This window comes from Lissotriton helveticus, chromosome 8, assembly GCF_964261635.1.
Source record: "Lissotriton helveticus chromosome 8, aLisHel1.1, whole genome shotgun sequence".
NCBI lineage: Eukaryota > Metazoa > Chordata > Amphibia > Caudata > Salamandridae > Lissotriton > Lissotriton helveticus.
The window spans coordinates 646,161,654-646,233,742 of NC_136069.1; the positions used below are offsets into that span (position 1 = coordinate 646,161,654).

At 45.3% G+C, this 72,089-nt stretch overlaps 3 pseudogenes; all 3 read left to right on the top strand.

Annotated features, from left to right (window-relative positions):
* Positions 1-14,801: 14,801 nt before the first annotated feature.
* LOC144771736 (arf-GAP with coiled-coil, ANK repeat and PH domain-containing protein 2 pseudogene) lies at positions 14,802-17,105 on the top strand (annotated as a pseudogene).
* A 23,027-nt stretch (positions 17,106-40,132) lies between these two features.
* On the top strand, positions 40,133-42,436 carry LOC144771737 (arf-GAP with coiled-coil, ANK repeat and PH domain-containing protein 2 pseudogene; annotated as a pseudogene).
* A 27,737-nt stretch (positions 42,437-70,173) lies between these two features.
* LOC144771738 (arf-GAP with coiled-coil, ANK repeat and PH domain-containing protein 2 pseudogene) overlaps positions 70,174-72,089 on the top strand; it is a 2,304-nt pseudogene continuing 388 nt past the window's right edge.

Sequence of the window (72,089 nt, forward strand, 5' to 3'; positions counted from 1 at the left end):
GCGGGAGCCAGCGCTTCCACAGGGGGGCAGGAGCCACAAGAGTTTTCTCTAAAGCGGCGGGAGCTGCCTTAGTGCCCCCGCAGCAGCAGGAGCCACACCAGGGCCCTTGCAAAATGCCAGGAAAAGTAAGCCCCTTTTCAATTACAGCAGGAGCCTTTCGTTCACGGAAGGGAGCCTTTATTTGGATACCGGTATCTGGACATCCGGAGTGAGATGACCTCCAAAAAATTGCGCTCACGGAGAGTGCTCTCCTCCTCACTCAGTCATAAACTGAGAAGATCATTTAGCGGTACCAGACAATTGCAACTTCTCTGCTATAAATCCCGGATTGGTGTCACTACAACGCGGTTTTTTACATCGCATTCCGTTACATCGGAATTTTTACAACGCAGGATCCATTACATCGGATGCCATTACAACGCATGGCATTACATAGCAGATGCTATTACAACGCATGGCATTACATCGTAAGTATAGGTAAGTATACCTTTTTAAAAAAAATGTAATTAAGTTAATTTAATTAATTTAATTTAATTAATTCAATTAAAATACATTTTAAAATAGTAATTAATTTTATTTAATACATTTAAATCTATTTATTTAAATTAATTTTAATAAAAATTGTAATTAATTTTATTTAATTAATATAATGAAATTAATTTAATTTAAATATTTTTTAATTGTAATTAAATTAAATTAATTAAAATAATTTATTTAATTTATTTATTTTAATTAAGAAATGTAATTAATATAATATAATTAATTTAATTTAACCTAAAAACACCCCTGTACCCCAAAACCCAAACCCTGCCCTGAAACCTAAAAACACCCCTGTACCCCAAAACCCAAACCCTACCCTGAAACCTAAAAACACCCCTGTATCCCAAAACCCAAACCCTACCCTGAAACCTAAAAACACCCCTGTATCCCAAAACCCAAACCCTACCCTGAAACCTAAAAACACCCCTGTACCCCAAAACCCAAACCCTACCCTGAAACCTAAAAACACCCCTGTACCCCAAAACCCAAACCCTACCCTGAAACCTAAAAACACCCCTGTACCCCAAAACCCAAACCCTACCCTGAAACCTAAAAACACCCCTGTACCCCAAAACCCAAACCCTACCCTGAAACCTAAAAACACCCCTGTACCCCAAAACCCAAACCCTGCCCTGAAACCTAAAAACACCCCTGTACCCCAAAACCCAAACCCTGCCCTAAAACCTAAAAACACCCCTGTACACCAAAACCCAAACCCTGCCCTATTTATTTTTATTTATAATTAATAATAATTAAATCAATTATATAATATTAAATAAAATAAAAATAAAAATTATACTTACCAATACTTACGATGTAATGGTATGCGTTGTAATACCATCTGCGATGTAATGCCATGCGTTGTAATGGCATCCGATGTAATGGATCCTGCGTTGTAGTAGCTGCGTTGTAACAGCACTACGACGTAAAAGTTGCGTTGTAAGTGATACACACCATAAATCCCACCCTGTTATTACTGGTTTCTTTCGTAAAAAGCCTCGGATGGATCCGGAGGTGGCAGTTGTGGCCCAAGAAGGCCAGATTTTTAACCTCCATCCTGTACTACCGTTAATCTCTTCCTTATCGCCCGCACAGATTCTTTGTAGCTCCAAGGCAGCCTTGCTGGCAGGCAGGTGCAGTCTAGTGGAGGGTCTCGGTCAGTGGATCAGATTACTGAAAGAGTGGAGGTCGGATCCAGTGTGCAACTGTTTGACGGCCCCACCGGTGCCCCTTTGGACTCGGACCTTCTTGCCAGCCAGTCAGTCAATTATTTTAATAAATGGACCAAAGCCGTCAAAGCAGTCAACTATTGACAGTATGAAGGAGACACCACTGGTTGTTCTATCTCCGCGGATGGGCTTCCAAAAGGGATTAGGCGGGGACGGTATCCCGGATGACCACTCTGGTGTTCCCCCGGTGGAGAAGGCAATACCATGCGAAGAGCCATCGCTAGGGGAAGACTTTACACACCCGGACATTGATATAGAAGCTCAAAAAAGGGTCTTGGGAGACTGTTTCTATCGTAGGCATAAAGACGACCAGTTAAAGAGTGGTCACAGATATGTCAATACTCCAATTGTAAGTTCTTCCCCAAGGTGTCTTTCCATGCCTCTCTTATACAGTAGCACAAGTCATTTGATTGGTACCTCCATGGAGTCTTGCCATGATGTATTCTTGCCTGATTCTCAACCAAAATGGGGAAATGAGAGAGAGGGGGTGCCATCAGAATATCTTGTGTGTATTGAAAACATCTTAAACTCCATATTATCCTTATTAGAGAAATCTGTTTTGAGCTCTGACCATATGCTGGAAATGATTTCTGTAATGCTATTTGAAATCCAAAAGGGAAATAAGTCTGTTACCCCTAAATCTATCCCCACGATTATCCCCCACACGGATACACGGCTAAGGGATAGGCCGGTATTAGACCTTCCCCATGGAGAGTCGAGAGATGTCTCTGTACAGGCAGGAACTCCTCTCTCCCTGGTGCCCCACATGGCTCCTGTATGTAATCTTGAAAAGGAAGAGCTATGCTTAAGTACATTATTTGAGGAGGTCAAACTGAGTCACCCTTTGGAAAACCCATCTTCAAATTATTCCCCCTGTTTAAAAAGTGTAGATTGGGGGGCTTGGGAGAAAATGAGAAAATCAGGGCCTTTGCCAAGCAATCCAAACAGGTGGGGAGGGCAGGGGGGAGGAGGAGGCGCTAACCCCTCTGACTACCTCTCAGGTGTACTCTCCTATATTGTCAGGGAAGGGAGGACCGAAAGTAGGCAACAGGGATGGCCCAGTATCAAAACATAAGGGGGAAAACATGAAAAAGAAACACAAAAAAATGAGACGATTCTCCAAACGGAAAGCGCCAAAACTGCATTTTTCCCGGATTTTGGAAAGCCAGAGCGATGTCCATTTAATAACAGCGAAGGGAGGCCCGAAAACTCCATCAGCAGATGACAACCGTAATAAAATCGTTGATACACCCACTCTAACAGACTACCATTTTCTAAACAATTGAGACACCAATACCAGTTACTACGTATGTACACACTGATTCCTAGGTCTACACACACAGCCACTCATTCACCCATACCGTCACTCATACATGCAGTGACTCATCAATACAACACTATTATAGGCACTCATACACCTATACAAACACTCACACACCGCCACTCATCCAGAATTACTCACACATCTAGTCAGTCATGCAAAGAATCAATCACACTTCTATTTACTCAGCCTTACAGTTTTACACACACAACCTCACTAATTCATACTGATACTAACATATACTTACTCTCTTATACAATCACTGATACAAGTACATACTCATCCATACAGCCACTCTCACATTCACTGAGTCTCTCGTATAGTCATTTATATAGTCCAACTCTCTCATACACTGCGTTTTACAAATGTAATTACTTGGACATGTAGCACTGAGATATCCATTCACTCACCAACACACCCATTCAAACACTCACCCACCCATACAGCTGTTTCCACATGCAGTCTTGAACCCATACACCCGGTGAATAAAGAACTCACAAATCTATGCACAAAGTCACACACCTCTCACGCACCTACACACACACTCTGGAAGCCATACAAATAATCAGGCAACCAATCAATTACCCATATAGACACACATGTAACTATTAATCAACCAATGCAGCAGCTTACACAGCAATAGACAGACTGATACAGACATTCACACAGTTTAGTCACTAACCCATGAATTCAGGAAGACACATTTAATCACTAACTTATACAGTCAGTATACACCTACTAAATCCTTCATCCACACACTTATACACCCACTTATTCTTCAATATACCTTGGGCAATATATTTATGAAACATTTTTAAGCTTTGCAGAAACACACAGTCACTAGATGATGTCATCAGTGATGTCATCAGTGATGTAATTTGGGATGTCATCAGTGATGTTATCAGTGATGTCACTGACCATGTCATGAATGATGTAATAGGTGACGTCATCAGCAGTGCATTGCGGGAGCATGAGTTAGTATAGCGATGGCTAGACCCGGAGGTATCAGAGCACTTTACATGAGTATCAGACCATAGGTACAAGTTACATCACTGCCAAGGTTACAGTTATTAGAGCATAGCGACATTGTTACAAGTTAGGTCGAGACAAGTAATAAGGACAATATGCAGGCAAGAGGAGAGATTCATTGGAGAGGGGGTAGGAGCAGGGGAAGTAGACATTAAATGAAAGGAGGGAAAGAGGAGGGGGAGGGTGAGACACACAGCATGAACGAAGAGGGGTAGGTTGAGAGGGCACCAACCGGTAGACGAGTAATAGCTGCGTCCAGAGTCCAGTAAGCTGTGATCCCAGAGGAAGTGGTATCATTTCCCCAACTCGGCTGCGAGAGGCTCCCCTTATGCAATGGACTCTCTCAGAGGGATCTCTGAGACGCTAAGGCCTACCTACTGGATCCTTCCCCAAAAAGGGGAGAGGGCGTGGTTTGGCAATGGGTGCCATACCATACCTCAACTGTGAGTGACTCCCTTGGCACTGTGGACTCTCTCAGAGGGATCACTGAGACTCCAGAGTATAAGTAAATGGATCTTTCCCCAACAAGGGGAGAAGGAGTGCTTAGCTAAAGGGCACAAGGGACAGGGGGCTATCAAAAGATTACCAGTACTCGTAGTAAAGACCCTGCAACTCTGGTGCGGGTGAAGCACCCAAAAGTATCCATGCCACTGTTCAAAAAATCAAAGACACACAATCCAGTGCTGAATGACAAACAGGCATACGTAGTTTTGCAAATTGAATCCTTTATAACATCTAAGAGCAGCCCAACGCATTTCAGCGACATGCACACTTTATTTATTTTATTTTTTACTTATAAAGTTTTATATAGCACGAACTTGATCCCGAAGGATATCAGAGCGCTTTACAATTTGAGGCAAAGGTAACAAATCAGAACATTAGTCTAACATTGGGAATCTTATGGGCATTGAATCAACTAGAAAAAACATAACAGCTCAATATAACCTGAGTACACGAGTAGGAATGGGCTATGCAATGGAGCATAGAGAAATAAGGGGAGTACGTACAATAATCAGGGGTGTGGTGACGGGTTGAGAAATACTACAGCAACAGCGATCCTTGACCCTCGGGTAGGTCGCTTCCCCACCGCTGCAGCTCAGCCTGCCATGACCGCTGTTCCTGCTTTGCTTCTCCCTCCAGATCGGCGCTGTACTCCTGCCTGCACGATCGCCGCCTGGCCTACCTGTGCCCCTTGTTTTCTGTGCCCCCGTGTGCCTGCCCACCCACCCATTGGCTTCCTACCCTCCCACCTCCCAGCTGACCCCTCCTCCCCTCCTACCCTCTTATGGCAAGCCTGTCTGCGCCCCTCCGTGCCTGCACCGTGCCCATGCCAGGACCCCTGGCCCTCGACGATGCAAACCCACACGACAGACCTACGACGCCGCCACCCTCCATGCACTCAACACCAGCCGCAACGCCGTCTGCTACCAAGCCATCCCGAAATGCACCCCCGGACCCTTCACCTGCCAAGCTTGCAAATTCACTGGCCTCCGAACCTGCACCGCACCCGCCAAGCCAGACACCAGCAACAATCACCTCAAGTGCATCCTACTCAACACCCACTCCGTCCACAGGCACGCCGTCGAACTCTGGAACCTCCTCTACACAACATCACCAGACGTCGCCTTCCTCACAGAAACCTGAATGAACGCCTCCTCAACCCCCGACATCGCCATAGCCATCCCGGAAGGCTACAAGATCACCCGGAGGGACCGCGTCAACCAAACCGGGGGAGGCGTCGCCATCGTCCACAGAGACACCATCCGAATCACGACCAACTCCGACGACACCCTCACCACTGCCGAGCACATTCACTTCCAGATACACACCAACCCTAAAACCACCCTCAGAGGCACTCTCATCTACAGACCCCCGGGACCACGCACACGATTCAGCGAAGCCATGCAGACCTCGTCAGCCCGCACGCCCTAACCTCCTCAGACTACATCCTCCTAGGGGACCTCAACTTCCACCTGGAGAACAACAATGACAACAACACCACTGCCCTGCTGGACAACCTCGCCAACCTCGGACTCAAGCAATTGGTGAACACCCCCACCCACTACGCCGGCCACACGCTTGACCCCATCTTCTCCTCCCGCAAGCACATCTCCTTCGGACACTTCACCGGACTACACTGGACAGACCACAGCTGCGTCCACTTCAACTTCAGGAGAACCACGACCCACCACCACCCGCAACAAGTTCCCCGCAGAAGCTAGAGCAAGATCACCGCCGACCAGCTCACCACCGCCCTCAGCCAGAACCCTCCCACCAACACGACGAACCCTAACAAAGTAGCCTGCAACCTCACACAGTAGCTGACCAACTGCGCCGATGACCTCGCACCACTGAAGAACCTTCCCAGCAGACCCAGCAGCAAGAAAACCTCGTGGTTCACCAACGACCTCAAAAGCTCCAAGAAAATCTGCTGCTCCCTCGAGAAAGCCTGGCGCCGCGACCAGACAACAGAAAACATGACAGCCCTCAAGAACGCCACCCTCAAACACCACCAGCTGATCCGCACCACCAAAAGGACTACATTCAAGGAACGACTGGACAACCACACCCACTACAGCAAGGAACTCTTCAGCATCGTCAAAGAGCTCGCCAACCCCAGTGCCTGCAACAACGACATCACACCCTCGCAAGACCTCTGTGACTCACTCGCCTCGTTCTTTCACCGCAAGATCGCCGACATACACAACAGCTTCGGTGCACAGACCACGCACCCAACCACCGAACCAGCGCCCCCCACCACCACCCTCTGCACCTGGACCTTGGTCAGCACCGAAGACACCACAAGCACGATGAACACCATCCACTCCGGCTCCCCAACTGACTCCTGTCCACACCACATCTTCAACAAAGCCGACTGCATCATCGCATCCCAACTATGGGACATCATTAACAGCTCCTTCGCATCAGCCACCTTCCTGAAGAGCTGGAAACATGCCGAGCTCAGCGCCCTCCTGAAGAAACCCACCGCGGACCCCACTGACCTCCAGAACTTCCGCCCCATCTCGCTCCTCCCTTTTCCTGCCAAAGTCATCGAGAAGACCGCCAACAAACAACTCTCCGCCTTCCTCGAGACAAACGGATCCCTCGACCCCTCGCAGTCCGGTTTCCGAGCAACCACAGCACAGAGACGGCTCTCATCGCAGCTACCGATGACATCAGGTCCCTGCCTGACAGCGGGGAAACAGCTGCCCTCATCCTCCTGGACCTCTCAGCAGCCTTCGACACCGTATGCTACCGCACCCTGATACAGCGCCTCAGCAACACCGGAATCCAAGGAACGGCCTTGGAGCGGATCATCTCGTTCCTCGCCGGAAGAACCCAGAGAGTCCGCCTCCCCCGTTCCGATTCGTGGCCACAGAAGTCATCTGCGGCGTTCCGCAAGGATCCTCGCTCAGCCCCACCCTCTTTAAAGTCTACATGAACCCCCTCGCAGCCATCGCACGCCAATACAACCTTAACATCATCACCTACGCCGACGACACCCAGCTGATCCTCTCCCTCACCAACGACCCCGCCACCGCCAGAGCCAGCCTCCAGGAAGGAATCAAAGACGTTGCGGAGTGAATGAAGCTCAGCCTTCTGAAACTGAACTCAGACAAGACGGAAGTCCTCATCCTGGGACCATCCCCCTCTGCCTGGGACGACTCCTGGTGGCCCCCTGCCCTGGGCATTGCCCCCAAGCCAACGGACCATGCACGCAACCTGGGCTTCATCCTGGACTCCTCCCTCACGATGACCAAGCAAGTCAACGCCGTCACGTCATCCTGTTTCAACACCCTGCGCATGCTCCGAAAGGTCTTCCGGTGGATCCCCACCGAAACCAGGAAGATGGTCACCCAGGCCCTCGTCACCAGCCGACTGGACTATGCAATCACCCTCTACACTGGAACTCCAGAAAAGACTCCAGCGCATACAGAACGCTTCTGCCACGACTCATCCTGGGCATCCGCAGCCACATCGCCGCCCATCTGAAAGATCTACACTGGCTCCCCGTCAGCAAGAGGATCACGTTCAGACTCCTCACCCACGCACACAAAGCTCTCCACGACATGGGACCCAAAAGCCTCAATACCCGCCTCACATTCTACACACCCACCCGCCAGCTCCGATCAGCCAGCCTCGCCCTCGCCACCGCCCCCCCGAACTCGCAAAGCCACTGCCGGAGGAAGATCCTTCTCCTACCTGGCGGCTAAGACATGGAACTCCCTCCCCACCCACCTACGGCTGACCCAGGACCATCTCTCCTTCAGGAACCAACTCAAGACCTGGCTATTCGAGCAGTAGGGACTTCCCCCCTCCTCCCAGCACCTTGAGACCCAAACGGGTGAGTAGAGTGCTATACAAATCTATTTGATTGTTTGATTGATCATAGAAATGGTGAAAATGTGTAAACATAAACGACGGGCAGGTGCTCAGCAGGTTATATATAATGCAAGCAATGCGGCAGCCATATTGCAGTATCATTAATGCATATTATACACAGTTGGCCATGTATATGATGTTGCACATAGCAGACAGTACTGCCAGCAATATAACACGTGAAAGGCAAACAAAATAAGTTACCCTTCAGCAATTATGCACGCAAATCCAAATAAAATGTAAACAGTAATGTACACCCTCTTAAATAAAATAAATGATTGTTTATCGACCATTACTGAACCACAATGTTGAAACCGTCTATATATCCTGCAGACAGAAAATTGTATATGGTGACATTAACATTCAAAGTACATGTGCTCCCTGATGAACTCCTTGTTGAAGGGTAAAAATGTATTGGCTGATTAGGATGTTTCTATATTGTGAAAAATAACACATTTTTGAAGATTCACCTCTACATTTACTCATGTGTTTATGGACGAATGGAAGAATTTTTTGAACTGTCTGGATGGACTTGTTATGACTGAACTGTCTTTTTATTTTTCATAGTGATATGAATATAACTCCCAGTGATTATTTTTGTAGCGCTCCCAAATAAAAAATTTCTTTGACAGTAAAAATCTTGAGAGCAGCTGGGCCTTTTTTGACTGCAGAGCTGAATAGAAAAATTTGAGTATTAACACTTGTGCCATCATAGACGGCCTATAACTGCTCTGTTTGTGTTATGTTTTTTACACATTTGTTTTGATGTGTTTGTTTATACAGAGCCACTTCTCTTGAAATCAGAGGAAGAAGAGAGACTTTTTTTGTGCTTGATCCACATGTGATTACGTGCATTTACCAATATGGGGCCTAATTCACAAACTGCACTTTGTAGTACATTTTGAAGTACTAATGTAGTACTAAAAACTTACTATAAAGTGTTATTCACAAACTGCACTTTTGTAGTAGCTTAAACTTTTAAGTACCTTTACTACTTCTTAGTATTTGCAAACAGCACCAGGAAATTAGTATGTTGCCTTTGAAGATGGAGATAGAAATTACAACTTTTAAGTATCTGTGCTTCCTAATGCCTGACCACCAATATCAAACTATCCTCTGAAGCTTCAAGCTTCTATTTTAGTGAACCACAATGGGAGCAGCTCTGGGGAATTCTGACCTGAGAAGGGAGAGTGTACAGTAAACCTCGCAACCACTCTCTCATACTTTGGTCCATTTTAAGAACATTTTGCAGAATGACACCCTCTAATAATTCTCATTTTGTTAGTCAGAAATCCATATCCATTGTACCTCACCAAGTTATGTTGAATGACAGAATATAGACTAAAATATAATTGGCAAAATATTCACAAAAAACTGTGGTCCAAAATATTAACATTAGGGACCTTCTTCACAAAGATAACTTACACTGTTGAGTAAGTTCATAACTTTTCAGTTGTCAGAAATTGCACTTCTGTAGTATCTCACACTGTTTGTAGTAACTTACACTTTTGATTTAAATCCAGCATTACACATGGCAAACCACTGCTTCTGCAAAACCCTCCCTTACAAAATAATGGAGGTAGGGATTTACTACAAAAGTGTAAGTTTACTACAAAAATGTAAGTTTGTGCAGTTTGTGAATGGCACTTTGTAGTAGTTATGTAGTACTACTGTAGTACTACAAAGCCTACTACAAGTGCAGTTTGTGTATCAAGCCCTATATTTTCAAATCTTTTTCTGAGATATTAATGAGAAAACATTGCACAGAGTACAGCCTAGTTTCTGTCAGCCAGAGAGCCAGACCTCTTGACACCCACATTGCAATTACTTAATATTTGGGTAAGGATGATTTGAAATGTAAATGTAAAAAAAATTGCAATATTGTTAAACGTGATGTCACAAGTTGAAACAAAAACAGAGACATATCAACAATGTTGGCCAACTTGACAATATTAAAAACATAGTCAGCGTGTTCAAATTCCAGTAGATCGAGAAAGTATTGCAAGACCATATTACATTTGGAAAAATGTTCAACTGACTTGGAAGTTAATTTGCAGTAGATGACGCAATAGAGGTGTATGTCAAGAGCAGAAAGAAATGAATCAGTATGGTTATTATATGCTGCAGTGAAGTGGAGGGCGTTATAATACAATGAGAAGAGTGACCTAGTAAGTCTGTATGAGGTGTTGTGATCGAGTACAAAATAAAGTTTTACTGTGCCATTTATAGACTAAAATTGCCTGGAGCATCTTTTAAAATCCCACTCTATGTTTGACCTAACAATTTCAAGTGTTTCTGTACTAAGAAAATGATACATTCATTGAAGAAAATGGATGATTACTCTACATTTAATTACGAATGCTGAAACTTGATGCTCACATCTCATTCTGTCTGTATCCAGGCATCCACCCTCTAAATACCGTGGTGTTAAAATGCAGAAAGGTATGAGTTGGCTAACCAAGATCTGGTTTTACTTCCTTCTCATTCAGTGAGAAATTATTCATTGGAGTGTCCCTCTTCTCTCCACCTGCTGGTTACTGGGCACGTGTCTTGTGGGCTGGCTCCCAATTCCTTTCTGAAGAAGTAACCAGAGACAAACCAATAGGCAACCCCACCTCGAAGCTTTCACATCTTGAATATCAGAAACTGTAGTCCCACCCTTCGTCTATACTGTGTATCACATGGCAGTGCTCAGGAAGAACTAATTAACAACCTTTTTCTAACAAGACCCTCCTTGAATTTCAAAGGGAATCCCTGTTTCCACCCTCCTACATTTCAGTGTTAGGGTCTCTGATCTTTAGCCACAGAAATGCAGGCAACACACCACCCCTGTCTGGAGAAGCTTTTCGGATAGGCCATCTGGACATCTTATGCACATTAAATGAGGGGCATAAAAAATGGATCTCACTGGCCCCAGCACTCAGCCTTATACTACATACAGCGTCCTACTATCAGATGTACTACATGTACTGCACGTACACATATGTGGCATGCACATGGGATGTCAGTGCAAGGTTCTAGGGATTCACATAACAGTAGAACTTTAAATTAGAGGAGTCATGTTGTACATGATTAATTCTCCATCTATGCATTCTCTACAGTTTAAGCCTTCCTTTGTGTTTCCCTTTTTCCTTCCCTTCTAGAATACCTGTGTGGATTCTACCATGTGTGTTATATCAAAAGAAAACATTCTCACTTTCCTCTGATGTTGATGACACTTTGTGTGATGCTGTACAGACTTCAACTGGTTACATGTTGTCTGATATGGATGATTTTGTTGCTCATCCTGTTGTTGTTAATCAAAGGGAAGTGGGTGGTGGTGATGCTTGAGACTCAGCTGAAAATCTGTTGAACACTCACAACTTATAGGAGTCCAGGAGTATAAGATGTTGCAGACCACCTGCTTATTTGAGTGATTACTGTTGTTGAGTATTACTGGTTATCTTTGTTTTCTTATTTCAGGTTGACACTTATATCTTCATGATTGTTTGTATAGAGGAGGAAGATGTATTGTACATGATTAATTCCCCATCTATGCACTCTCTACAGTTTAAGCCTTCCTTTGTTTTTCCCTTTTTCCTTCCCTTCTAGAATACCTGTGTGTATTCTAGCCCAGGTGTCAGACCATTCTATGTTTTGTCAGTTACTTGTCTGCTCAGCTGGCGAGGTGTTCGTTTGGCTGGTGTCTCTATAAAATCCATGAATTACTTACCTGGAGAAGTCTTCAAGTTTCTCACTATTTACAATAAGTCATTAGACTGCACTCACTGACACAGAAAAAAAGATTACATCGAACCAAAGATCCACAAAACATGGTATGATGCCCCCACCCATTTATGTGACCCTCCCCAGGCATGGAGATTAGACTTATGACTACTGCAAGGGTATCTGTAGACCAGGTTCTGGTATTCCTATCACCAGGGGCATGCCTCGACTTCCACACATACGCTAGATTAGTGTGATGCTAAGGTCAAGAAAAAAGTCACAATATCAACTTCATATTCAGTCAGGCACTCATGGCAGGGAGAAAAGCCTGTTTACAATTCAGTACTTTTCCATCCCAACAGCTGCATAGCTAGTGGTCAGACATATGCATAAAACCAACTGGGCCAGCTGATGCTTATTCAGGAGTAGGTTTACCCTCTATGTAAGTAATACGTATGTACATTCAGCCTTATGCATTCAACGGGCGTCTGCATTCTCTTGTGCAGGGTGGTATTTCCAAAAGTAACACATGAGGCAAAAGCTGCTTCCGCTCATCCATTCCTGTGCAGGGGTGGTTACTCTAAGATGTCAAAAAGGTTTTTACTTATTTTATTCGAGAGAAAAATGATGTCTCTATCATCATCATGTGTTTGAAAGAGTGTGTTTACAGTATTCAATCCTGGTATACACATTTACATATGTAAACGGCATTGGGGTGCCACAGAGTAAATCCAAACTTTTTGAGATGACTGAGCTGACACCAACAAAAGAGGCAACAATGGATCTCAGAATGTAGAGCATAGAGTGGAGTGAGCAGGAAAAAACAAGGCAGAGAATGTAAGAAAACGGCAGATACGGGAGTTTGAACAAGGAAGTGAATCCAGATTCCTGCCAAAAGAATGCAGAGACCCTAATGCAAGTTCCCTGATTGTGAAATGTGTTCTCTACATCAACTAAGTCACCAAAGAGTCTAAGGAATTTTAAGATTTTCAGGAAATCAAGGAAAGACACTATAATTTCTTGATATTGCAGGTTGGGCAGAGGATTGTTCCTTGTAGTGACAACAGACCTGGAGAAGGACTGTCTGATTCCCCAATTGTCAAATTGAGAGTATTTAAACACCAAAATGCTGAAAAGTTTGGATTTAACGCTCCATGACAGACACCTCCATTCTGGGAGAAAAAAATCAAATGGCTATAAAGCCACATTGTTTGTTACCTTCACCATAAATTCCCTTCGGTCTTCCATCATAGATACAGCATAGAGACAGTGACCATCCAAGCGACTGATGCAAGAAAAGAAAGATCCTTGTCCATTCAACCTCCTTTATCTTGACTAGCCATGAACATAATAGGTGAACTAGAAATATCCAATGTCACTACACAAATTATTAAATAATACCTACAGGTAACATTCGTAGAAAACAAACTCAGCTCAATTTGGACTGGGCCCTATGCAGTGACATTGAACACCTACACATCAAGCAAGGGACATTTTAATGGGCCTTTAGTGTCTCTCCCTTCATAGGTATTGGTGCAAACTCATTCATCTTCAACATATATGAGAATAATTAGAAACAGCACTGTTCATGCCAAAGTACCAGCCATGGGGCTTGTACTTATAAATGAAGGGCATATAGTCCACACTTACTGATTTTCCAGACGCCGCCCTTTAGCATGACTGAAATCCACATTCCTATATATTGATCACCTAAACAAACTTCCCGCTACGATTGTAATTAAATTATCTCCAGAAAAAAAGAACTGCACTGGCCCCTTCCCTTCCAAAATGCAGTTTAAGACGCAATGCAAAGTAATGGTTTCTTTTTCCAAGTCCCTCGGATGAAGCATGAGTGAAACAAAAAATACATGTCCCTAAAGTAAAAACTGTCAATCAGGAGCTGTATTGATCTATTGATTTTCGGACATTATAAACATCTTGTTTAGCAGAATCCACAGTCCTAATTAAGGTATCTGTAAGGTGTTTAATAATCTGTAACACGTTCAATAGTATACTAGTTTAGCAGACAGGAATCCCCTATTGACAAAGACTCTGGGGAGCAGGAGTCTCTGTGGTTGCAGATACCTTCCTTTACACTCGACCTTTGTGACCTGATAATAAAAAACACCCCAGGTTTGCTTATTTACAGGAAAATAACTAAAGACCACTGGGGTTTATGTACGAGGCCCTTGCGCCACTTAAGCGTCACAAAAGTGGTGCAGGGGGTTGTACATCTGCCCCCACTGCCTCCAATGATGAATTGCCTTATTGCTGAAAATACAAATACATTGGTGGAACCCTGCCGAGGACGACATTCCGATTCTATAATTGTTTCTATGACGCTCGGACTCTTGCATTGTTTTCCGTTGTCTATGTCTATGTGCGTATCTAGGAGACTGGATTGTCTGCCAGCAGGGACAGTGTTCAGAAGTGGAGGACGCGCCGAGGGCTGAGAGCTGAGAGGTGGGCGCTGGGCCGCGGTGAGGCAGGCTGAAGTGTGACAGACTTCAACTGCTGTGCTCAGATCCCCTTATCTTGCTGCTGCCTCCTTATTCCTGCCCTCACCTTGATCACCCGAGAGGGGCCGAGGCCACAGCATGAAGGTGACCGTCAATTTCGAGGAGTGCTTGAAGGACTCTCCCCGTTTCAGAGCCGCTTTGAAGGAGGTTGAAGGTGATGTGACGGGACTGGAAGTGAAACTTGATAAGCTTGTTCAGTTATGTAGTGGCATGATTGATGCAGGCACGGCCTTTTGTGCTGCCAACAAGCAATTTATGAATGGCATTCGGGACCTGGCACAGTATTCAAGCCAGGATGTGGTGATTGAGTCTAACTTGACGAAGTTTTCAGACTGCCTCCAAGAAATGATCAATTATCACACAATCCTGTTTGACGAAGCTCATAGATCCATTAAAACACAGCTCCAGATATTTATTAAGGACGATCTTCGAAAATTCGAAGATGCAAAGAAGCAGTTTGATAAGGTCAGTAAAGAAAAAGAAAACGCACTAGTTAAAAATGCCAAAGTTCAAAGAACAAAACTGCACGAGGTGGAGGAGGCAACAAACCTCTTAATCGCAAAAAGAAAATGCTTCCGGCACATAGCTTTGGACAAGGTCCTTCAAATCAATGTTCTACAGTCAGAGCGGAGGACTGAAATTTTAAAATCGATGCTATCCTTCATGAAGGCACATCTAGGCTTCTTCCACCAGGGCTACGATCTCTTCAGTGAACTTGAACCGCACATGAAAGAGCTTGATTCACAGTTGGATCGGCTTGCTGTGGATGCAGCAAAGCAGAAAAGGGACATGGAACAAAAACACTCCACTATTCAGCAAAATGATTTCATCAACGATGATCTCGGACTTGAATACAATGTTGATACTGCTAATGGCATTGTAATGGAAGGATATCTCTTTAAAAGGTCCACTAATGCCTTTAAAACTTGGAACAGGCGCTGGTTCTCAATACGAAACAACCAACTGGTATATCAGAAAAAAATGAAGGATAACCCCACAGTGGTTGTCGAAGATTTACGGCTCTGCACAGTTAAACACTTTGAAGACATAGAAAGACGTTTCTGCTTTGAAGTAGTCACACCAACAAAGAGCCGCATGCTACAGGCTGACTCAGAAAAGCTGCGACAGGCATGGATTAAAGCTGTCCCAACCGGCATTGCTACAGCATATAGAGAAAAGAGTGATGAGACAGAGAAGCTGGATAAGAAATCTCCACCTTCCACAGGAAGTCTGGACTCTGGCAGCAAGGTGGAAGAAAAATTAGTTAAAGGTGAAAGCGCCTTACAGCGGATTCAGTGGATCGCTGGAAACTCTGTCTGCTGCGATTGTGGTCTGGCGGATCCGCAATGGGCCAGCATCAACCTTGGAATCATCCTGTGCATTGAGTGCTCTGAGATACACAGGAGTCTTGGGGTGCACATTTCAAAAGTAAGGTCGTTAACGTTAGATACATGGGAGCCTGAATTACTAAAGCTGATGTGTGAACTGGGAAATCAAGTTATTAATCGAATATATGAAGCTAAATTGAAAACCCTTGGAGTAAAGAAGCCAGACAATGAAAGTCCAAGAGTGGAAAAGGAGGCTTATATCAGAGCAAAGTACATGGAAAAGAGGTTTGTGAACCAGGACTGCGTTGCTTCACACCCTCCTGATGGACAGAAAAGGCCTTATTCCCAGTGCAAGAACGAAGACCTCAGTAGTTCTGAGAAGTCCCTGGCATCACAGGATCACTTTTCAACATCTTCCAGAAGTTCAGTGAAAAGCAATGACAGTGTAATCCACTTCAGTTCAGAAGGCATTCGAGAACTTCTTGCCTCTATTGTATCCTCAAAGAAGTTGCATGAACCAGTCCTAGAAGTTGAGAAGCGAGATTCTTCAGTATTTCAGGATTCGAAAAAGTTTCATCCAGGGCTGCACCTTTATCGAGCTGCGTATGAGAAAGGCCTTCCTGATATGGCAGAAGCATTGGCACATGGTGCAGATGTTAACTGGGTGAATGAAGAGGAAAACAACGCAACACCCCTCATTCAGGCTGTGCTTGGGGGTTCTTTGGTCACCTGTGAGTTCCTGCTGCAGAATGGTGCCAATGTTAATCACATGGATCTGCATGGCAGAGGACCCCTGCATCATGCTACTGTTTTAGGGCACACTGGGCAAGTCTGCTTATTTCTGAAACGTGGGGCAAACCAGCACACCAAAGATGAAGAAGGAAAATGCCCCTTGACTATTGCACTTGAAGCTGCAAATGCTGATATTGTAACACTGTTACTGATGCAGGAATCTGAAGGACTATATGGACAGCCAGGTGACGAGACCTACCAGGACATATTCCGTGATTTTTCACACATGGCATCCAATGATCCTGAAAAATTAAACCATTGACAACCATCCTGTACACCAAAGTTTTGAAAGATGTGGAGGAGAAAAGTGCACCCTTGTCCTCACCCACACCTGGTGCTTCCGGAGTAAAGTGCCTGGTCCCTGGCTCTTTACCTGACGGGAACATTAGTTTAAGTACCGAACAGTCTGGGACCTCCTACAGCATTTGATTGACACAATGAATATAGGGTCCTTTATATGCAGAAAGACACCACAGTGCACCAGAAATATGGATACCTCAGCAGCCAGTCTAGCAAAGTACTCCTTGGTTTAAATGTATCAAGTTACCACATGGTCTGACTGTCCATGTATTTCACCTTGTGGTACCTCGGCGGAAGGATACACAGATTTGAAGGCTTCTCATTGTAAATCCTAAGTGAAGCAGATGCCATGCTATGTAGTATATGTCAATTCTGGCGTCTGTTTTCCATGTAAAACACACACCAGTGCATGTTCTAAAATTGTTTATACTGTTATTCTAGACGGCAGCTTTTGAATATCTAATTGTAGTTTTCATGTCCTAGTCAACAATGACTAGCTTGCCATTTCAATTTCTTAGCTTCAATAATAGAGGTATCAGTTTTAAAAGATACATTTGGCACATGGTTAAATGGGCACCATGTAGCATTCTCGTTTAGGAATTTATTTACCCATTTTTTAAATTCTTTAATATTGTGAACGGCATGCAAAGTACGAGGTTTTCAGAATCCTTGTTAGCACCTTACTTGGATATAATGAATGTAATTCTTGGAACCAAATCAAGAAATTGCTAGGTGCATGTGTATCCAAATAGTGCAAATTCAATTGAGTCACTTATCAGGTGCACATAAGTTCTAGTTCATCCGTACAGTGCTCCCACAGTGGGATTATTGTAACGTAATCGATTTTTCCAAAAACATTGCACTCCATGCACCTTCTCTTGAAGCATCTCCAGTAGCAACAGCCTTTCTTCGTACCCATGTCATTTTGTTCGCCCATTAAATGCAAGTCAAGTCTTACACAAAAAAATGTAAATAAATTAGAACAGAATTTTACCATTTTCAAAAAGGTATAGCAATGTTCTTCCAACTTGAAGGGAAATGTTATGCAAACAAATGTATGTACATAGTTTACTTCTTGAAGAGACCGAAATCAATAAAAACTTTTTGTTTTGAAACAGTAATTTCCAAAAATAATATTAATTTATTAAGTTCAAACTGGTAATTATGAGCATTTAAGTGGTATACGATTTGCAAAGAGTGGCGAGTTTCGTGTTGATTTCTACACTTTTAAAGCACTTAGGCGTAGTTAATTCGCTGCATGAATTTGGGGGTGGTCAATATGCCCCTCATTTACAAGAAAATGATGCAGCGTTGCGCCGCAAGCTGTTTTTGCTGTGCAGAGCTGCACAATTTTCAAAGCATATGGATGCATTGTGTTGACAACAATGCAATGCATGCGTGTGCTTTCCCCTACGCTGGCACACAATTGGCTGCCACGCCCCAGCGCAGGCACCCTTGAGTCATTTTTAAGGGATGCCTGCATTGTGGCGATGATTGTTTTTGTGCAGGAAGCCCAAAAACAATCAGTGATGACATTTCCTCTTTCTATGCATGCTGTAGAATACAGCATGCATAGAAAGAGAATAGAACGAGGAGAAATAAAAGTATTTCTCCTCTTGCACCACTCCTACCCCTTCCCTAGTGAGGCATAGGATTCTGACGCATTCCCAGCTTTTCAAAACTGTAAATCTAGGAATGTGTCAAGTTGCATGGATGTTGCGTGGAAACATCCACAACAACACCCATGGAATGCCCCTTTCATCCGGAGTAATGTGTGAAAGGAACTCATATTTACAAGGTCATGAAATATGACACTGGGTAACTTTACGTGGCTTGTATATATGGGCAGGCACACTGTGCCGCCGGTGTGTTAAAAAAAGTGACGCACCAGTGGCGGAATGACCTTGTAAATGAGGCCCTATGTTTGCAGTGTCTTGTATACTCTTGTGGATTCTACATTGAAATCTTAATCATGTGTCTTCCCTTTTAGGAAAGAAAGCTTTGCAAGTAAAAAACATTTGTCACAGTTTTATAAAAAAAAATTGGATCTGAAGAACCTATGATCAAGCCAAATGTGGAATTCAGAATGCATCCACTCACACAAAAACCCTACTGCCACAAACACCTTTGTGCACATGTACATGTAGGATCAAGCGCTGTGTACACGGTGGCCAAGCTAAGTGGGCACCACAGGCTGAATGCAGGAAGGATGCAAGGATTTTTTAGCACTAACTCCAGGAAACATAGGGCCTCATTTATAAGCCCGTTGTGGTGCTGGTGCATCACTATTTTAGAAGCACGAGTGGTGCAGAGTGCCTGCCAATATTTACAAGGCTGCATAAAGTCACCTTGCATGACTTTTCATGGCCATGTAAATATGGGACCATTTTACCCATTATTAGTGAAAAGGGCAGTCCATGGGTGTTGCTGCGGGTGTTCCCAAGCAACATCATGGAACCTGACACATTCACAAATTTACAAAATGTCGTAAACCTGGGAATGCTTCAGAATCCTACGACTCTCCAGGGGCAGTGCAGAAGTGGCACAAAGAGAAGAAATACTTTTGTTTCTCCTCGTTTGTTGTTCTTTCTATGTGTGGTGCATTTTGCAGCATACATAGAGGACCAACCCGCCTTTAGTGATTTTTTATCTTGCACATAAACAATCATCCCTGCAACACAGGCACCCTTACTCCATGGTGTCAGGGTGTCTAAGTTGGTGTATGGCTGCTATTTGTGCACCAGCGCAAGGCAGGACAGGAATGTGCCGCATCTTGTAGATACAATGCATTCCTGCCCTTTTATTTTGACTCACGACAGCACTGCAGGAATACTTGCTATGCTGCTGTGCATCAAAATTTAGTAAATGAGGCACTAAGGGAAGTTTTTTAGCTAATGCCCCCCACTTATACTGTAAAATTGCATCCTTCCTTCTATCGGTAATTTGGCTCCATCACCAGAGGCTCCATTCTTCTAGTGTCATTTTATGAAAGCACTGGCCCTGTCAACATAAAGAAAATGCAGGAACTGGTCAGAGGGAGGAAGTACAATCTTCCTGAGGCAGGGAACAATAAGAATGCTGAACTGTGAACATCAAAAAACATTATTCACATTACCAGTGGGTTGCTATAATACTCAGTAGTTCTTCCTAAATTTAGCAATATTAAAACTGATAAAAAGTACAAACATCATTCAGTGGTGCAAGGGGTAACCATGGTCCCTATTCCACTTCTCGCACCCTTATGGTTATCTCTTCCTCTCAGAGCAGTGACAGCCTAAAAACGTAGAAAAATGCATTGACTGACTTGATATTTCCTTGCCACAGTGTTTGATGAATGAATGAAAGTAGCAAGGACGCAAGTTCTGCTACTGCTGGTAGGATTTGAACCACTTTTGAGTTCTGAGAGTTCTAGCTGCCTTTATTAGCCTGCCTGTCTCATACAGTTTTTTCACCTCTCCTTGAATATTTGGAGGTTAAAACCCCTGCACTGCAGCCTCTATGGTTTAAATCAAGAAAGACTACGGGGTTAAACGGAGAAGAGAGAGGTATGACGAAGGCTGAGTGTCCTTGAAAGTGTGAATGGATGCACCAATGAGGGGGAGAAGGTATGTATGTCTTGTGATATTGGCGGGAATGTATGCATATTTGATAGTGAGGGGTATTTGTGTGTAAGGCACATTTATTTGTGTATGTGGCAGTGCTTGAAATAGGCTGAGCTTGTGTTACTGATGGGAGTGGAGTGTGTGCATATGTCAGTATTTATTTGTTCGTGTTTGTGTGTTGAGAACACACGATAGAGAGGGGTGTGCTCATTTGGCAGTACTCATGGAATTCACATGTGTTGAAAAGCAAGGGGACATTGAGAAGCTGAAGAACATGCACTTGACCCGCAAGAGTAGTTTGTAAAGCAGTGTCTGTGAAAGAGTATATAAGTTGTGAGTGTATGTGTCAATGAGGGTGAGATGTATGCATGTGGCAGGGTGGAGTCAGAAATGTGTATGGGATATTAAGGTGCACGTGTAGTAACAGGCAGGGTGGTGGTGTGTTCACAGAGCAATGAGGGGAAAAGAGGTGTGTGGTTTGAGGGAGAGCTGTGTGACTAAGGACCAAGAGAGCACAAAGGTGAATGAACTGGGAAGTTGAACGGCAAAGGTACAGGGATGTAGGCCATGAGAGCACAATGATGGAAGGGCCCAAACCGCTGTTGATTTGACCATACTGCACAGTATTTCCTATACCATAACCTCAAGGTACCACCTCAGTGCACATAATGAGAAATAATGCACAAAAACCTTTTTTTGCAAAAGATCTTAAACGTTGTAATACCACTTGTAAACAGATTCACATATACAATATGTACCAAGTACCATCAAGTAATGGGCCCACAGCGCAAAACTTTAATGAAAAAAAACATTTGCACTATTTTTTACATTGTTGGCATTACTTTAGAATGAGATTGAATGTGTCTAGTCAAAGCCCAAAATCATTTTAGCAGTTCCTGATTTTAAAGATGTTCCCTTTTTCTGAAGCAAAAACGGATTTTTCTCCATTATGACCTATGTTCACCAAATGGAGCCTAAATTGACTATCAGCGAGCAATATGTCAACTCAACAAAATGCCACTGGTACCTTTGGGGGTGCCAGTCCAACAGTTTTGTCTGTTTATCTGCTGTGGAGTCCTGAGTGCTGGGAAAAGTGAGTGAACTTGTAGCTAGGAACACAAGAGCCAGATGTGAGAAGGTGGGTTGGAATATGCTGTCCATTAATTAAAGTGGGCACCTTGTACCAGGCCACACTACCCTTATGATGTATCACTGTTCGGATCTTTCCTGCCCATATTTTAAATACACTCATCCATCATGGATTTCCACCATGGTTTGAGTTTTGATGACAACGCAGTCACTGACATACTGGCTAGGACCCCTTCACTACTAGGGACAGATGGCAGTGCAGCCTCAGGTTCCCATTCGGATGATTGGACCTCACTCACTGCATTAAAAAGAGAATGGATTGAGATCACCCTCCATGGTGCCCTCATGACTGAGTACCTGTGAGCAAAGATCGCTCCTCCAGGTCTAATTGTCAACACCTTCCCCAGGGTATTTCTCGATGACCCTACCTTCAAAAAGGAATAGTCCCTAGTCGCATGGAAGTGCACTAGGCACTGGTTCGTATTAATTATCAACACAACAAAAAGGTTAGCGGACGCTCTTCTGGTCAAAATCCAGATTGCGGAGGGAGCGCTGAATACTGGGGTCCAAATAACCACATATAAAACTAAACTTGCAGAAATCAACATGGAAATCACAGAGAATAAGGATTACCTAATGAAACAGAAAATAAGCAAACTTGAGAAAGACATCAAGAAATTCTCAAAAGAAAAGGCTTATCCCTACCTCAAAGATGACTATACATCAACCAGAACCGGCTATTCCTCTGATGATAACTCTGATACAAGCGAATCCAGCGACAGTACTAGTACAGGGGGTAGGGGCAGGGGCAATAGCCTGACAAGAAATCAACGACCCAACCACGATGAGCGACAAATGTATCCAGGGCCTTCACACTATCAAGGACCACCACAATACAATGGACCACCACAATATAATGGCCATCCTCCTCCCTTTTGGCAGTTTCCCCAATACCAACATGGCCCACCTCAATACTTTAACAACAACGGCAGCCCACCTTTTATAGGCAGAGGCTGGGGCAGAGGAAGAGGGCACAACAGAAGAGGTACAAAAAAACAGGTCCTGTGGCAGGATCAGACAACCGGAATGGGCACCAGGAACAAGACACAAGGCAGGAAAACCTATTGGTTAACCTTTCACATCGGACACTTTCTGAGTCTGAGGAATCAGTACACCAGAAGGGCCTTGGCTTTGTCCCCACTCCCAAAATTGACCGGTTTAGGACACACAGTGAAATACACAATTGGTTTTGTACCATACTTCTGAAAGCCTACTTTAAAGACACTCCCCCCAATGAACAAGAGGACTCTGGTTTAAGGAATACGTCTACCTTTACACCATACACCAATATTGTCCCGGTTGAGGTGCTAGCTTTTGAACAAGCAGTCCTGAAAGAGCTAGATCAACCCTTAATGCGAGTGCCCTTCCACAACCTATCGAATTTGGAGAAAGACATGATCATTACCTTAGCAGATGACCTGTCCATTACTATAAAACAAGCTGACAAGGGCGGTGCAACAGTGATTCAATCCACCACTGACTACGATTCAGAATGCACTCGCCAACTCACCAATAGGAGATACTACACTCCAATTACCATTGATCCTACACCTCGGTTGGCTGCCAAGATTTCCTCACTTTTCTATGAGGCAGAATCCAATGACTGGATCAGCATGATGGAGGCAGACTTCCTGATTGCTAAGGAACCCCTACTTCTACACCTTACCCAAAATTCACAAGGGTGTGACCCCGGTTCCTGGCCTTCCCATCGTGTCAGGGATTGGCTCCATTCTGGAACCCCTTTCCATCTTCTGTGAGCACTTCTTGCAACCGATAGTCAGATACACTCCATCATTTGTGAGAGACACCACCGACATCTTGCAAATCATAGAAGGGATTACCAACACAGATGAGATTGACCTCCTCATCACTCTTGATGTGGAGGCCCTTTATACGAATATTCCACAGAGGGCCACCTTAGAGGTTGTTGAATCAGCCCTCAGTTCATTTGACTGGTCTTCTCCTACTCCTGTTGCATTTATAATGGAGTGTGCTACCCTGGCTCTGACAGAGAACTTCTTCGAATACAAACAACAATTGTTGCATCAGAGCCAGGGTACATCGATGGGTAGCACCTTTGCTCCCAGTCTAGCCTATATCTACATGGCACATTTTGAATAACACTACATCTTTGACTCCAATAACCCATACCACAGTAATTTATTGCTGTGGAAACACTTTATTGATGATATCTTGATTTTCTGGCATGGGACACGAACTGACTGTGACGAGTTTGTAGGGTGGATCAATGGACTTAATGACTACCTCAGGTTTCCCCACACGATCTCTGATACATCAATTCCATTTCTGGACATCAGCATCACATTGACAACAGGGCATCTACATACCTCCCCGTATAAAGAAAACATCCGACCGAAATAGCTTACTCTTGTACACCAGCCACCATCCTAAAACACTGAGAGATAATCTACCAGTGGGACAGTTCTTATGAATAAGACGGGTACCTGGAAAAACAAATTAGAGACTCCTTGAAAAGGGCCAGAAACAACCCAAGGTAAGCTTTACTTGTAACCCATCCCAAACCACTGACTGAAAATCTCATGTGCGTAACATCTTTCACCCCTGACTCCGCACGGATCAAAAAGATAGTTCTTAAACATTGGCAGATTTTGAACACAGGGGACCTACAACTGCCCAGACCCAGATTTTCATACAAACAAACTCGCAACCTAAAGGATGCTTTAGTACACACTAGACCCAAAAGAGCCACCCCTGATACCCAGAGGACCCTATGGAGCCTTCCACTGGTAACCGGACACTACCCTGTGCAGAATCCTGTCTGTCGCTGGCAGCATCCATTTTGTGCTGCCCAGGTCATGAAAGCTGGTTCCGGGTAGTCTGATGACCCACAGTAGTGGTTGTAGAAGGGTGGAATCATACCTCCCACACCAGTTACTGGTGTGGAGGTATGATTCCAAGGTGTTTGACACCAATCAAGGCATGTTTCCAAGCAGTCGTTAGCATTTACCGCAAGGTTATAATGCACTTAAACATATATGTCTTCTTGCATCACAGACAACCCCGGAGAATGGTCACCGAAGGCTGCAGAGGGGCTTTGCTCATGCAGGGGCACCCTTTCACGTAAAACTCAGCACCCTGCCTTCATGATTGATAAGGCCTGCCATAAGGGTGACTGATACATTTTTTAAGTGTAGTGATTTAGATGGATATAATAAACCTATATCACAGTAAGTGGTGCAAGCACCATCTTACACAGTCTGCTGTAGCAGTCCTGTCGTGTCATTTTGAATAGCCTCTCGGGGTGGCATAATTCATGCTGCAGCCCATAGGAGGCCTTTGAGGTACGTATGCCCTGGGTACATGGTGTGCCATCTACTAGGGAGTCATGGGGGTACCTCAGTATCCAATCTGGAATGTACCTATAGTACATATACAACAATTTAAGGGATAAAGCAGATAGACTGGGGTCCTGGATAGCAGGATCCCAGTGAGACTAGTCAGAAACAGAGATATATCAGCAAAGAGTGGCAGTAACCATAAGAAGCAGATCCTACTTTCCTACATAACCCCCCAAACATAAGGACATTAAACAAAACTTGACCTGTTGAGTCTTCATGTTCTAAGTAAAAATATCTGGAGAGTCCGTCTGCATTGGCATGGTTACTCCCAGGTCTATGTTCCACTGTATAGTACATCCCCTGTAGGGAAATGAACCACCTCAAAATTTGGGGGTTTCACCCTTCATCTGTTTTAGGATTCATTCCAATTCCAGGTGAATTCTGAATCCAGACGCCACATCTTTCGGCAGTTCGCAGCACCAGCTCCAGCTCAAGCAGAGCGGGAGTAGGAGCAGGACGAGAGCGGTAGGAGCGGTAGGATGCTGAAAACTGCTACGGCTCTGACCCCAGTTCCCCTCTCCCCGCTGATTTTTCCACCAGCCCCAGCGCACCGGGGGTCCCACGATAGAGCGGCTGCTTTCACCACAATCGCGACCCGCGTTTTGAGGACTAAGAAGACGCCACGTGGTTCCAGCTCGAGGCTTCTGCTTTTAGCATTGTTCCAGCCCCGCTCCAGCTTCGGCCCCCGCTTTCATTAGCGGTCGTCGGGGTAGGCTGCGGCGGATTGCGGTGGATCACAGTGAATTATGGTGGGCTCCGGCGTGCGGCAGCCCTGACTCCCTAGTGACCTGGGGAGGCGGTAGCAGCCAGACCACCCCTCTGCCCCTCACCTTCTGATCCCAGTTGCAGTTGCTGGCAGGGCTTGTTTTCAGAAATAAATTACAGCCTACTACAGCCATTGCAGACGGCACAGCGGTGTGAGTAGCACCACGGAACTAGTGGTGAGCAGTGGTGAGGCAAGAACAAAGAGGTGAGAGCAAACCGCAGCGGCATGAGTTGCGTTAGTGCTCCAGCAGCGCACAGTTGGAATTGCAAGAGTCTCTCTACGGCGGCGGAAGCCAGCGCTTCCACAGGGGGGCAGGAGCCACAAGAGTTTTCTCTAAAGCGGCGGGAGCCGCCTTAGTGCCCCCGCAGCAGCAGGAGCCACACCAGGGCCCTTGCAAAATGCCAGGAAAAGTAAGCCCCTTTTCAATTACAGCAGGAGCCTTTCGTTCACGGAAGGGAGCCTTTATTTGGATACCGGTATCTGGACATCCGGAGTGAGATGACCTCCAAAAAATTGCGCTCACGGAGAGTGCTCTCCTCCTCACTCAGTCATAAACCAACTAAGATCATTTAGCGGTACCAGACAATTGCAACTTCTCTGCTATAAATCCCACCCTGTTATTACTGGTTTCTTTCGTAAAAAGCCTCGGATGGATCCGGAGGTGGCAGTTGTGGCCCAAGAAGGCCAGATTTTTAACCTCCATCCTGTACTACCGTTAATCTCTTCCTTATCGCCCGCACAGATTCTTTGTAGCTCCAAGGCAGCCTTGCTGGCAGGCAGGTGCAGTCTAGTGGAGGGTCTCGGTCCGTGGATCAGATTACTGAAAGAGTGGAGGTCGGATCCAGTGTGCAACTGTTTGACGGCCCCACCGGTGCCCCTTTGGACTCGGACCTTCTTGCCAGCCAGTCAGTCAATTATTTTAATAAATGGACCAAAGCCGTCAAAGCAGTCAACTATTGACAGTATGAAGGAGACACCACTGGTTGTTCTATCTTCGCGGATGGGCTTCCAAAAGGGATTAGGCGGGGACGGTATCCCGGATGACCACTCTGGTGTTCCCCCGGTGGAGAAGGCAATACCATGCGAAGAGCCATCGCTAGGGGAAGACTTTACACACCCGGACATTGATATAGAAGCTCAAAAAAGGGTCTTGGGAGACTGTTTCTATCGTAGGCATAAAGACGACCAGTTAAAGAGTGGTCACAGATATGTCAATACTCCAATTGTAAGTTCTTCCCCAAGGTGTCTTTCCATGCCTCTCTTATACAGTAGCACAAGTCATTTGATTGGTACCTCCATGGAGTCTTGCCATGATGTATTCTTGCCTGATTCTCAACCAAAATGGGGAAATGAGAGAGAGGGGGTGCCATCAGAATATCTTGTGTGTATTGAAAACATCTTAAAGTCCATATTATCCTTATTAGAGAAATCTGTTTTGAGCTCTGACCATATGCTGGAAATGATTTCTGTAATGCTATTTGAAATCCAAAAGGGAAATAAGTCTGTTACCCCTAAATCTATCCCCACGATTATCCCCCACACGGATAGACGGCTAAGGGATAGGCCGGTATTAGACCTTCCCCATGGAGAGTCGAGAGATGTCTCTGTACAGGCAGGAACTCCTCTCTCCCTGGTGCCCCACATGGCTCCTGTATGTAATCTTGAAAAGGAAGAGCTATGCTTAAGTACATTATTTGAGGAGGTCAAACTGAGTCACCCTTTGGAAAACCCATCTTCAAATTCTTCCCCCTGTTTAAAAAGTGTAGATTGGGGGGCTCGGGAGAAAATGAGAAAATCAGGGCCTTTGCCAAGCAATCCAAACAGGTGGGGAGGGCAGGGGGGAGGAGGAGGCGCTAACCCCTCTGACTACCTCTCAGGTGTACTCTCCTATATTGTCAGGGAAGGGAGGACCGAAAGTAGGCAACAGGGATGGCCCAGTATCAAAACATAAGGGGGAAAACATGAAAAAGAAACACAAAAAAATGAGACGATTCTCCAAACGGAAAGCGCCAAAACTGCATTTTTCCCGGATTTTGGAAAGCCAGAGCGATGTCCATTTAATAACAGAGAAGGGAGGCCCGAAAACTCCATCAGCAGATGACAACCGTAATAAAATCGTTGATACACCCACTCTAACAGACTACCATTTTCGAAACAATTGAGACACCAATACCAGTTACTACGTACGTACACACTGATTCCTAGGTCTACACACACAGCCACTCATTCACCCATACCGTCACTCATACATGCAGTGACTCATCAATACAACACTATTATAGGCACTCATACACCTATACAAACACTCACACACCGCCACTCATCCAGAATTACTCACACATCTAGTCAGTCATGCAAAGAATCAATCACACTTCTATTTACTCAGCCTTACAGTTTTACACACACAACCTCACTAATTCATACTGATACTAACATATACTTACTCTCTTATACAATCACTGATACAAGTACATACTCATCCATACAGCCACTCTCACATTCACTGAGTCTCTCGTATAGTCATTTATATAGTCCAACTCTCTCATACACTGCGTTTTACAAATGTAATTACTTGGACATGTAGCACTGAGATATCCATTCACTCACCAACACACCCATTCAAACACTCACCCACCCATACAGCTGTTTCCACATGCAGTCTTGAACCCATACACCCGGTGAATAAAGAACTCACAAATCTATGCACAAAGTCACACACCTCTCACGCACCTACACACACACTCAGGAAGCCATACAAATAATCAGGCAACCAATCAATTACCCATATAGACACACATGTAACTATTAATCAACCAATGCAGCAGCTTACACAGCAATAGACAGACTGATACAGACATTCACACAGTTTAGTCACTAACCCATGAATTCAGGAAGACACATTTAATCACTAACTTATACAGTCAGTATACACCTACTAAATCCTTCATCCACACACTTATACACCCACTTATTCTTCAATATACCTTGGGCAATATATTTATGAAACATTTTTAAGCTTTGCAGAAACACACAGTCACTAGATGATGTCATCAGTGATGTCATCAGTGATGTAATTTGGGATGTCATCAGTGATGTTATCAGTGATGTCACTGACCATGTCATGAATGATGTAATAGGTGACGTCATCAGCAGTGCATTGCGGGAGCATGAGTTATAGTTAGCTCAACTAACTATAACAGCCAAATTTCCATGGTTTTGTATGAGTGAAATGTGCAACTAACTATAACGTCCCTGATACCTATGGTTTTTGCAGGGAATGTATATATATATATATATATACACACACACACACACACACACACACACACACACATATATATATTTATTGCATTTATTTGAAAGGTTTTATATAGTGCTGGCTAGACCCGGAGGTATCAGAGCACTTTACATGAGTATCAGACCATAGGTACAAGTTACATCATTGCCAAGGTTACAGTTATTAGAGCATAGCGACATTGTTACAAGTTAGGTCGAGACAAGTAATAAGGACAATATGCAGGCAAGAGGAGAGATTCATTGGAGAGGGGGTAGGAGCAGGGGAAGTAGACATTAAATGAAAGGAGGGAAAGAGTAGGGGGAGGGTGAGACACACAGCATGAACGAAGAGGGGTAGGTTGAGAGGGCACCAACCGGTAGACGAGTAATAGCTGCGTCCAGAGTCCAGTAAGCTGTGATCCCAGAGGAAGTGGTATCATTTCCCCAACTCGGCTGCGAGAGGCTCCCCTTATGCAATGGACTCTCTCAGAGGGATCTCTGAGACGCTAAGGCCTACCTACTGGATCCTTCCCCAAAAAGGGGAGAGGGCGTGCTTTGGCAATGGGTGCCATACCATACCTCAACTGTGAGTGACTCCCTTGGCACTGTGGACTCTCTCAGAGGGATCACTGAGGCTGAGACTCCAGAGTATAAGTAAATGGATCTTTCCCCAACAAGGGGAGAAGGAGTGCTTAGCTAAAGGGCACAAGGGACAGGGGGCTATCAAAAGATTACCAGTACTCGTAGTAAAGACCCTGCAACTCTGGTGCGGGTGAAGCACCCAAAAGTATCCATGCCAAAAAATCAAAGACACACAATCCAGTGCTGAATGACAAACAGGCATACGTAGTTTTGCAAATTGAATCCTTTATAACATCTAAGAGCAACCCAACGCATTTCAGCGACATGCACACTTTATTTATTTTATTTTTTACTTATAAAGTTTTATATAGCACGAACTTGATCCCGAAGGATATCAGAGCGCTTTACAATTTGAGGCAAAGGTAACAAATCAGAACATTAGTCTAACATTGGGAATCTTATGGGCATTGAATCAACTAGAAAAAACATAACAGCTCAATATAACCTGAGTACACGAGTAGGAATGGGCTATGCAATGGAGCATAGAGAAATAAGGGGAGTACGTACAATAATCAGGGGTGTGGTGACGGGTTGAGAAATACTACAGCAACAGCGATCCTTGACCCTCGGGTAGGTCGCTTCCCCACCGCTGCAGCTCAGCCTGCCATGACCGCTGTTCCTGCTTTGCTTCTCCCTCCAGATCGGCGCTGTACTCCTGCCTGCACGATCGCCGCCTGGACTACCTGTGCCCCTTGTTTTCTGTGCCCCCGTGTGCCTGCCCACCCACCCATTGGCTTCCTACCCTCCCACCTCCCAGCTGACCCCTCCTACCCTCTTATGGCAAGCCTGTCTGCGCCCCTCCGTGCCTGGACCGTGCCCATGCCAGGACCCCTGGCCCTCGACGATGCAAACCCACACGACAGACCTACGACGCCGCCACCCTCCACGCACTCAACACCGGCCGCAACGCCGCCTGCTACCAAGCCATCCCGAAACGCACCCCCGGACCCTTCACCTGCCAAGCTTGCAAATTCACTGGCCTCCGAACCTGCACCGCACCCGCCAAGCCAGACACCAGCAACAATCACCTCAAGTGCATCCTACTCAACACCCACTCCGTCCACAGGCACGCCGTCGAACTCTGGAACCTCCTCTACACAACATCACCAGACGTCGCCTTCCTCACAGAAACCTGAATGAACGCCTCCTCAACCCCCGACATCGCCATAGCCATCCCGGAAGGCTACAAGATCACCCGGAGGGACCGCGTCAACCAAACCGGGGGAGGCGTCGCCATCGTCCACAGAGACACCATCCGAATCACGACCAACTCCGACGACACCCTCACCACTGCCGAGCACATTCACTTCCAGATACACACCAACCCTAAAACCACCCTCAGAGGCACTCTCATCTACAGACCCCCGGGACCACGCACACGATTCAGCGAAGCCATGCAGACCTCGTCAGCCCGCACGCCCTAACCTCCTCAGACTACATCCTCCTAGGGGACCTCAACTTCCACCTGGAGAACAACAATGACAACAACACCACTGCCCTGCTGGACAACCTCGCCAACCTCGGACTCAAGCAATTGGTGAACACCCCCACCCACTACGCCGGCCACACGCTTGACCCCATCTTCTCCTCCCGCAAGCACATCTCCTTCGGACACTTCACCGGACTACACTGGACAGACCACAGCTGCGTCCACTTCAACTTCAGGAGAACCACGACCCACCACCACCCGCAACAAGTTCCCCGCAGAAGCTGGAGCAAGATCACCGCCGACCAGCTCACCACCGCCCTCAGCCAGAACCCTCCCACCAACACGACGAACCCCAACAAAGTAGCCTGCAACCTCACACAGTAGCTGACCAACTGCGCCGATGACCTCGCACCACTGAAGAACCTTCCCAGCAGACCCAGCAGCAAGAAAACCTCGTGGTTCACCAACGTCCTCAAAAGCTCCAAGAAAATCTGCCGCTCCCTCGAGAAAGCCTGGCGCCGCGACCAGACAACAGAAAACATGACAGCCCTCAAGAATGCCACCCTCAAACACCACCAGCTGATCCGCACCACCAAAAGGACTACATTCAAGGAACGACTGGACAACCACACCCACTACAGCAAGGAACTCTTCAGCATCGTCAAAGAGCTCGCCAACCCCAGTGCCTGCAACAACGACATCACACCCTCGCAAGACCTCTGTGACTCACTCGCCTCGTTCTTTCACCGCAAGATCGCCGACATACACAACAGCTTCGGTGCACAGACCACGCACCCAACCACCGAACCAGCGCCCCCCACCACCACCCTCTGCACCTGGACCTTGGTCAGCACCGAAGACACCACAAGCACGATGAACACCATCCACTCCGGCTCCCCAACTGACTCCTGTCCACACCACATCTTCAACAAAGCCGACTCCATCATCGCATCCCAACTATGGGACATCATTAACAGCTCCTTCGCATCAGCCACCTTCCTGAAGAGCTGGAAACATGCCGAGCTCAGCGCCCTCCTGAAGAAACCCACCGCGGACCCCACTGACCTCCAGAACTTCCGCCCCATCTCGCTCCTCCCTTTTCCTGCCAAAGTCATCGAGAAGACCGTCAGCAAACAACTCTCCGCCTTCCTCGAGACAAACAGATCCCTCGACCCCTCGCAGTCCGGTTTCCGAGCAACCACAGCACAGAGACTGCTCTCATCGCAGCTACCGATGACATCAGGTCCCTGCCTGACAACGGGGAAACAGCTGCCCTCATCCTCCTGGACCTCTCAGCAGCCTTCGACACCGTATGCTACCGCACCCTGATACAGCGCCTCAGCAACACCGGAATCCAAGGAACGGCCTTGGAGCGGATCATCTCGTTCCTCGCCGGAAGAACCCAGAGAGTCCGCCTCCCCCGTTCCGATTCGTGGCCACAGAAGTCATCTGCGGCGTTCCGCAAGGATCCTCGCTCAGCCCCACCCTCTTTAAAGTCTACATGAACCCCCTCGCAGCCATCGCACGCCAATACAACCTTAACATCATCACCTACGCCGACGACACCCAGCTGATCCTCTCCCTCACCAACGACCCCGCCACCGCCAGAGCCAGCCTCCAGGAAGGAATGAAAGACAATGCGGAGTGAATGAAGCTCAGCCTTCTGAAACTGAACTCAGACAAGACGGAAGTCCTCATCCTGGGACCATCCCCCTCTGCCTGGGACGACTCCTGGTGGCCCCCTGCCCTGGGCATTGCCCCCAAGCCAACGGACCATGCACGCAACCTGGGCTTCATCCTGGACTCCTCCCTCACGATGACCAAGCAAGTCAACGCCGTCACGTCATCCTGTTTCAACACCCTGCGCATGCTCCGAAATGTCTTCCGGTGGATCCCCACCGAAACCAGGAAGATGGTCACCCAGGCCCTCGTCACCAGCCGACTGGACTATGGGATCACCCTCTACACTGGAACTCCAGAAAAGACTCCAGCGCATACAGAACGCTTCTGCCACGACTCATCCTGGGCATCCACAGCCACATCGCCGCCCATCTGAAAGATCTACACTGGCTCCCCGTCAGCAAGAGGATCACGTTCAGACTCCTCACCCACGCACACAAAGCTCTCCACGACATGGGACCCAAATACCTCAATACCCGCCTCACATTCTACACATCCACCCGCCAGCTCCGATCAGCCAGCCTCGCCCTCGCCACCGCCCCCCCGAACTCGCAAAGCCACTGCCGGAGGAAGATCCTTCTCCTACCTGGCGGCTAAGACATGGAACTCCCTCCCCACCCACCTACGGCTGACCCAGGACCATCTCTCCTTCAGGAACCAACTCAAGACCTGGCTATTCGAGCAGTAGGGACTTCCCCCCTCCTCCCAGCGCCTTGAGACCCAAACGGGTGAGTAGAGTGCTATACAAATCTATTTGATTGTTTGATTGATCATAGAAATGGTGAAAATGTGTAAACATAAACGACGGGCAGGTGCTCAGCAGGTTATATATAATGCAAGCAATGCGGCAGCCATATTGCAGTATCATTAATGCATATTATACACAGTTGGCCATGTATATGATGTTGCACATAGCAGACAGTACTGCCAGCAATATAACACGTGAAAGGCAAACAAAATAAGTTACCCTTCAGCAATTATGCACGCAAATCCAAATAAAATGTAAACAGTAATGTACACCCTCTTAAATAAAATAAATGATTGTTTATCGACCATTACTGAACCACAATGTTGAAACCGTCTATATATCCTGCAGACAGAAAATTGTATATGGTGACATTAACATTCAAAGTACATGTGCTCCCTGATGAAGTCCTTGTTGAAGGGTAAAAAAGTATTGGCTGATTAGGATGTTTCTATATTGCGAAAAATAACACATTTTTGAAGATTCACCTCTACATTTACTCATGTGTTTATGGACGAATGGAAGAATTTTTTGAACTGTCTGGATGGACTTGTTATGACTGAACTGTCTTTTTATTTTTCATAGTGATATGAATATAACTCCCAGTGATTATTTTTGTAGCGCTCCCAAATAAAAAAATTCTTTGACAGTAAAAATCTTGAGAGCAGCTGGGCCTTTTTTGACTGCAGAGCTGAATAGAAAAATTTGAGTATTAACACTTGTGCCATCATAGACGGCCTATAACTGCTCTGTTTGTGTTATGTTTTTTACACATTTGTTTTGATGTGTTTGTTTATACAGAGCCACTTCTCTTGAAATCAGAGGAAGAAGAGAGTCTTTTTTTGTGCTTGATCCACATGTGATTACGTGCATTTACCAATATGGGGCCTAATTCACAAACTGCACTTTGTAGTACATTTTGAAGTACTAATGTAGTACTAAAAAACTTACTATAAAGTGTTATTCACAAACTGCACTTTTGTAGTAGCTTAAACTTTTAAGTACCTTTACTACTTCTTAGTATTTGCAAACAGCACCAGGAAATTAGTATGTTGCCTTTGAAGATGGAGATAGAAATTACAACTTTTAAGTATCTGTGCTTCCTAATGCCTGACCACCAATATCAAACTATCCTCTGAAGCTTCAAGCTTCTATTTTAGTGAACCACAATGGGAGCAGCTCTGGGGAATTCTGACCTGAGAAGGGAGAGTGTACAGTAAACCTCGCAACCACTCTCTCATACTTTGGTCCATTTTAAGAACATTTTGCAGAATGACACCCTCTAATAATTCTCATTTTGTTAGTCAGAAATCCATATCCATTGTACCTCACCAAGTTATGTTGAATGACAGAATATAGACTAAAATATAATTGGCAAAATATTCACAAAAAACTGTGGTCCAAAATATTAACATTAGGGACCTTCTTCACAAAGATAACTTACACTGTTGAGTAAGTTCATAACTTTTCAGTTGTCAGAAATTGCACTTCTGTAGTATCTCACACTGTTTGTAGTAACTTACACTTTTGATTTAAATCCAGCATTACACATGGCAAACCACTGCTTCTGCAAAACCCTCCCTTACAAAATAATGGAGGTAGGGATTTACTACAAAAGTGTAAGTTTACTACAAAAATGTAAGTTTGTGCAGTTTGTGAATGGCACTTTGTAGTAGTTATGTAGTACTACTGTAGTACTACAAAGCCTACTACAAGTGCAGTTTGTGTATCAAGCCCTATATTTTCAAATCTTTTTCTGAGATATTAATGAGAAAACATTGCACAGAGTACATCCTAGTTTCTGTCAGCCAGAGAGCCAGACCTCTTGACACCCACATTGCAATTACTTAATATTTGGGTAAGGATGATTTGAAATGTAAATGTAAAAAAAATTGCAATATTGTTAAACGTGATGTCACAAGTTGAAACAAAAACAGAGACATTTCAACAATGTTGGCCAACTTGACAATATTAAAAACATAGTCAGCGTGTTCAAATTCCAGTAGATCGAGAAAGTATTGCAAGACCATATTACATTTGGAAAAATGTTCAACTGACTTGGAAGTTAATTTGCAGTAGATGACGCAATAGAGGTGTATGTCAAGAGCAGAAAGAAATGAATCAGTATGGTTATTATATGCTGCAGTGAAGTGGAGGGCGTTATAATACAATGAGAAGAGTGACCTAGTGAGTCTGTATGAGGTGTTGTGATCGAGTACAAAATAAAGTTTTACTGTGCCATTTATAGACTAAAATTGCCTGGAGCATCTTTTAAAATCCCACTCTATGTTTGACCTAACAATTTCAAGTGTTTCTGTACTAAGAAAATGATACATTCATTGAAGAAAATGGATGATTACTCTACATTTAATTACGAATGCTGAAACTTGATGCTCACATCTCATTCTGTCTGTATCCAGGCATCCACCCTCTAAATACCGTGGTGTTAAAATGCAGAAAGGTATGAGTTGGCTAACCAAGATCTGGTTTTACTTCCTTCTCATTCAGTGAGAAATTATTCATTGGAGTGTCCCTCTTCTCTCCACCTGCTGGTTACTGGGCACGTGTCTTGTGGGCTGGCTCCCAATTCCTTTCTGAAGAAGTAACCAGAGACAAACCAATAGGCAAACCCACCTTGAAGCTTTCACATCTTGAATATCAGAAACTGTAGTCCCACCCTTCGTCTATACTGTGTATCACATGGCAGTGCTCAGGAAGAACTAATTAACAACCTTTTTCTAACAAGACCCTCCTTGAATTTCAAAGGGAATCCCTGTTTCCACCCTCCTACATTTCAGTGTTAGGGTCTCTGATCTTTAGCCACAGAAATGCAGGCAACACACCACCCCTGTCTGGAGAAGCTTTGCGGATAGGCCATCTGGACATCTTATGCACATTAAATGAGGGGCATAAAAAATGGATCTCACTGGCCCCAGCACTCAGCCTTATACTACATACAGCGTCCTACTATCAGATGTACTACATGTACTGCACGTACACATATGTGGCATGCACATGGGATGTCAGTGCAAGGTTCTAGGGATTCACATAACAGTAGAACTTTAAATTAGAGGAGTCATGTTGTACATGATTAATTCTCCATCTATGCATTCTCTACAGTTTAAGCCTTCCTTTGTGTTTCCCTTTTTCCTTCCCTTCTAGAATACCTGTGTGGATTCTAGCATGTGTGTTATATAAAAAGAAAACATTCTCACTTTCCTCTGATGTTGATGACACTTTGTGTGATGCTGTACAGACTTCAACTGGTTACATGTTGTCTGATATGGATGATTTTGTTCCTCATCCTGTTGCTGTTAATCAAAGGGAAGTGGGTGGTGGTGATGCTTGAGACTCAGCTGAAAATCCGTTGAACACTCACAACTTATAGGAGTCCAGGAGTATAAGATGTTGCAGACCACCTGCTTATTTGAGTGATTACTGTTGTTGAGTATTACTGGTTATCTTTGTTTTCTTATTTCAGGTTGACACTTATATCTTCATGATTGTTTGTATAGAGGAGGAAGATGTATTGTACATGATTAATTCCCCATCTATGCATTCTCTACAGTTTAAGCCTTCCTTTGTTTTCCCTTTTTCCTTCCCTTCTAGAATACCTGTGTGTATTCTAGCCCAGGTGTCAGACCATTCTATGTTTTGTCAGTTACTTGTCTGCTCAGCTAGCGAGGTGTTCGTTTGGCTGGTGTCTCTATAAAATCCATGAATTACTTACCTGGAGAAGTCTTCAAGTTTCTCACTATTTACAATAAGTCATTAGACTGCACTCACTGACACAGAAAAAAAGATTACATCGAACCAAAGATCCACAAAACATGGTATGATGCCCCCACCCATTTATGTGACCCTCCCCAGGCATGGAGATTAGACTTATGACTACTGCAAGGGTATCTGTAGACCAGGTTCTGGTATTCCTATCACCAGGGGCATGCCTCGACTTCCACACATACGCTAGATTAGTGTGATGCTAAGGTCAAGAAAAAAGTCACAATATCAACTTCATATTCAGTCAGGCACTCATGGCAGGGGGAAAAGCCTGTTTACAATTCAGTACTTTTCCATCCCAACAGCTGCATAGCTAGTGGTCAGACATATGCATAAAACCAACTGGGCCAGCTGATGCTTATTCAGGAGTAGGTTTACCCTCTATGTAAGTAATACGTATGTACATTCAGCCTTATGCATTCAACGGGCGTCTGCATTCTCTTGTGCAGGGTGGTATTTCCAAAAGTAACACATGAGGCAAAAGCTGCTTCCGCTCATCCATTCCTGTGCAGGGGTGGTTACTCTAAGATGTCAAAAAGGTTTTTACTTATTTTATTCGAGAGAAAAATGATGTCTCTATCATCATCATGTGTTTGAAAGAGTGTGTTTACAGTATTCAATCCTGGTATACACATTTACATATGTAAACGGCATTGGGGTGCCACAGAGTAAATCCAAACTTTTTGAGATGACTGAGCTGACACCAACAAAAGAGGCAACAATGGATCTCTGAATGTAGAGCATAGAGTGGAGTGAGCAGGAAAAAACAAGGCAGAGAATGTAAGAAAACGGCAGATACGGGAGTTTGAACAAGGAAGTGAATCCAGATTCCTGCCAAAAGAATGCAGAGACCCTAATGCAAGTTCCCTGATTGTGAAATGTGTTCTCTACATCAACTAAGTCACCAAAGAGTCTAAGGAATTTTAAGATTTTCAGGAAATCAAGGAAAGACACTATAATTTCTTGATATTGCAGGTTGGGCAGAGGATTGTTCCTTGTAGTGACAACAGACCTGGAGAAGGACTGTCTGATTCCCCAATTGTCAAATTGAGAGTATTTAAACACCAAAATGCTGAAAAGTTTGGATTTAACGCTCCATGACAGACACCTCCATTCTGGGAGAAAAAAATCAAATGGCTATAAAGCCACATTGTTTGTTACCTTCACCATAAATTCCCTTCGGTCTTCCATCATAGATACAGCATAGAGACAGTGACCATCCAAGCGACTGATGCATGAAAAGAAAGATCCTTGTCCATTCAACCTCCTTTATCTCGACTAGCCATGAACATAATAGGTGAACCAGAAATATCCAATGTCACTACACAAATGATTAAATAATACCTACAGGTAACATTCGTAGAAAACAAACTCAGCTCAATTTGGACTGGGCCCTATGCAGTGACATTGAACACCTACACATCAAGCAAGGGACATTTTAATGGGCCTTTAGTGTCTCTCCCTTCATAGGTATTGGTGCAAACTCATTCATCTTCAACATATATGAGAATAATTAGAAACAGCACTGTTCATGCCAAAGTACCAGCCATGGGGCTTGTACTTATAAATGAAGGGCATATAGTCCACACTTACTGATTTTCCAGACGCCGCCCTTTAGCATGACTGAAATCCACATTCCTATATATTGATCACCTAAACAAACTTCCCGCTACGATTGTAATTAAATTATCTCCAGAAAAAAAGAACTGCACTGGCCCCTTCCCTTCCAAAATGCAGTTTAAGACGCAATGCAAAGTAATGGTTTCTTTTTCCAAGTCCCTCGGATGAAGCATGAGTGAAACAAAAAATACATGTCCCTAAAGTAAAAACTGTCAATCAGGAGCTGTATTGATCTATTGATTTTCGGACATTATAAACATCTTGTTTAGCAGAATCCACAGTCCTAATTAAGGTATCTGTAAGGTGTTTAATAATCTGTAACACGTTCAATAGTATACTAGTTTAGCAGACAGGAATCCCCTATTGACAAAGACTCTGGGGAGCAGGAGTCTCTGTGGTTGCAGATACCTTCCTTTACACTCGACCTTTGTGACCTGATAATAAAAAACACCCCAGGTTTGCTTATTTACAGGAAAATAACTAAAGACCACTGGGGTTTATGTACGAGGCCCTTGCGCCACTTAAGCGTCACAAAAGTGGTGCAGGGGGTTGTACATCTGCCCCCACTGCCTCCAATGATGAATTGCCTTATTGCTGAAAATGCAAATACATTGGTGGAACCCTGCCGAGGACGACATTCCGATTCTATAATTGTGTCTATGACGCTCGGACTCTTGCATTGTTGTCCGTTGTCTATGTCTATGTGCGTATCTAGGAGACTGGATTGTCTGCCAGCAGGGACAGTGTTCAGAAGTGGAGGACGCGCCGAGGGCTGAGAGCTGAGAGGTGGGCGCTGGGCCGCGGTGAGGCAGGCTGAAGTGTGACAGACTTCAACTGCTGTGCTCAGATCCCCTTATCTTGCTGCTGCCTCCTTATTCCTGCCCTCACCTTGATCACCCGAGAGGGGCCGAGGCCACAGCATGAAGGTGACCGTCGATTTCGAGGAGTGCTTGAAGGACTCTCCCCGTTTCAGAGCCGCTTTGAAGGAGGTTGAAGGTGATGTGACGGGACTGGAAGTGAAACTTGATAAGCTTGTTCAGTTATGTAGTGGCATGATTGATGCAGGCACGGCCTTTTGTGCTGCCAACAAGCAATTTATGAATGGCATTCGGGACCTGGCACAGTATTCAAGCCAGGATGTGGTGATTGAGTCTAACTTGACGAAGTTTTCAGACTGCCTCCAAGAAATGATCAATTATCACACAATCCTGTTTGACGAAGCTCATAGATCCATTAAAACACAGCTCCAGATATTTATTAAGGACGATCTTCGAAAATTCGAAGATGCAAAGAAGCAGTTTGATAAGGTCAGTAAAGAAAAAGAAAACGCACTAGTTAAAAATGCCAAAGTTCAAAGAACAAAACTGCACGAGGTGGAGGAGGCAACAAACCTCTTAATCGCAAAAAGAAAATGCTTCCGGCACATAGCTTTGGACAACGTCCTTCAAATCAATGTTCTACAGTCAGAGCGGAGGACTGAAATTTTTAAATCGATGTTATCCTTCATGAAGGCACATCTAGGCTTCTTCCACCAGGGCTACGATCTCTTCAGTGAACTTGAACCGCACATGAAAGAGCTTGATTCACAGTTGGATCGGCTTGCTGTGGATGCAGCAAAGCAGAAAAGGGACATGGAACAAAAACACTCCACTATTCAGCAAAATGATTTCATCAACGATGATCTCGGACTTGAATACAATGTTGATACTGCTAATGGCATTGTAATGGAAGGATATCTCTTTAAAAGGTCCACTAATGCCTTTAAAACTTGGAACAGGCGCTGGTTCTCAATACGAAACAACCAACTGGTATATCAGAAAAAAATGAAGGATAACCCCACAGTGGTTGTCGAAGATTTACGGCTCTGCACAGTTAAACACTTTGAAGACATAGAAAGACGTTTCTGCTTTGAAGTAGTCACACCAACAAAGAGCCGCATGCTACAGGCTGACTCAGAAAAGCTGCGACAGGCATGGATTAAAGCTGTCCAAACCGGCATTGCTACAGCATATAGAGAAAAGAGTGATGAGACAGAGAAGCTGGATAAGAAATCTCCACCTTCCACAGGAAGTCTGGACTCTGGCAGCAAGGTGGAAGAAAAATTAGTTAAAGGTGAAAGCGCCTTACAGCGGATTCAGTGGATCGCTGGAAACTCTGTCTGCTGCGATTGTGGTCTGGCGGATCCGCAATGGGCCAGCATCAACCTTGGAATCATCCTGTGCATTGAGTGCTCTGAGATACACAGGAGTCTTGGGGTGCACATTTCAAAAGTAAGGTCATTAACGTTAGATACATGGGAGCCTGAATTACTAAAGCTGATGTGTGAACTGGCAAATCAAGTTATTAATCGAATATATGAAGCTAAATTGAAAACCCTTGGAGTAAAGAAGCCAGACAATGAAAGTCCAAGAGTGGAAAAGGAGGCTTATATCAGAGCAAAGTACATGGAAAAGAGGTTTGTGAACCAGGACTGCGTTGCTTCACACCCTCCTGATGGACAGAAAAGGCCTTATTCCCAGTGCAAGAACGAAGACCTCAGTAGTTCTGAGAAGTCCCTGGCATCACAGGATCACTTTTCAACATCTTCCAGAAGTTCAGTGAAAAGCAATGACAGTGTAATCCACTTCAGTTCAGAAGGCATTCGAGAACTTCTTGCCTCTATTGTATCCTCAAAGAAGTTGCATGAACCAGTCCTAGAAGTTGAGAAGCGAGATTCTTCAGTATTTCAGGATTCGAAAAAGTTTCATCCAGGGCTGCACCTTTATCGAGCTGCGTATGAGAAAGGCCTTCCTGATATGGCAGAAGCATTGACACATGGTGCAGATGTTAACTGGGTGAATGAAGGGGAAAACAACGCTACACCCCTCATTCAGGCTGTGCTTGGGGGTTCTTTGGTCACCTGTGAGTTCCTGCTGCAGAATGGTGCCAATGTTAATCACATGGATCTGCATGGCAGAGGACCCCTGCATCATGCTACTGTTTTAGGGCACACTGGGCAAGTCTGCTTATTTCTGCAACGTGGGGCAAACCAGCACACCAAAGATGAAGAAGGAAAATGCCCCTTGACTATTGCACTTGAAGCTGCAAATGCTGATATTGTAACACTGTTACTGATGCAGGAATCTGAAGGACTATATGGACAGCCAGGTGATGAGACCTACCAGGACATATTCCGTGATTTTTCACACATGGCATCCAATGATCCTGAAAAATTAAACCGTTGACAACCATCCCGTACACCAAAGTTTTGAAAGATGTGGAGGAGAAAAGTGCACCCTTGTCCTCACCCACACCTGGTGCTTCCGGAGTAAAGTGCCTGGTCCCTGGCTCTTTACCTGACGGGAACATTAGTTTAAGTACCGAACAGTCTGGGACCTCCTACAGCATTTGATTGACACAATGAATATAGGGTCCTTTATATGCGGAAAGACACCACAGTGCACCAGAAATATGGATACCTCAGCAGCCAGTCTAGCAAAGTACTCCTTGGTTTAAATGTATCAAGTTACCACATGGTCTGACTGTCCATGTATTTCACCTTGTGGTACCTCGGCGGAAGGATACACAGATTTGAAGGCTTCTCATTGTAAATCCTAAGTGAAGCAGATGCCATGCTATGTAGTATATGTCAATTCTGGTGTCTGTTTTCCATGTAAAACACACACCAGTGCATGTTCTAAAATTGTTTATACTGTTATTCTAGACGGCAGCTTTTGAATATCTAATTGTAGTTTTCATGTCCTAGTCAACAATGACTAGCTTGCCATTTCAATTTCTTAGCTTCAATAATAGAGGTATCAGTTTTAAAAGATACATTTGGCACATGGTTAATTGGGCACCATGTAGCATTCTCGTTTAGGAATTTATTTACCCATTTTTTAAATTCTTTAATATTGTGAACGGCATGCAAAGTACGAGGTTTTCAGAATCCTTGTTAGCACCTTACTTGGATATAATGAATGTAATTCTTGGAACCAAATCAAGAAATTGCTAGCTGCATGTGTATCCAAATAGGCAAATTCAATTGAGTCACTTATCAGGTGCACATAAGTTCTAGTTCATCCGTACAGTGCTCCCACAGTGGGATTATTGTAACGTAATCGATTTTTCCAAAAACATTGCACTCCATGCACCTTCTCTTGAAGCATCTCCAGTAGCAACAGCCTTTCTTCGTACCCATATCATTTTGTTCGCCCATTAAATGCAAGTCAAGTCTTACACAAAAAAATGTAAATAAATTAGAACAGAATTTTACCATTTTCAAAAAGGTATAGCAATGTTCTTCCAACTTGAAGGGAAATGTTATGCAAACAAATGTATGTACATAGTTTACTTCTTGAAGAGACCGAAATCAATAAAAACTTTTTGTTTTGAAACAGTAATTTCCAAAAATAATATTAATTTATTAAGTTCAAACTGGTAATTATGAGCATTTAAGTGGTATACGATTTGCAAAGAGTGGCGAGTTTCGTGTTGATTTCTACACTTTTAAAGCACTTAGGCGTAGTTAATTCGCTGCATGAATTTGGGGGTGGTCAATATGCCCCTCATTTACAAGAAAATGATGCAGCGTTGCGCCGCAAGCTGTTTTTGCTGCGCAGAGCTGCACAATTTTCAAAGCATATGGATGCATTGTGTTGACAACAATGCAATGCATGCGTGTGCTTTCCCCTACGCTGGCACACAATTGGCTGCCACGCCCCAGCGCAGGCACCCTTGAGTCATTTTTAAGGGATGCCTGCATTGTGGCGATGATTGTTTTTGTGCAGGAAGCCCAAAAACAATCAGTGATGACATTTCCTCTTTCTATGCATGCTGTAGAATACAGCATGCATAGAAAGAGAATAGAACGAGGAGAAATAAAAGTATTTCTCCTCTTGCACCACTCCTACCCCTTCCCTAGTGAGGCATAGGATTCTGACGCATTCCCAGCTTTTCAAAACTGTAAATCTAGGAATGTGTCAAGTTGCATGGATGTTGCGTGGAAACATCCACAACAACACCCATGGAATGCCCCTTTCATCCGGAGTAATGTGTGAAAGGAACTCATATTTACAAGGTCATGAAATATGACACTGGGTAACTTTACGTGGCTTGTATATATGGGCAGGCACACTGTGCCGCCGGTGTGTTAAAAAAAGTGACGCACCAGTGGCGGAATGACCTTGTAAATGAGGCCCTATGTTTGCAGTGTCTTGTATACTCTTGTGGATTCTACATTGAAATCTTAATCATGTGTCTTCCCTTTTAGGAAAGAAAGCTTTGCAAGTAAAAAACATTTGTCACAGTTTTATAAAAAAAAATTGGATCTGAAGAACCTATGATCAAGCCAAATGTGGAATTCAGAATGCATCCACTCACACAAAAACCCTACTGCCACAAACACCTTTGTGCACATGTACATGTAGGATCAAGCGCTGTGTACACGGTGGCCAAGCTAAGTGGGCACCACAGGCTGAATGCAGGAAGGATGCAAGGATTTTTTAGCACTCACTCCAGGAAACATAGGGCCTCATTTATAAGCCCGTTGTGGTGCTGGTGCATCACTATTTTAGAAGCACGAGTGGTGCAGAGTGCCTGCCAATATTTACAAGGCTGCATAAAGTCACCTTGCATGACTTTTCATGGCCATGTAAATATGGGACCATTTTACCCATTATTAGTGAAAAGGGCAGTCCATGGGTGTTGCTGCGGGTGTTCCCAAGCAACATCATGGAACCTGACACATTCACAAATTTACAAAATGTCGTAAACCTGGGAATGCTTCAGAATCCTACGACTCTCCAGGGGCAGTGCAGAAGTGGCACAAAGAGAAGAAATACTTTTGTTTCTCCTCGTTTGTTGTTCTTTCTATGTGTGGTGCATTTTGCAGCATACATAGAGGACCAACCTGCCTTTAGTGATTTTTTATCTTGCACATAAACAATCATCCCTGCAACACAGGCACCCTTACTCCATGGTGTCAGGGTGTCTAAGTTGGTGTATGGCTGCTATTTGTGCACCAGCGCAAGGCAGGACAGGAATGTGCCGCATCTTGTAGATACAATGCATTCCTGCCCTTTTATTTTGACTCACGACAGCACTGCAGGAATACTTGCTATGCTGCTGTGCATCAAAATTTAGTAAATGAGGCACTAAGGGAAGTTTTTTAGCTAATGCCCCCCACTTATACTGTAAAATTGCATCCTTCCTTCTATCAGTAATTTGGCTCCATCACCAGAGGCTCCATTCTTCTAGTGTCATTTTATGAAAGCACTGGCCCTGTCAACATAAAGAAAATGCAGGAACTGGTCAGAGGGAGGAAGTACAATCTTCCTGAGGCAGGGAACAATAAGAATGCTGAACTGTGAACATCAAAAAACATTATTCACATTACCAGTGGGTTGCTATAATACTCAGTAGTTCTTCCTAAATTTAGCAATATTAGAACTGATAAAAAGTACAAACATCATTCAGTGGTGCAAGGGGTAACCATGGTCCCTATTCCACTTCTCGCACCCTTATGGTTATCTCTTCCTCTCAGAGCAGTGACAGCCTAAAAACGTAGAAAAATGCATTGACTGACTTGATATTTCCTTGCCACAGTGTTTGATGAATGAATGAAAGTAGCAAGGACGCAAGTTCTGCTACTGCTGGTAGGATTTGAACCACTTTTGAGTTCTGAGAGTTCTAGCTGCCTTTATTAGCCTGCCTGTCTCATACAGTTTTTTCACCTCTCCTTGAATATTTGGAGGTTAAAACCCCTGCACTGCAGCCTCTATGGTTTAAATCAAGAAAGACTACGGGGTTAAACGGAGAAGAGAGAGGTATGACGAAGGCTGAGTGTCCTTGAAAGTGTGAATGGATGCACCAATGAGGGGGAGAAGGTATGTATGTCTTGTGATATTGGCGGGAATGTATGCATATTTGATAGTGAGGGGTATTTGTGTGTAAGGCACATTTATTTGTGTATGTGGCAGTGCTTGAAATAGGCTGAGCTTGTGTTACTGATGGGAGTGGAGTGTGTGCATATGTCAGTATTTATTTGTTCGTGTTTGTGTGTTGAGAACACACGATAGAGAGGGGTGTGCTCATTTGGCAGTACTCATGGAATTCACATGTGTTGAAAAGCAAGGGGACATTGAGAAGCTGAAGAACATGCACTTGACCCGCAAGAGTAGTTTGTAAAGCAGTGTCTGTGAAAGAGTATATAAGTTGTGAGTGTATGTGTCAATGAGGGTGAGATGTATGCATGTGGCAGGGTGGAGTCAGAAATGTGTATGGGATATTAAGGTGCACGTGTAGTAACAGGCAGGGTGGTGGTGTGTTCACAGAGCAATGAGGGGAAAAGAGGTGTGTGGTTTGAGGGAGAGCTGTGTGACTAAGGACCAATAGAGCACAAAGGTGAATGAACTGGGAAGTTGAAAGGCAAAGGTACAGGGATGTAGGCCATGAGAGCACAATGATGGAAGGGCCCAAACCGCTGTTGATTTGACCATACTGCACAGTATTTCCTATACCATAACCTCAAGGTACCACCTCAGTGCACATAATGAGAAATAATGCACAAAAACCTTTTTTTGCAAAAGATCTTAAACGTTGTAATACCACTTATAAACAGATTCACATATACAATATGTACCAAGTACCATCAAGTAATGGGCCCACAGCGCAAAACTTTAATGAAAAAAAACATTTGCACTATTTTTTACATTGTTGGCATTACTTTAGAATGAGATTGAATGCGTCTAGTCAAAGCCCAAAATCATTTTAGCAGTTCCTGATTTTAAAGATGTTCCCTTTTTCTGAAGCAAAAACGGATTTTTCTCCATTATGACCTATGTTCACCAAATGGAGCCTAAATTGACTATCAGCGAGCAATATGTCAACTCAACAAAATGCCACTGGTACCTTTGGGGGTGCCAGTCCAACAGTTTTGTCTGTTTATCTGCTGTGGAGTCCTGAGTGCTGGGAAAAGTGAGTGAACTTGTAGCTAGGAACACAAGAGCCAGATGTGAGAAGGTGGGTTGGAATATGCTGTCCATTAATTAAAGTGGGCACCTTGTACCAGGCCACACTACCCTTATGATGTATCACTGTTCGGATCTTTCCTGCCCATATTTTAAATACACTCATCCATCATGGATTTCCACCATGGTTTGAGTTTTGATGACAAAGCAGTCACTGACATACTGGCTAGGACCCCTTCACTACTAGGGACAGATGGCAGTGCAGCCTCAGGTTCCCATTCGGATGATTGGACCTCACTCACTGCATTAAAAAGAGAATGGATTGAGATCACCCTCCATGGTGCCCTCATGACTGAGTACCTGTGAGCAAAGATCGCTCCTCCAGGTCTAATTGTCAACACCTTCCCCAGGGTATTTCTCGATGACCCTACCTTCAAAAAGGAATAGTCCCTAGTCGCATGGAAGTGCACTAGGCACTGGTTCGTATTAATTATCAACACAACAAAAAGGTTAGCGGACGCTCTTCTGGTCAAAATCCAGATTGCGGAGGGAGCGCTGAATACTGGGGTCCAAATAACCACATATAAAACTAAACTTGCAGAAATCAACATGGAAATCACAGAGAATAAGGATTACCTAATGAAACAGAAAATAAGCAAACTTGAGAAAGACATCAAGAAATTCTCAAAAGAAAAGGCTTATCCCTACCTCAAAGATGACTATACATCAACCAGAACCGGCTATTCCTCTGATGATAACTCCGATACAAGCGAATCCAGCGACAGTACTAGTACAGGGAGTAGGGGCAGTGGCAATAGCCTGACAAGAAATCAACGACCCAACCACGATGAGCGACAAATGTATCCAGGGCCTTCACACTATCAAGGACCACCACAATACAATGGACCACCACAATATAATGGCCATCCTCCTCCCTTTTGGCAGTTTCCCCAATACCAACATGGCCCACCTCAATACTTTAACAACAACGGCAGCCCACCTTTTATAGGCAGAGGCTGGGGCAGAGGAAGAGGGCACAACAGAAGAGGTACAAAAAAACAGGTCCTGTGGCAGGATCAGACAACCGGAATGGGCACCAGGAACAAGACACAAGGCAGGAAAACCTATTGGTTAACCTTTCACATCGGACACTTTCTGAGTCTGAGGAATCAGTACACCAGAAGGGCCTTGGCTTTGTCCCCACTCCCAAAATTGACCGGTTTAGGACACACAGTGAAATACACAATTGGTTTTGTACCATACTTCTGAAAGCCTACTTTAAAGACACTCCCCCCAATGAACAAGAGGACTCTGGTTTAAGGAATACGTCTACCTTTACACCATACACCAATATTGTCCCGGTTGAGGTGCTAGCTTTTGAACAAGCAGTCCTGAAAGAGCTAGATCAACCCTTAATGCGAGTGCCCTTCCACAACCTATCGAATTTGGAGAAAGACATGATCATTACCTTAGCAGATGACCTGTCCATTACTATAAAACAAGCTGACAAGGGCGGTGCAACAGTGATTCAATCCACCACTGACTACGATTCAGAATGCACTCGCCAACTCACCAATAGGAGATACTACACTCCAATTACCATTGATCCTACACCTCGGTTGGCTGCCAAGATTTCCTCACTTTTCTATGAGGCAGAATTCAATGACTGGATCAGCATGATGGAGGCAGACTTCCTGATTGCTAAGGAACCCCTACTTCTACACCTTACCCAAAATTCACAAGGGTGTGACCCCGGTTCCTGGCCTTCCCATCGTGTCAGGGATTGGCTCCATTCTGGAACCCCTTTCCATCTTCTGTGAGCACTTCTTGCAACCGATAGTCAGATACACTCCATCATTTGTGAGAGACACCACCGACATCTTGCAAATCATAGAAGGGATTACCAACACAGATGAGATTGACCTCCTCATCACTCTTGATGTGGAGGCCCTTTATACGAATATTCCACAGAGGGCCACCTTAGAGGTTGTTGAATCAGCCCTCAGTTCATTTGACTGGTCTTCTCCTACTCCTGTTGCATTTATAATGGAGTGTGCTACCCTGGCTCTGACAGAGAACTTCTTCGAATACAAACAACAATTGTTGCATCAGAGCCAGGGTACATCGATGGGTAGCACCTTTGCTCCCAGTCTAGCCTATATCTACATGGCACATTTTGAATAACACTACATCTTTGACTCCAATAACCCATACCACAGTAATTTATTGCTGTGGAAACACTTTATTGATGATATCTTGATTTTCTGGCATGGGACACGAACTGACTGTGACGAGTTTGTAGGGTGGATCAATGGACTTAATGACTACCTCAGGTTTCCCCACACGATCTCTGATACATCAATTCCATTTCTGGACATCAGCATCACATTGACAACAGGGCATCTACATACCTCCCCGTATAAAGAAAACATCCGACCGAAATAGCTTACTCTTGTACACCAGCCACCATCCTAAAACACTGAGAGATAATCTACCAGTGGGACAGTTCTTATGAATAAGACGGGTACCTGGAAAAACAAATTAGAGACTCCTTGAAAAGGGCCAGAAACAACCTAAGGTAAGCTTTACTTGTAACCCATCCCAAACCACTGACTGAAAATCTCATGTGCGTAACATCTTTCACCCCTGACTCCGCACGGATCAAAAAGATAGTTCTTAAACATTGGCAGATTTTGAACACAGGGGACCTACAACTGCCCAGACCCAGATTTTCATACAAACAAACTCGCAACCTAAAGGATGCTTTAGTACACACTAGACCCAAAAGAGCCACCCCTGATACCCAGAGGACCCTATGGAGCCTTCCACTGGTAACCGGACACTACCCTGTGCAGAATCCTGTCTGTCGCTGGCAGCATCCATTTTGTGCTGCCCAGGTCATGAAAGCTGGTTCCGGGTAGTCTGATGACCCACAGTAGTGGTTGTAGAAGGGTGGAATCATACCTCCCACACCAGTTACTGGTGTGGAGGTATGATTCCAAGGTGTTTGACACCAATCAAGGCATGTTTCCAAGCAGTCGTTAGCATTTACCGCAAGGTTATAATGCACTTAAACATATATGTCTTCTTGCATCACAGACAACCCCGGAGAATGGTCACCGAAGGCTGCAGAGGGGCTTTGCTCATGCAGGGGCACCCTTTCACGTAAAACTCAGCACCCTGCCTTCATGATTGATAAGGCCTGCCATAAGGGTGACTGATACATTTTTTAAGTGTAGTGATTTAGATGGATATAATAAACCTATATCACAGTAAGTGGTGCAAGCACCATCTTACACAGTCTGCTGTAGCAGTCCTGTCGTGTCATTTTGAATAGCCTCTCGGGGTGGCATAATTCATGCTGCAGCCCATAGGAGGCCTTTGAGGTACGTATGCCCTGGGTACATGGTGTGCCATCTACTAGGGACTCATGGGGGTACCTCAGTATCCAATCTGGAATGTACCTATAGTACATATACAACAATTTAAGGGATAAAGCAGATAGACTGGGGTCCTGGATAGCAGGATCCCAGTGAGACTAGTCAGAAATAGAGGTATATCAGCAAAGAGTGGCGGTAACCATAAGAAGCAGATCCTACTTTCCTACATAACCCCCCAAACATAAGGACATTAAACAAAACTTGACCTGTTGAGTCTTCATGTTCTAAGTAAAAATATCTGGAGAGTCCGTCTGCATTGGCATGGTTACTCCCAGGTCTATGTTCCACTGTATAGTACATCCCCTGTAGGGAAATGAACCACCTCAAAATTTGGGGGTTTCACCCTTCATCTGTTTTAGGATTCATTCCAATTCCAGGTGAATTCTGAATCCAGACGCCACATCTTTCGGCAGTTCGCAGCACCAGCTCCAGCTCAAGCAGAGCGGGAGTAGGAGCAGGACGAGAGCGGTAGGTGCGGTAGGATGCTGAAAACTGCTACGGCTCTGACCCCAGTTCCCCTCTCCCCGCTGATTTTTCCACCAGCCCCAGCGCAACGGGGGTCCCACGATAGAGCGGCTGCTTTCATCACAATCGCGACCCGCGTTTTGAGGACTAAGAAGACGCCACGTGGTTCCAGCTCGAGGCTTCTGCTTTTAGCATTGTTCCAGCCCCGCTCCAGCTTCGGCCCCCTCTTTCATTAGCGGTCGTCGGGGTAGGCTGCGGCGGATTGCGGTGGATCACAGTAAATTATGGTGGGCTCCGGCGTGCGGCAGCCCTGACTCCCTAGTGACCTGGGGAGGCGGTAGCAGCCAGACCACCCCTCTGCCCCTCACCTTCTGATCCCAGTTGCAGTTGCTGGCAGGGCTTGTTTTCAGAAATAAATTACAGCCTACTACAGCCATTGCAGACGGCACAGCGGTGTGAGTAGCACCACGGAACTAGTGGTGAGCAGTGGTGAGGCAAGAACAAAGAGGTGAGAGCAAACCGCAGCGGCATGAGTTGCGTTAGTGCTCCAGCAGCGCACAGTTGGAATTGCAAGAGTCTCTCTACAGCGGCGGGAGCCAGCGCTTCCACAGGGGGGCAGGAGCCACAAGAGTTTTCTCTAAAGCGGCGGGAGCCGCCTTAGTGCCCCCGCAGCAGCAGGAGCCACACCAGGGCCCTTGCAAAATGCCAGGAAAAGTAAGCCCCTTTTCAATTACAGCAGGAGCCTTTCGTTCACGGAAGGGAGCCTTTATTTGGATACCGGTATCTGGACATCCGGAGTGAGATGACCTCCAAAAAATTGCGCTCACGGAGAGTGCTCTCCTCCTCACTCAGTCATAAACTGAGAAGATCATTTAGCGGTACCAGACAATTGCAACTTCTCTGCTATAAATCCCACCCTGTTATTACTGGTTTCTTTCGTAAAAAGCCTCGGATGGATCCGGAGGTGGCAGTTGTGGCCCAAGAAGGCCAGATTTTTAACCTCCATCCTGTACTACCGTTAATCTCTTCCTTATCGCCCGCACAGATTCTTTGTAGCTCCAAGGCAGCCTTGCTGGCAGGCAGGTGCAGTCTAGTGGAGGGTCTCGGTCCGTGGATCAGATTACTGAAAGAGTGGAGGTCGGATCCAGTGTGCAACTGTTTGACGGCCCCACCGGTGCCCCTTTGGACTCGGACCTTCTTGCCAGCCAGTCAGTCAATTATTTTAATAAATGGACCAAAGCCGTCAAAGCAGTCAACTATTGACAGTATGAAGGAGACACCACTGGTTGTTCTATCTCCGCGGATGGGCTTCCAAAAGGGATTAGGCGGGGACGGTATCCCGGATGACCACTCTGGTGTTCCCCCGGTGGAGAAGGCAATACCATGCGAAGAGCCATCGCTAGGGGAAGACTTTACACACCCGGACATTGATATAGAAGCTCAAAAAAGGGTCTTGGGAGACTGTTTCTATCGTAGGCATAAAGACGACCAGTTAAAGAGTGGTCACAGATATGTCAATACTCCAATTGTAAGTTCTTCCCCAAGGTGTCTTTCCATGCCTCTCTTATACAGTAGCACAAGTCATTTGATTGGTACCTCCATGGAGTCTTGCCATGATGTATTCTTGCCTGATTCTCAACCAAAATGGGGAAATGAGAGAGAGGGGGTGCCATCAGAATATCTTGTGTGTATTGAAAACATCTTAAACTCCATATTATCCTTATTAGAGAAATCTGTTTTGAGCTCTGACCATATGCTGGAAATGATTTCTGTAATGCTATTTGAAATCCAAAAGGGAAATAAGTCTGTTACCCCTAAATCTATCCCCACGATTATCCCCCACACGGATAGACGGCTAAGGGATAGGCCGGTATTAGACCTTCCCCATGGAGAGTCGAGAGATGTCTCTGTACAGGCAGGAACTCCTCTCTCCCTGGTGCCCCACATGGCTCCTGTATGTAATCTTGAAAAGGAAGAGCTATGCTTAAGTACATTATTTGAGGAGGTCAAACTGAGTCACCCTTTGGAAAACCCATCTTCAAATTCTTCCCCCTGTTTAAAAAGTGTAGATTGGGGGGCTCGGGAGAAAATGAGAAAATCAGGGCCTTTGCCAAGCAATCCAAACAGGTGGGGAGGGCAGGGGGGAGGAGGAGGCGCTAACCCCTCTGACTACCTCTCAGGTGTACTCTCCTATATTGTCAGGGAAGGGAGGACCGAAAGTAGGCAACAGGGATGGCCCAGTATCAAAACATAAGGGGGAAAACATGAAAAAGAAACACAAAAAAATGAGACGATTCTCCAAACGGAAAGCGCCAAAACTGCATTTTTCCCGGATTTTGGAAAGCCAGAGCGATGTCCATTTAATAACAGAGAAGGGAGGCCCGAAAACTCCATCAGCAGATGACAACCGTAATAAAATCGTTGATACACCCACTCTAACAGACTACCATTTTCGAAACAATTGAGACACCAATACCAGTTACTACGTACGTACACACTGATTCCTAGGTCTACACACACAGCCACTCATTCACCCATACCGTCACTCATACATGCAGTAACTCATCAATACAACACTATTATAGGCACTCATACACCTATACAAACACTCACACACCGCCACTCATCCAGAATTACTCACACATCTAGTCAGTCATGCAAAGAATCAATCACACTTCTATTTACTCAGCCTTACAGTTTTACACACACAACCTCACTAATTCATACTGATACTAACATATACTTACTCTCTTATACAATCACTGATACAAGTACATACTCATCCATACAGCCACTCTCACATTCACTGAGTCTCTCGTATAGTCATTTATATAGTCCAACTCTCTCATACACTGCGTTTTACAAATGTAATTACTTGGACATGTAGCACTGAGATATCCATTCACTCACCAACACACCCATTCAAACACTCACCCACCCATACAGCTGTTTCCACATGCAGTCTTGAACCCATACACCCGGTGAATAAAGAACTCACAAATCTATGCACAGTCACACACCTCTCACGCACCTACACACACACTCAGGAAGCCATACAAATAATCAGGCAACCAATCAATTACCCATATAGACACACATGTAACTATTAATCAACCAATGCAGCAGCTTACACAGCAATAGACAGACTGATACAGACATTCACACAGTTTAGTCACTAACCCATGAATTCAGGAAGACACATTTAATCACTAAATTATACAGTCAGTATACACCTACTAAATCCTTCATCCACACACTTATACACCCACTTATTCTTCAATATACCTTGGGCAATATATTTATGAAACATTTTTAAGCTTTGCAGAAACACACAGTCACTAGATGATGTCATCAGTGATGTCATCAGTGATGTAATTTGGGATGTCATCAGTGATGTTATCAGTGATGTCACTGACCATGTCATGAATGATGTAATAGGTGACGTCATCAGCAGTGCATTGCGGGAGCATGAGTTATAGTTAGCTCAACTAACTATAACAGCCAAATTTCCATGGTTTTGTATGAGTGAAATGTGCAACTAACTATAACGTCCCTGATACCTATGGTTTTTTCAGGGAATGTATATATATATATATATATACACACACACACACACACACACACATATATATATTTATTGCATTTATTTGAAAGGTTTTATATAGCGCTGGCTAGACCCGGAGGTATCAGAGCACTTTACATGAGTATCAGACCATAGGTACAAGTTACATCATTGCCAAGGTTACAGTTATTAGAGCATAGCGACATTGTTACAAGTTAGGTCGAGACAAGTAATAAGGACAATATGCAGGCAAGAGGAGAGATTCATTGGAGAGGGGGTAGGAGCAGGGGAAGTAGACATTAAATGAAAGGAGGGAAAGAGGAGGGGGAGGGTGAGACACACAGCATGAACGAAGAGGGGTAGGTTGAGAGGGCACCAACCGGTAGACGAGTAATAGCTGCGTCCAGAGTCCAGTAAGCTGTGATCCCAGAGGAAGTGGTATCATTTCCCCAACTCGGCTGCGAGAGGCTCCCCTTATGCAATGGACTCTCTCAGAGGGATCTCTGAGACGCTAAGGCCTACCTACTGGATCCTTCCCCAAAAAGGGGAGAGGGCGTGCTTTGGCAATGGGTGCCATACCATACCTCAACTGTGAGTGACTCCCTTGGCACTGTGGACTCTCTCAGAGGGATCACTGAGACTCCATAGTATAAGTAAATGGATCTTTCCCCAACAAGGGGAGAAGGAGTGCTTAGCTAAAGGGCACAAGGGACAGGGGGCTATCAAAAGATTACCAGTACTCGTAGTAAAGACCCTGCAACTCTGGTGCGGGTGAAGCACCCAAAAGTATCCATGCCACTGTTCAAAAAATCAAAGACACGCAATCCAGTGCTGAATGACAAACAGGCATACGTAGTTTTGCAAATTGAATCCTTTATAACATCTAAGAGCAACCCAACGCATTTCAGCGACATGCACACTTTATTTATTTTATTTTTTACTTATAAAGTTTTATATAGCACGAACTTGATCCCGAAGGATATCAGAGCGCTTTACAATTTGAGGCAAAGGTAACAAATCAGAACATTAGTCTAACATTGGGAATCTTATGGGCATTGAATCAACTAGAAAAAACATAACAGCTCAATATAACCTGAGTACACGAGTAGGAATGGGCTATGCAATGGAGCATAGAGAAATAAGGGGAGTACGTACAATAATCAGGGGTGTGGTGACGGGTTGAGAAATACTACAGCAACAGCGATCCTTGACCCTCGGGTAGGTCGCTTCCCCACCGCTGCAGCTCAGCCTGCCATGACCGCTGTTCCTGCTTTGCTTCTCCCTCCAGATCGGCGCTGTACTCCTGCCTGCACGATCGCCGCCTGGACTACCTGTGCCCCTTGTTTTCTGTGCCCCTGTGTGCCTGCCCACCCACCCATTGGCTTCCTACCCTCCCACCTCCCAGCTGACCCCTCCTCCCCTCCTACCCTCTTATGGCAAGCCTGTCTGCGCCCCTCCGTGCCTGGACCGTGCCCATGCCAGGACCCCTGGCCCTCGACGATGCAAACCCACACGACAGACCTACGACGCCGCCACCCTCCACGCACTCAACACCGGCCGCAACGCCGCCTGCTACCAAGCCATCCCGAAACGCACCCCCGGACCCTTCACCTGCCAAGCTTGCAAATTCACTGGCCTCCGAACCTGCACCGCACCCGCCAAGCCAGACACCAGCAACAATCACCTCAAGTGCATCCTACTCAACACCCACTCCGTCCACAGGCACGCCGTCGAACTCTGGAACCTCCTCTACACAACATCACCAGACGTCGCCTTCCTCACAGAAACCTGAATGAACGCCTCCTCAACCCCCGACATCGCCATAGCCATCCCGGAAGGCTACAAGATCACCCGGAGGGACCGCGTCAACCAAACCGGGGGAGGCGTCGCCATCGTCAACAGAGACACCATCCGAATCACGACCAACTCCGACGACACCCTCACCACTGCCGAGCACATTCACTTCCAGATACACACCAACCCTAAAACCACCCTCAGAGGCACTCTCATCTACAGACCCCCGGGACCACGCACACAATTCAGCGAAGCCATGCAGACCTCGTCAGCCCGCACGCCCTAACCTCCTCAGACTACATCCTCCTAGGGGACCTCAACTTCCACCTGGAGAACAACAATGACAACAACACCACTGCCCTGCTGGACAACCTCGCCAACCTCGGACTCAAGCAATTGGTGAACACCCCCACCCACTACGCCGGCCACACGCTTGACCCCATCTTCTCCTCCCGCAAGCACATCTCCTTCGGACACTTCACCGGACTACACTGGACAGACCACAGCTGCGTCCACTTCAACTTCAGGAGAACCACGACCCACCACCACCCGCAACAAGTTCCCCGCAGAAGCTGGAGCAAGATCACCGCCGACCAGCTCACCACCGCCCTCAGCCAGAACCCTCCCACCAACACGACGAACCCCAACAAAGTAGCCTGCAACCTCACACAGTAGCTGACCAACTGCGCCGATGACCTCGCACCACTGAAGAACCTTCCCAGCAGACCCAGCAGCAAGAAAACCTCGTGGTTCACCAACGACCTCAAAAGCTCCAAGAAAATCTGCCGCTCCCTCGAGAAAGCCTGGCGCCGCGACCAGACAACAGAAAACATGACAGCCCTCAAGAACGCCACCCTCAAACACCACCAGCTGATCCGCACCACCAAAAGGACTACATTCAAGGAACGACTGGACAACCACACCCACTACAGCAAGGAACTCTTCAGCATCGTCAAAGAGCTCGCCAACCCCAGTGCCTGCAACAACGACATCACACCCTCGCAAGACCTCTGTGACTCACTCGCCTCGTTCTTTCACCGCAAGATCGCCGACATACACAACAGCTTCGGTGCACAGACCACGCACCCAACCACCGAATCAGCGCCCCCCACCACCACCCTCTGCACCTGGACCTTGGTCAGCACCGAAGACACCACAAGCACGATGAACACCATCCACTCCGGCTCCCCAACTGACTCCTGTCCACACCACATCTTCAACAAAGCCGACTCCATCATCGCATCCCAACTATGGGACATCATTAACAGCTCCTTCGCATCAGCCACCTTCCTGAAGAGCTGGAAACATGCCGAGCTCAGCGCCCTCCTGAAGAAACCCACCGCGGACCCCACTGACCTCCAGAACTTCCGCCCCATCTCGCTCCTCCCTTTTCCTGCCAAAGTCATCGAGAAGACCGTCAACAAACAACTCTCCGCCTTCCTCGAGACAAACGGATCCCTCGACCCCTCGCAGTCCGGTTTCCGAGCAACCACAGCACAGAGACTGCTCTCATCGCAGCTACCGATGACATCAGGTCCCTGCCTGACAACGGGGAAACAGCTGCCCTCATCCTCCTGGACCTCTCAGCAGCCTTCGACACCGTATGCTGCCGCACCCTGATACAGCGCCTCAGCAACACCGGAATCCAAGGAACGGCCTTGGAGCGGATCATCTCGTTCCTCGCCGGAAGAACCCAGAGAGTCCGCCTCCCCCGTTCCGATTCGTGGCCACAGAAGTCATCTGCGGCGTTCCGCAAGGATCCTCGCTCAGCCCCACCCTCTTTAAAGTCTACATGAACCCCCTCGCAGCCATCACACGCCAATACAACCTTAACATCATCACCTACGCCGACGACACCCAGCTGATCCTCTCCCTCACCAACGACCCCGCCACCGCCAGAGCCAGCCTCCAGGAAGGAATGAAAGACGTTGCGGAGTGAATGAAGCTCAGCCTTCTGAAACTGAACTCAGACAAGACGGAAGTCCTCATCCTGGGACCATCCCCCTCTGCCTGGGACGACTCCTGGTGGCCCCCTGCCCTGGGCATTGCCCCCAAGCCAACGGACCATGCACGCAACCTGGGCTTCATCCTGGACTCCTCCCTCACGATGACCAAGCAAGTCAACGCCGTCACGTCATCCTGTTTCAACACCCTGCGCATGCTCCGAAAGGTCTTCCGGTGGATCCCCACCGAAACCAGGAAGATGGTCACCCAGGCCCTCGTCACCAGCCGACTGGACTATGGGATCACCCTCTACACTGGAACTCCAGAAAAGACTCCAGCGCATACAGAACGCTTCTGCCACGACTCATCCTGGGCATCCACAGCCACATCGCCGCCCATCTGAAAGATCTACACTGGCTCCCCGTCAGCAAGAGGATCACGTTCAGACTCCTCACCCACGCACACAAAGCTCTCCACGACATGGGACCCAAATACCTCAATACCCGCCTCACATTCTACACACCCACCCGCCAGCTCTGATCAGCCAGCCTCGCCCTCGCCACCGCCCCCCCGAACTCGCAAAGCCACTGCCGGAGGAAGATCCTTCTCCTACCTGGCGGCTAAGACATGGAACTCCCTCCCCACCCACCTACGGCTGACCCAGGACCATCTCTCCTTCAGGAACCAACTCAAGACCTGGCTATTCGAGCAGTAGGGACTTCCCCCCTCCTCCCAGCGCCTTGAGACCCAAACGGGTGAGTAGAGTGCTATACAAATCTATTTGATTGTTTGATTGATCATAGAAATGGTGAAAATGTGTAAACATAAACGACGGGCAGGTGCTCAGCAGGTTATATATAATGCAAGCAATGCGGCAGCCATATTGCAGTATCATTAATGCATATTATACACAGTTGGCCATGTATATGATGTTGCACATAGCAGACAGTACTGCCAGCAATATAACACGTGAAAGGCAAACAAAATAAGTTACCCTTCAGCAATTATGCACGCAAATCCAAATAAAATGTAAACAGTAATGTACACCCTCTTAAATAAAATAAATGATTGTTTATCGACCATTACTGAACCACAATGTTGAAACCGTCTATATATCCTGCAGACAGAAAATTGTATATGGTGACATTAACATTCAAAGTACATGTGCTCCCTGATGAAGTCCTTGTTGAAGGGTAAAAATGTATTGGCTGATTAGGATGTTTCTATATTGTGAAAAATAACACATTTTTGAAGATTCACCTCTACATTTACTCATGTGTTTATGGACGAATGGAAGAATTTTTTGAACTGTCTGGATGGACTTGTTATGACTGAACTGTCTTTTTATTTTTCATAGTGATATGAATATAACTCCCAGTGATTATTTTTGTAGCGCTCCCAAATAAAAAATGTCTTTTACAGTAAAAATCTTGAGAGCAGCTGGGCCTTTTTTGACTGCAGAGCTGAATAGAAAAATTTGAGTATTAACACTTGTGCCATCATAGACGGCCTATAACTGCTCTGTTTGTGTTATGTTTTTTACACATTTGTTTTGATGTGTTTGTTTATACAGAGCCACTTCTCTTGAAATCAGAGGAAGAAGAGAGACTTTTTTTTGTGCTTGATCCACATGTGATTACGTGCATTTACCAATATGGGGCCTAATTCACAAACTGCACTTTGTAGTACATTTTGAAGTACTAATGTAGTACTAAAAAACTTACTATAAAGTGTTATTCACAAACTGCACTTTTGTAGTAGCTTAAACTTTTAAGTACCTTTACTACTTCTTAGTATATGCAAACAGCACCAGGAAATTAGTATGTTGCCTTTGAAGATGGAGATAGAAATTACAACTTTTAAGTATCTGTGCTTCCTAATGCCTGACCACCAATATCAAACTATCCTCTGAAGCTTCAAGCTTCTATTTTAGTGAACCACAATGGGAGCAGCTCTGGGGAATTCTGACCTGAGAAGGGAGAGTGTACAGTAAACCTCGCAACCACTCTCTCATACTTTGGTCCATTTTAAGAACATTTTGCAGAATGACACCCTCTAATAATTCTCATTTTGTTAGTCAGAAATCCATATCCATTGTACCTCACCAAGTTATGTTGAATGACAGAATATAGACTAAAATATAATTGGCAAAATATTCACAAAAAACTGTGGTCCAAAATATTAACATTAGGGACCTTCTTCACAAAGATAACTTACACTGTTGAGTAAGTTCATAACTTTTCAGTTGTCAGAAATTGCACTTCTGTAGTATCTCACACTGTTTGTAGTAACTTACACTTTTGATTTAAATCCAGCATTACACATGGCAAACCACTGCTTCTGCAAAACCCTCCCTTACAAAATAATGGAGGTAGGGATTTACTACAAAAGTGTAAGTTTACTACAAAAATGTAAGTTTGTGCAGTTTGTGAATGGCACTTTGTAGTAGTTATGTAGTACTACTGTAGTACTACAAAGCCTACTACAAGTGCAGTTTGTGTATCAAGCCCTATATTTTCAAATCTTTTTCTGAGATATTAATGAGAAAACATTGCACAGAGTACAGCCTAGTTTCTGTCAGCCAGAGAGCCAGACCTCTTGACACCCACATTGCAATTACTTAATATTTGGGTAAGGATGATTTGAAATGTAAATGTAAAAAAAATTGCAATATTGTTAAACGTGATGTCACAAGTTGAAACAAAAACAGAGACATATCAACAATGTTGGCCAACTTGACAATATTAAAAACATAGTCAGCGTGTTCAAATTCCAGTAGATCGAGAAAGTATTGCAAGACCATATTACATTTGGAAAAATGTTCAACTGACTTGGAAGTTAATTTGCAGTAGATGACACAATAGAGGTGTATGTCAAGAGCAGAAAGAAATGAATCAGTATGGTTATTATATGCTGCAGTGAAGTGGAGGGCGTTATAATACAATGAGAAGAGTGACCTAGTAAGTCTGTATGAGGTGTTGTGATCGAGTACAAAATAAAGTTTTACTGTGCCATTTATAGACTAAAATTGCCTGGAGCATCTTTTAAAATCCCACTCTATGTTTGACCTAACAATTTCAAGTGTTTCTGTACTAAGAAAATGATACATTCATTGAAGAAAATGGATGATTACTCTACATTTAATTACGAATGCTGAAACTTGATGCTCACATCTCATTCTGTCTGTATCCAGGCATCCACCCTCTAAATACCGTGGTGTTAAAATGCAGAAAGGTATGAGTTGGCTAACCAAGATCTGGTTTTACTTCCTTCTCATTCAGTGAGAAATTATTCATTGGAGTGTCCCTCTTCTCTCCACCTGCTGGTTACTGGGCACGTGTCTTGTGGGCTGGCTCCCAATTCCTTTCTGAAGAAGTAACCAGAGACAAACCAATAGGCAAACCCACCTTGAAGCTTTCACATCTTGAATATCAGAAACTGTAGTCCCACCCTTCGTCTATACTGTGTATCACATGGCAGTGCTCAGGAAGAACTAATTAACAACCTTTTTCTAACAAGACCCTCCTTGAATTTCAAAGGGAATCCCTGTTTCCACCCTCCTACATTTCAGTGTTAGGGTCTCTGATCTTTAGCCACAGAAATGCAGGCAACACACCACCCCTGTCTGGAGAAGCTTTTCGGATAGGCCATCTGGACATCTTATGCACATTAAATGAGGGGCATAAAAAATAGATCTCACTGGCCCCAGCACTCAGCCTTATACTACATACAGCGTCCTACTATCAGATGTACTACATGTACTGCACGTACACATATGTGAATGAATGAATGAATGAATGAATGAATGAATGAATGAAATGGCATTTATCATGCGCAGCTATGCCCAATGGGCGTCAAGGCGCCTAAATCAAATAACTAGCTGTCAGTAGTCAGAGACAGAACTTACTGGTATGCTCCAATAAAAAGCCAGGTTTTCAATGACTTCCTAAAAAGATCAAGCGAAGGCAGTGACTTGATCTCCAGGGGGAGTGAATTCCACATCTGGGGTGCCAGAATGGAAAAAGCTTTGCTCCCCCATCTAGCCTTCTTGACTCGAGGGATTACCAGTTGATTGAGCTCACTAGAGCGCAAGCATCTCTTCGGGACGTATCTGGTAAGTAGGGATCCAAGGGCATCAGCCGGACCTGCAGTTAACGCCTTGTATGTTAGACAGAGAAGTTTGAACGTAATCCTGGAGGGAATAGGGAGCCAGTGGAGATTCCTCCTCGCCAAGGTCATCGATGACAGCCAAGGCAATGCCAGGGCAAAACGTGCTGCCGCATTTTGTATAACCTGCAGGCGCTGCAGAAGGCCCTTGTTGGCCCCGGCATAGAGTGAATTGCAATAATCCAGCCTTGAGCCAACAAGGGCGATCACCACCTGTTTCCGTGCCTGTGAGGAAAGATAATGAACAATCCTTTTCAGGGTCCTAATGACACCCCAACAGGTAGCCACCGTTCGATTGACCTGAAGCTCCATAGAGAGCTGGGTGTCAAAGATGACACCGAGGTTCCTAGCAGATTGTGTAGGTGTGGGGCAGATGCCTAACAGAGAAGGCCACCACTCACCTGACCACATGCCCTGGTCTTTGCCAAAGACCAGGACCTCTGTCTTGTCCCCGTTCAACTTTAGGGAGTTGGAAATCATCCACTCTGCAACGAGTTGCATGCAGGCTCTAAAGTTTGACGCGGCTTCGGTCACAGAGTGGGTCAGGGAAACCATAATCTGCGTATCGTCGGCATACGATACTACCTCCATCCCCTGAGATCTTACTAGTCTTGCAAGGGGGGCCACGTAGATGTTGAACAGGGTCGGACTCAAGGCCGACCCCTGTGGCACCCCACATTGCAGAGACTTAGCAGGGGAGAGGTACTCACCTAACATGACACGCTGCTCTCGTTGCTGTAAAAAGGAGCTCAGGAGACTGAGGGCCGGTCCTTCTATACCAGCCTCCCTTAACCTAGATGTTAAGGTAAAGGGAGACAGGGTATCAAAAGCTGCTGTAAGGTCCAGCAGCACCAGCACGGTGGTCTGACCCAAATCAACTTTCCTGCGGATGTTATCCATGACCATAGTCAAGGCAGACTCCGTGCTATGCAGCTTTCTAAAGCCATGTTGGGACCCATCCAGGAAACCTGAAGCATCCAGGAAGTTGGAAAGATGGAAGTTCAGGTGGGTCTCCAACATCTTGGCGGGGGCCGGCAGGAGGGAGATGGGTCTGAAGTTCTTCAGTACTCCGGGGTCTAGGGTGGTCTTTTTCAGCAGTGGTTTTACAATGGCTTTCTTCCAGAGTGATGGGAAGATGCCTTGTTCCAAGGCTCCATTCATTACTTCCAGCATCGGAGGAAGGATGATGTCCCTACAAATCTTTAGTTGTTTCAAAGGGACTGGGTCCAATGGGGAGGACGATTTCGTTTTGTCCAACAGGCTATTCAGTCCCTCTAGAGAGAGAGCAGGGAACTGTACAAGGGACTGGGAGGTGTCTCTACTCCAGGATTCCAGCAGATTAATTCGGGAAAAACCCTCAGAACTCAAAGAGTTCTTCTGCGATTGTAGAGCTATGTAGATATCATCTATTTTTTTATAGAAGAAATCTGAAATGTTATTGCATAGCTCCTGTGAAGCAACCACAGGGTCTGGTACCTGGAGAGAGCATAGTGAATCTACGATTTTAAAGAGCTCTTTAGAAGATGTTAGAGAACAGGTTAGATCAGTAAAATAATCCTGTTTTTTTTTGATCACTCTATTTTTGTACTCTCGTAAGAGGTTCTTATATACTTCTCTATCTCTGGGATCCCAGGATTTACGCCATCCTCGTTCCTTCTGTCTGCATTTCTGCCTAAGAAGCCTCAGATCCGATGAAAACCAAGGGGCAGTTGGCTTCTGTCGGGCTACAGATTTCAAAGAGGGAGGGGCTAGTTCATCTTCGGCTCTGATGATCGCATCGGTGAGTTCTTGAGCCGACTCATCCACCTTCCGCTGAGATGTAATATTGGTGTTAAGAATAAAAGGGGCGAGAGCCTCATTTGTGAGATTTCTGAAGCTCCTTTTAGAATATTTAATGCCGGTGCCCAAGTCAACACCAGAGCAGGGGGTGTCTAGGGACAGTGGGACTGCTAGGTGGTCGGACCACGTGATCGGTACCGGCGTACCGACAGTTAGTCTGGAATCGTTAGAGAAAATCCCATCAAGGGTGTGCCCCGCTTTATGGGTCGGGTGGAGAACTCTCTGAACAAAGTCGCACGCCTCCAGTGAGTTAAGCAAGGAGGAAGTATCTTTAGAGGCCATATCCTCCAAATGGAAATTAATGTCCCCCAAAATGGTGAAATGTGATCTGCCAAAGTAAGGTTCCAAAATTCTGAAGAATTCTGGGCAAAAATTGGCTCTGGGACCGGGAGGCCTATAAAGTAGAATACCAGAAAAAGAGCTCGATGGAGCATACACAATACAGAAATACAGGGCCTCAAAGGGGTCAGTAGGAACTGATAGGGGTTTTATGGTGCAGAAGAGAGTGGATTTGAACAGAATAGCTATTCCACCACCTCTACCGCGTTCTCTATCAAACCTCAGAAGGGAATATCCTTCAGGTATGGCTAACAGAAGGTCATGACCAGAGGAGTCAGAGGCCCAGGTCTCGGTGACGAAGACCCAGTCGGGATGCCTCGTGCTGACAAAGTCATGAAATTCAATCCCATGTCTGATCAAAGAACGTGCGTTGATCAAAAAACCCTGTTTGAAATGGGGGGTGTGGCTAGCAGACGTCGAGGGGGCAGAAGGCCTACAGGCCAGGCTAGAAAAGTTAAAAGAAATTTTACACGAAGGACACGAAAGCGCCTGAAGGAGTACCTCCGGTCTAAGCCGGTGATGACAGACATGCGCAGGGGGTCTTAGTGACAGCAGTTTGCAAGACAAAGCATCCAAGGTGGAACAAGAGGATGAATCAGGAGTCCCAGAGTCCAGCCCGTCCTCAGCGCGGACGGGCGCAGACGGGCTGAACTCTGGCGTAACTCCGGCGTCAATCTGGCGTCCCCGCTGCGCGTACGCGCTGCGCGTCAGCATGACTCACCTATATACCCGCCTAGCGTCCTCCTGGCGACTAGAGCGCTATGCCTGCCAATCAGCGCTAAGACTCGGTAGCAGCCACAACCAAGATGGCGCTAACAAAACGGACCTGCGCTGGGAAGCGGACCCGGCAAACACCGGTGAGTTTCTCCGAGTTAAGGTGCAAGTGAGGGCCAAGCGCAGTCAGCACTATTAAAATCAGGGGGCAAATAAACTAATTTAAACAAAATAAGAAAACAAGGTTATTATTAAAACGAGCAGCAGCTCGATTCCTGCAGTGCACAGAGCACATGCACCGATCAACTGGCAGCTAGGAAGGAAGAGCAGACGGTTTACCTCCCCTAAATACCCGCCTAGCGTCCTCCTGGCGACTAGAGCGCTATGCCTGCCAATCAGCGCTAAGACTCGGTAGCAGCCACAACCAAGATGGCGCTACCAAAACGGACCTGCGCTGGGAAGCGGACCCGGCAAACACCGGTGAGTTTCTCCGAGTTAAGGTGCAAGTGAGGGCCAAGCGCAGTCAGCACTATTAAAATCAGGGGGCAAATAAACTAATTTAAACAAAATAAGAAAACAAGGTTATTATTAAAACGAGCAGCAGCTCGATTCCTGCAGTGCACAGAGCACATGCACCGATCAACTGGCAGCTAGGAAGGAAGAGCAGACGGTTTACCTCCCCTAAATACCCGCCTAGCGTCCTCCTGGCGACTAGAGCGCTATGCCTGCCAATCAGCGCTAAGACTCGGTAGCAGCCACAACCAAGATGGCGCTACCAAAACGGACCTGCGCTGGGAAGCGGACCCGGCAAACACCGGTGAGTTTCTCCGAGTTAAGGTGCAAGTGAGGGCCAAGCGCAGTCAGCACTATTAAAATCAGGGGGCAAATAAACTAATTTAAACAAAATAAGAAAACAAGGTTATTATTAAAACGAGCAGCAGCTCGATTCCTGCAGTGCACAGAGCACATGCACCGATCAACTGGCAGCTAGGAAGGAAGAGCAGACGGTTTACCTCCCCTAAATACCCGCCTAGCGTCCTCCTGGCGACTAGAGCGCTATGCCTGCCAATCAGCGCTAAGACTCGGTAGCAGCCACAACCAAGATGGCGCTACCAAAACGGACCTGCGCTGGGAAGCGGACCCGGCAAACACCGGTGAGTTTCTCCGAGTTAAGGTGCAAGTGAGGGCCAAGCGCAGTCAGCACTATTAAAATCAGGGGGCAAATAAACTAATTTAAACAAAATAAGAAAACAAGGTTATTATTAAAACGAGCAGCAGCTCGATTCCTGCAGTGCACAGAGCACATGCACCGATCAACTGGCAGCTAGGAAGGAAGAGCAGACGGTTTACCTCCCCTAAATACCCGCCTAGCGTCCTCCTGGCGACTAGAGCGCTATGCCTGCCAATCAGCGCTAAGACATGCCATCCCATGTGGCATGCACATGGGATGTCAGTGCAAGGTTCTAGGGATTCACATAACAGTAGAACTTTAAATTAGAGGAGTCATGTTGTACATGATTAATTCTCCATCTATGCATTCTCTACAGTTTAAGCCTTCCTTTGTGTTTCCCTTTTTCCTTCCCTTCTAGAATACCTGTGTGGATTCTAGCATGTGTGTTATATCAAAAGAAAACATTCTCACTTTCCTCTGATGTTGATGACACTTTGTGTGATGCTGTACAGACTTCAACTGGTTACATGTTGTCTGATATGGATGATTTTGTTCCTCATCCTGTTGTTGTTAATCAAAGGGAAGTGGGTGGCGGTGATGCTTGAGACTCAGCTGAAAATCCGTTGAACACTCACAACTTATAGGAGTCCAGGAGTATAAGATGTTGCAGACCACCTGCTTATTTGAGTGATTACTGTTGTTGAGTATTACTGGTTATCTTTGTTTTCTTATTTCAGGTTGACACTTATATCTTCATGATTGTTTGTATAGAGGAGGAAGATGTATTGTACATGATTAATTCCCCATCTATGCATTCTCTACAGTTTAAGCCTTCCTTTGTTTTTCCCTTTTTCCTTCCCTTCTAGAATACCTGTGTGTATTCTAGCCCAGGTGTCAGACCATTCTATGTTTTGTCAGTTACTTGTCTGCTCAGCTGGCGAGGTGTTCGTTTGGCTGGTGTCTCTATAAAATCCATGAATTACTTACCTGGAGAAGTCTTCAAGTTTCTCACTATTTACAATAAGTCATTAGACTGCACTCACTGACACAGAAAAAAACATTACATCGAACCAAAGATCCACAAAACATGGTATGATGCCCCCACCCATTTATGTGACCCTCCCCAGGCATGGAGATTAGACTTATGACTACTGCAAGGGTATCTGTAGACCAGGTTCTGGTATTCCTATCACCAGGGGCATGCCTCGACTTCCACACATACGCTAGATTAGTGTGATGCTAAGGTCAAGAAAAAAGTCACAATATCAACTTCATATTCAGTCAGGCACTCATGGCAGGGGGAAAAGCCTGTTTACAATTCAGTACTTTTCCATCCCAACAGCTGCATAGCTAGTGGTCAGACATATGCATAAAACCAACTGGGCCAGCTGATGCTTATTCAGGAGTAGGTTTACCCTCTATGTAAGTAATACGTATGTACATTCAGCCTTATGCATTCAACGGGCGTCTGCATTCTCTTGTGCAGGGTGGTATTTCCAAAAGTAACACATGAGGCAAAAGCTGCTTCCGCTCATCCATTCCTGTGCAGGGGTGGTTACTCTAAGATGTCAAAAAGGTTTTTACTTATTTTATTCGAGAGAAAAATGATGTCTCTATCATCATCATGTGTTTGAAAGAGTGTGTTTACAGTATTCAATCCTGGTATACACATTTACATATGTAAACGGCATTGGGGTGCCACAGAGTAAATCCAAACTTTTTGAGATGACTGAGCTGACACCAACAAAAGAGGCAACAATGGATCTCAGAATGTAGAGCATAGAGTGGAGTGAGCAGGAAAAAACAAGGCAGAGAATGTAAGAAAACGGCAGATACGGGAGTTTGAACAAGGAAGTGAATCCAGATTCCTGCCAAAAGAATGCAGAGACCCTAATGCAAGTTCCCTGATTGTGAAATGTGTTCTCTACATCAACTAAGTCACCAAAGAGTCTAAGGAATTTTAAGATTTTCAGGAAATCAAGGAAAGACACTATAATTTCTTGATATTGCAGGTTGGGCAGAGGATTGTTCCTTGTAGTGACAACAGACCTGGAGAAGGACTGTCTGATTCCCCAATTGTCAAATTGAGAGTATTTAAACACCAAAATGCTGAAAAGTTTGGATTTAACGCTCCATGACAGACACCTCCATTCTGGGAGAAAAAAATCAAATGGCTATAAAGCCACATTGTTTGTTACCTTCACCATAAATTCCCTTCGGTCTTCCATCATAGATACAGCATAGAGACAGTGACCATCCAAGCGACTGATGCAAGAAAAGAAAGATCCTTGTCCATTCAACCTCCTTTATCTCGACTAGCCATGAACATAATAGGTGAACCAGAAATATCCAATGTCACTACACAAATGATTAAATAATACCTACAGGTAACATTCGTAGAAAACAAACTCAGCTCAATTTGGACTGGGCCCTATGCAGTGACATTGAACACCTACACATCAAGCAAGGGACATTTTAATGGGCCTTTAGTGTCTCTCCCTTCATAGGTATTGGTGCAAACTCATTCATCTTCAACATATATGAGAATAATTAGAAACAGCACTGTTCATGCCAAAGTACCAGCCATGGGGCTTGTACTTATAAATGAAGGGCATATAGTCCACACTTACTGATTTTCCAGACGCCGCCCTTTAGCATGACTGAAATCCACATTCCTATATATTGATCACCTAAACAAACTTCCCGCTACGATTGTAATTAAATTATCTCCAGAAAAAAAGAACTGCACTGGCCCCTTCCCTTCCAAAATGCAGTTTAAGACGCAATGCAAAGTAATGGTTTCTTTTTCCAAGTCCCTCGGATGAAGCATGAGTGAAACAAAAAATACATGTCCCTAAAGTAAAAACTGTCAATCAGGAGCTGTATTGATCTATTGATTTTCGGACATTATAAACATCTTGTTTAGCAGAATCCACAGTCCTAATTAAGGTATCTGTAAGGTGTTTAATATTCTGTAACACGTTCAATAGTATACTAGTTTAGCAGACAGGAATCCCCTATTGACAAAGACTCTGGGGAGCAGGAGTCTCTGTGGTTGCAGATACCTTCCTTTACACTCGACCTTTGTGACCTGATAATAAAAAACACCCCAGGTTTGCTTATTTACAGGAAAATAACTAAAGACCACTGGGGTTTATGTACGAGGCCCTTGCGCCACTTAAGCGTCACAAAAGTGGTGCAGGGGGTTGTACATCTGCCCCCACTGCCTCCAATGATGAATTGCCTTATTGCTGAAAATGCAAATACATTGGTGGAACCCTGCCGAGGACGACATTCCGATTCTATAATTGTGTCTATGACGCTCGGACTCTTGCATTGTTGTCCGTTGTCTATGTCTATGTGCGTATCTAGGAGACTGGATTGTCTGCCAGCAGGGACAGTGTTCAGAAGTGGAGGACGCGCCGAGGGCTGAGAGCTGAGAGGTGGGCGCTGGGCCGCGGTGAGGCAGGCTGAAGTGTGACAGACTTCAACTGCTGTGCTCAGATCCCCTTATCTTGCTGCTGCCTCCTTATTCCTGCCCTCACCTTGATCACCCGAGAGGGGCCGAGGCCACAGCATGAAGGTGACCGTCGATTTCGAGGAGTGCTTGAAGGACTCTCCCCGTTTCAGAGCCGCTTTGAAGGAGGTTGAAGGTGATGTGACGGGACTGGAAGTGAAACTTGATAAGCTTGTTCAGTTATGTAGTGGCATGATTGATGCAGGCACGGCCTTTTGTGCTGCCAACAAGCAATTTATGAATGGCATTCGGGACCTGGCACAGTATTCAAGCCAGGATGTGGTGATTGAGTCTAACTTGACGAAGTTTTCAGACTGCCTCCAAGAAATGATCAATTATCACACAATCCTGTTTGACGAAGCTCATAGATCCATTAAAACACAGCTCCAGATATTTATTAAGGACGATCTTCGAAAATTCGAAGATGCAAAGAAGCAGTTTGATAAGGTCAGTAAAGAAAAAGAAAACGCACTAGTTAAAAATGCCAAAGTTCAAAGAACAAAACTGCACGAGGTGGAGGAGGCAACAAACCTCTTAATCGCAAAAAGAAAATGCTTCCGGCACATAGCTTTGGACAACGTCCTTCAAATCAATGTTCTACAGTCAGAGCGGAGGACTGAAATTTTAAAATCGATGTTATCCTTCATGAAGGCACATCTAGGCTTCTTCCACCAGGGCTACGATCTCTTCAGTGAACTTGAACCGCACATGAAAGAGCTTGATTCACAGTTGGATCGGCTTGCTGTGGATGCAGCAAAGCAGAAAAGGGACATGGAACAAAAACACTCCACTATTCAGCAAAATGATTTCATCAACGATGATCTCGGACTTGAATACAATGTTGATACTGCTAATGGCATTGTAATGGAAGGATATCTCTTTAAAAGGTCCACTAATGCCTTTAAAACTTGGAACAGGCGCTGGTTCTCAATACGAAACAACCAACTGGTATATCAGAAAAAAATGAAGGATAACCCCACAGTGGTTGTCGAAGATTTACGGCTCTGCACAGTTAAACACTTTGAAGACATAGAAAGACGTTTCTGCTTTGAAGTAGTCACACCAACAAAGAGCCGCATGCTACAGGCTGACTCAGAAAAGCTGCGACAGGCATGGATTAAAGCTGTCCAAACCGGCATTGCTACAGCATATAGAGAAAAGAGTGATGAGACAGAGAAGCTGGATAAGAAATCTCCACCTTCCACAGGAAGTCTGGACTCTGGCAGCAAGGTGGAAGAAAAATTAGTTAAAGGTGAAAGCGCCTTGCAGCGGATTCAGTGGATCGCTGGAAACTCTGTCTGCTGCGATTGTGGTCTGGCGGATCCGCAATGGGCCAGCATCAACCTTGGAATCATCCTGTGCATTGAGTGCTCTGAGATACACAGGAGTCTTGGGGTGCACATTTCAAAAGTAAGGTCGTTAACGTTAGATACATGGGAGCCTGAATTACTAAAGCTGATGTGTGAACTGGGAAATCAAGTTATTAATCGAATATATGAAGCTAAATTGAAAACCCTTGGAGTAAAGAAGCCAGACAATGAAAGTCCAAGAGTGGAAAAGGAGGCTTATATCAGAGCAAAGTACATGGAAAAGAGGTTTGTGAACCAGGACTGCGTTGCTTCACACCCTCCTGATGGACAGAAAAGGCCTTATTCCCAGTGCAAGAACGAAGACCTCAGTAGTTCTGAGAAGTCCCTGGCATCACAGGATCACTTTTCAACATCTTCCAGAAGTTCAGTGAAAAGCAATGACAGTGTAATCCACTTCAGTTCAGAAGGCATTCGAGAACTTCTTGCCTCTATTGTATCCTCAAAGAAGTTGCATGAACCAGTCCTAGAAGTTGAGAAGCGAGATTCTTCAGTATTTCAGGATTCGAAAAAGTTTCATCCAGGGCTGCACCTTTATCGAGCTGCGTATGAGAAAGGCCTTCCTGATATGGCAGAAGCATTGGCACATGGTGCAGATGTTAACTGGGT